General features: G+C 40.9%; 2 protein-coding genes and 1 non-coding gene across 5 annotated transcripts; 1 reads left to right on the forward strand and 2 right to left on the reverse strand.

Annotated features, from left to right (window-relative positions):
- Positions 1-3,390: 3,390 nt before the first annotated feature.
- On the reverse strand, positions 3,391-24,416 carry Psma3 (proteasome 20S subunit alpha 3). 3 transcript variants are annotated; one of them, XM_027418205.2, is made up of 11 exons: positions 24,259-24,416; positions 21,192-21,274; positions 15,823-15,946; positions 14,918-15,019; positions 14,735-14,808; positions 12,419-12,491; positions 11,196-11,261; positions 8,743-8,789; positions 4,680-4,747; positions 4,321-4,385; positions 3,391-3,550 (listed from the first exon to the last, which is right to left on the reverse strand). In XM_027418205.2, exons 1-11 carry the CDS (start codon positions 24,277-24,279, stop codon positions 3,506-3,508), a joined length of 768 nt encoding a protein of 255 aa, XP_027274006.1. In that variant the 5' UTR covers positions 24,280-24,416; the 3' UTR covers positions 3,391-3,505. The 3 variants fall into 3 exon arrangements, with proteins under 3 accessions (XP_027274006.1, XP_027274007.1, XP_035300813.1); XM_027418206.2 differs by having other exon boundaries at positions 15,823-15,941; positions 24,259-24,309; XM_035444922.1 differs by lacking the exon at positions 24,259-24,416 and adding an exon at positions 21,483-21,632.
- Positions 24,417-28,622: 4,206 nt separating this feature from the next.
- Trnak-cuu lies at positions 28,623-28,695 on the forward strand. The gene has a single exon. It is a non-coding gene; the product is annotated as a tRNA-Lys (tRNA).
- Positions 28,696-35,002: 6,307 nt separating this feature from the next.
- On the reverse strand, positions 35,003-60,554 carry Actr10 (actin related protein 10). The gene is made up of 13 exons (XM_027418204.1): positions 60,392-60,554; positions 57,897-57,969; positions 56,230-56,312; positions 54,998-55,106; positions 51,568-51,675; positions 49,629-49,696; positions 47,527-47,606; positions 43,479-43,514; positions 40,883-40,962; positions 40,727-40,800; positions 39,527-39,608; positions 37,019-37,220; positions 35,003-35,425 (listed from the first exon to the last, which is right to left on the reverse strand). The coding sequence occupies exons 1-13, from the start codon at positions 60,466-60,468 to the stop codon at positions 35,244-35,246; spliced, it is 1,254 nt and encodes a 417-aa protein (XP_027274005.1). The 5' UTR covers positions 60,469-60,554; the 3' UTR covers positions 35,003-35,243.
- Between the last annotated feature and the right edge of the window lie 11,535 nt (positions 60,555-72,089).

Consider the following 72,089-nt stretch of genomic DNA (forward strand, 5'->3'; position numbering starts at 1 on the left):
ACTTTTTCTGGTATCTTCTGTTGCCCTCTTCTAATGTGATTGATTCTGAGCTCCCTTGTAATACACACTTGTAATCCTACTACTAAAGAGGCTGAAGCAGGAGTACCACCTGGTTACAGACCCTGTTTCAAAATAGCAGTAGCAGCAGCAATAAAAAGGCAAATCAAATATTCTATGATGACTTCAAGAGGACTCCATAGGTCATTCTCTGAGCTCTTCTCTCTCAATCCTAGTACTTATCTTAAGCCTGTACTAAATAATTTCTATTAAACCCAAACTCATCAGAGAGATCAGTGATTCTCAAATATTAGTGTGTTCAAAAGAATTATATCAGATATTTATTCAAAAATAAATTCAGGTCTGTAGAGAATTATCTCTCTGTGTGTGTGTGTGTGTGTGTGTGTGAGAGAGAGAGAGAGAGAGAGAGAGAGAGAGAGAGAGAGAGAGAGAGAGAGAGAGAGAGAGATGTCAGGTCTGTAGAGAATTGTCTCTCTGTGTGTGTGTGTGTGAGAGAGAGAGAGAGAGAGAGAGAGAGAGAGAGAGAGAGAGAGAGAGAGAGAGAGAGAAGAGAAGAGAAGAGAGATACAAGCCAGGCATATACCTAGGTGTGATATTGATATCTAACACCTAGGAGCAGAAGAAGATTGATCTTTATGAGCTTGAGACCATCCTGTCAACACTGCAAGAATGTTCCCTCCCCGCAAAAGATAATTTAGTCTACTTTGTTTCAATATCATTTCAGAAGTTTTTTGCCATTCATTATTGGAGTTCTTTGTGCATATTCTGAATTCACTCATTGACCAGAAAACTCCTAGATTTTTTTCATGTTTGTTAGATAAAATAATACACATCTTTGTGATAGTCCTTGGTAGAGGTTATGTCTACTTTTTGTCAGAGAAAAGATCTTGAAAATTTTAAAATTTACTTGACAGTGGTATACATTGTAGACATCCAGGTATTCTCTTAAAATTTTATTACTGTCTATTGATGGTCAAAAGTGTGCCTATTAAGGATATAACATTACTATCCTAAAAATTTTGTAATTTTTAATTTTTTTTCTATCTGAGGTTTTTTTTTTTCAGCATGTATGTCATTGCATGCCTGGTACCCAAGAAAGTCAGAAGAGGGCATTGGATCCCTTGGAGTTGGATTTACAGGTTGTGAGCCATCTGAAGTGGGTGCTTAGACCTGAACTCTAGTCCTCTGCCAAAGTAGCAAGCACTCTAAACTGCTAAGCCATCTCTAATTCCCAGTTTCTACTCTTTAAGAAAGGTAAACTTAGTAATTTACCCTTGATGGGGTGAGATGATCAACAAAACACATTACTTTTGGAAGCTTTCAATGTTTAAATATATGACGTTTAGTAAATATACAGTCACTTATTGTATAGCACATAGTTCAAGTTTAGTGAACAGTAGATACAAACAAAATCAAAAATGGTAAAACATCTTGGGTTATGAGAATGGCTTTTATTTTCCCTGTAACTTTTAAAAAATAGCCTAATTGCCAGGTGGTGGTGGTCCACGTCTTTACTCCCAACACTCGGGAGGCAGAGACAGGTGGGATCTCTGTGAGTTCAAGGCCAGCCTGGTCTATAGCACCAGTTCTAGGATAGGCTCCAAAGCTACAGAGAAACCTGGTCTCCAGGGAGAAAAAAACAAAACAAAACAAACCACCCCCCCCATAGCCTAATTATAGGGATCAAGATAACAGCTAGTGACTTAATCAGTATAAGCATTCTTAGAATATTTTATATTATAAAGGGTAAAAATTGTTTTCTTTCAAGCTTTTACAGTTCTTAGTGAAGTTGAATTAGAGGCAGATTTTAAAAAATAATCTAGCCATGTGTGGTTGGGTTTTTTGGGTTTTTTGATTTTTTTTTTATTTGGTTTTTTGTTTGATTGTTTTGTAGTTTTTTGGATTTTTGAAACAGGGTTTCTCTGTGGCTTTGGAGGCTGTCCTGGAACTCCACTCTATAAACTAGGCTGGTCTTGAACTCACAGAGATCCACCTGCCTCTGCCTCCTGAGCGCTGGCACTAAAGTCATGATCTATTGATCTGTTATGGTATTTATAGTAGCTTATAATTAGCTGCTAATTGGAGGGGGCTGGACGGTGGTGGCACACACCTTTATTCCCAGCACTCGGGCGGCAGAGGCAAGCCTGGTCTACAAAGTGAGTTCCAGAACAGCCTCCAAAGCCAGACAAATCCTGTCTCAGAACCTGCCCACCCCCAGCCAAAAAAAAGTATGGAGGGATTGGGTTGTGTTAAGCAGTTATGGAGATGATTTTGAATAGAAATTGTTAATCCATAAGGTCCACTCTAACTGTAAACGTAGCTTTCATCTACTAAACTGGATTTTTTTTTTTTTTTAATAAAAAGGCACAGTAGACTATGATCTTTCTAGTTAAAGAAGCCCAGAGAGAGCCAGGCATTAGTGGCGCACACCTTTAATCCCAGCACTCAGGACACAGAGGCAGGCGGATCTCTGTGAGTTCGAGGCAAGCCTGGTCTCCAGAGCGAGTGCCAGGATAGGCTCCAAAGCTACTCAGAGAAACCCTGTCTCAAAAAAGCCCAGAGAGATGGCTCAGTGGTTAAAAGGACTTGTTGCTTTTACAGATTAGGTACAGTTTCCAGTACCCGTAGTCTTTCATAGCCATCTACTACTCTAGTTCCAGATCTAAAACCCTCTTCTGGTCTCCATGGGCACCCTGTACAGGCATGGTACATATACATATGCAAAAAACAGAACACAAGATGAATCTAAACTTTTTTTTAAATTATAGGTAAGACAGAATCTATTTTTTGATTATTTTGAGACAAGGTTTCTCAGTGTAGCCCTGGCTGTTTAGTAACAACTTGCTTTGTGGGACCAATCTGCTTCTGCCTCTCCAATACTGGGATTAAACGCAGGCACCATGCCCAGATAGCACTAAGAACACACACACACACATTTTTATTTATCTATTGTTTTGGCTGCATGTATGTCTGAGGGTGTTGAGTGATCGATCTGCAGTCAGCAAGGCCAAGGTTTTCTTTATTCACATATACCAGCCAAGTGCAAGCCAAAGGCAGCCAGGCCAGAGAGAAGAGAAGGGAGCAGGGAGAAGAGGGTCTCCACGTGTGCAGTCCCTTTAAGAAGCGCGAACCTTAGACTTCCGCATGACCTTAGACTTTCTGGGCACACCTGTCCAGGCTACTAGGAGGCGGGGCTACAGTGTCTCCCTACATGAGGGTGTTAGAAGACCTAGAGTTACAGACACATGTGAGATGCCATGTGGTTGTTGGGAATTGAACCTGGGCCCTCTGAAGGAACAGCCAGTCAGTGCTTTAATCTCTGAGCCATCTCCAACCCCACCACTAAGAATTTTTAATCAAACATGAATGCAATGAATGTTTATAAGACAAAAATTTAATGAAAATTGGTAAATGGGTATTTATGATCCATGGTACTAGTAATATCAAACTGTCACAGAAATGTAAAACAGAAGAGATGATGAAAATGTTACATATTATCATCATCTGATTCATCTTCTTCCTTCAAAGATTCCTGTTGAATGAAAAAAAGTATTTTAAGTTTTTCATCTTATTACATCCTATGGAACCTGCATTTCAAACTTCTGTAACTACAAGCTGTTATTTATACCTTAAAAATACTACCATGGCTAAGCAGTGGTGTCGAGTGCCTTTACCCCAGTACTCAGGAAGCAGAGATCTCTGAGTTCGAGGCCAGCCTGGTTTAAAAGAGACAGTTCCAGGACAGCCAAGGCTACACAGAGAAATCCTGTGTTAAAAAAACAAAGGACAAGTGGGGCAGTGGTGGTGCATGCCTTTAGACCCAGCACTCGGGAGGCAGAGGCAGGTGGATCTCTGTGAGTTCGAGACCAGTCTGGTCTACAAGAGCTAGGTTCAGGATAGCCTGGGGGAAGGGGGGGGGGAGATAACCCAGCGATAAGTCTATTATCCTTGTGATGACTGAATATAAAAGCATCAAATGTGTGTGTTTGGGGGGGGGATCTTGGGATTTTCTTTCTTTTCTCTTTGTTTTTAGAGACAGGGTTTCTCTGTGTATATAGCTCTGGCTGGCTTGGAACTCAGAGATTACCTGCTTTTGCCTCTTTAGTGCCGGGAATACCACCACACCTGGCAAAGTTGGAATTTTCAAGTAGAACTTTTTTTTTTTTAATAAAAAAACTAGGACAACTCTATCCCCTCTAGAGGTAACCTAAAAAACTGTTATCCTTGGTTCATGCATTAACCAAGTTACCTTATGACTCAGTCCATGGGAGTGTTTACAACAGTGCTTATACTGTTGCTTACCTTGGCATATTTCTCTGCTTCCTCCCTTATGTCTTTTGGAACAATTTCATGTCGTCCTTTAGTTACTGTAAAGTCAAACAATATATTAACAATGAGTGAGGATTGTGATTTGTAATAACATTCACTCTCCCACAAGTAGGTAGGGTTCATTTTTTGTTGTTTCCTCCCCCAATACTCAAGTCTTCCAAGTTGGGCTTACTTGACAATAACATTAAGTATGACGAGGAAATAAAACATCATGTAGATGTTTCAATGAGAAGTATTCACAACATGGGTCAGTTACTGCATAGAACGGTTACATTAACTCATCCCAACATGCAAATGAATTCTAGAACAAATAAAAGTCAAGTGTAACTTACGTTCACCAACCCAGCTGAGCTCTAGTTCAAAAGCTTTATCCTTAACTTCATCATGTACTATATAAATTCTAAAAGAGAAAAGAAAACATTAACACTGAAACAAGTCTATGAACACTGAGTACACCAGTCTAGTTCTAGCATTATAAAAGACAAAACTAGGGGCTTTTGAGAAAGCTCAGTGGTAAGATCACTTGGTTCATAGCATCCACAGGATGTTGAAAAATCATCTAGAACTCTCTTTCCAGGGTATCCAACACCTTCCCTGGCCTCCTTAGGCACCACATACACACATGGCACATGCAGCAAGTAAAATACTTAACACACAGAAAATAAAAAAAAAATCTTAAAATGGCAAATCCCTACAAATGCTGACATACCTCTCTCTATTAGTCAAGTTCAGTTTATTCTGATAGTGTTTTAAAGCTTCAAACAAAAAAGCCATCTCAGAAAGAGAACAGGCTCAAGTTGGAAAGGCCATCATGAACTGTGTGCTTTTTCAAGATATTAAACAAATACTTCAAAAACTAACCAATAATTTAAGCCCCTGTCCAAATTACTTAAATGCCACTATAACTAGTTATGATGTAAACACATTACAAACAATAAAGTAAACAAACTTACAAACATAACCAGTTATAGTAACAGTATAAACAGTTGAGTATCAGCTGACAGCAATGTCCCAGGAGGCAAAGGCAGGAAGATTCTCAATGAGGCTGGCTACAAATTAACACCTCCTCCCAAACAAACACAAAAGAAAAAAATATCCAAACAAAGCTTTCCTTCTTCTTTTGGAGGCTCTGTGAAAACCTTGTTATGTACAACTGCAAGAGAGTACCTTAGTTACATGATGAAAGGATGGCTTCCTGAGAGGGAACAACAGCCACCTACCACTTACACAAAAGTATGAAAGGTGCCAAAGGGCTGACTTCCATTAGGAACTACAAAGACTGCTTAAGTAAAAGAAACTGGATTGTATGATATTCACACTATTTTAAGGAAATTACTTTCACTTTCCAATGTAATATACTTTTTTTTTTTGGTTTTTCGAGACAGGGTTTCTCTGTGGCTTTGGAGGCTGTCCTGGAACTAGCTCTTATAGACCAGGCTGGTCTCAAACTCAGTTTTATTAGTTAAGAAGCATATTACAGCCGGGCGTTGGAGCACGCCTTTAATCCCAGCACTCGGGAGGCAGAGGCAGGTGGATCTCTGTGAGTTCGAGGCCAGCCTGGTCTACATAGCAGGTTCCAAGATAGGCTCTAAAATAATATAGAGAAACCCTGCCTCACAAATAAATAAATAAATAAATAAGCAAGCAAGCAAGCAAATAATTTAAAAAAAGAGTGAACAGGCTGGAGAGATGGCTCAGAGGTTGAGAGCACTGACTGCTCTTCCAGAGGTCCTGAGTTCAATTCCCAGCATCCACATGGTGGCTCACAACCATCCGTTATGAGATCTGGTGCCCTCTTCTGGTGTGCAGATATCCATGGAAGCAGAATGTTGTATACATAATAAAATCTTAAAAAAAAAAAAAAGAGTGACTGCTTGCTTCATAATAGAAGTTGAATTTCTACTGGTTTATATTATAGAATACTACACCTGAAAAATACTATTGCACGAAGAACCAACTCAGTAAACTTGTTCATGTAGTTTACCTGAGAAGGTATCTACAAGCTATTTTAATAGAAGTGCCAGCACTTTGATCTATAATTTACTGAGGGGGGGGGTGCATTTTGAGACAGAGATTCTCTATGTAGTCTCTTGTCCTGGAACTCACTCTATAGACCAGGCTGGCCTCAAATTCAGAGATCAATTTGCCTCTGCTTCCTGAGTGAATAGGCATGCACCACTGTACCCTGCAAATTAATTCATCTTTTTAAATTACCATCCACCTGCCTGACTTTCATTGCTTAGTATTTCAAAACTTGTTATCTGGATTCTCTCTATACCTGTATATGATAAATATAATAAACCTGAAAAGATTCAAACAGCAGCTGATATTCCCAAGCCAGCCTCTTAAATCCCATGCAGAGACAACTATAAACCTACAAAAGAAAGTTAGTGAGGCTAAGTGTGTGGCTCGCTGTAAGAAAAGGGTGAGTGAGGCCCGTGTTCTATTCTAGCAACACCTAGTGTTTACTGTTTTATAAAAAACATACTGTAGATTTATTTACTCTGTGTGTATGAATGTGTTGCCTATATGTGTGTGTGCTTTGTTAGCCATGGAGGGCCAATCTGAGACCCTCTTTTAACTGGAGTTACATATGCTCACCATGTGGATGGTGGGAATCGAACCAAGGTCCCCTGCAAGAGCAACAAGTACTGTTAACCGCTGAGCCAATTCTCCAGCCCTTGTAAGCATTCAAAAGTAGAATTGATAAATGTCTACTATGTCCTCTTCCTGTCTTTGAATGCTATACTACATATACACAAGTTTACTTTGTCCAAGCTTTATTTCTCCATCCCATTTATAAATTTTTAAAAATATACCAAAACATTTCATTAATATATCTTTATTAAGAATATGCGTTGGTGGCCTTTAATCCCAGCACTCGGGAGGCAGAGGCAGGTGGATCTCTGAGTTCCAGACCAGCCTGGTCTACAAGTGCTTCTCTCCAATAATACATTTTACTTCCTCTTCCTTAGGAGATTTTCTCCTCCTCCCTGGTCTCTTACTAGGTACCTAATCTTATGATCATTTAGATTGTGGCACACATCAAAAGCTTAAAAGATAGTCGGACGTTGGTGGCGCACACCTTTAATCCCAGTACTTGGGAGGCAGAGGCAGGCGGATCTCTGAGTTCCAGACCAGCCTGGTCTACAAGTGCTAGTTCCAGGACAGCCTCCAAAGCCACAGAGAAACCCTGTCTCGAACCCCACCACCACCACCAAAAAAAAGAGTATGATCTCCAGGGGCTGGCGAGAGAACTCAGCAGTTAAGAACACTGGCTGCTCTTCCAGAGGACTGTCTCATACTCTTAAACTTTGAGCTGAAACAAGCCTCCACCTGATGCCTATCACACCATGGTCCCAGAAACACAGGCCTTGAGACTCTGTCCTTCCCTCAGCTCTCAGAGCCAGCAAGCCCACAGTACAAGGCCAACAACTATACTCCCTTCCCCAGTGAAGAGCGCTCAGGGTCGCATGGTCTCCCCTTAAATTAGCCACTGTACAAGTTCTCCTTCCCAGAGATGCATTGGCTAGGGACCTACTAAAGGTGCAGTAATTAGAATAGGGTTTATGGACTACACAGCCACCTTCAACACTCCTGTATACCCTCCACGAGCCTGGAGAAGGTAGCTGGTTGGAAGAAGTAAGCTCAACAAAAAAAATTATACCGGGCACTCAGGAGGCAGAGGTAGGAGGATCTCTCGAGGCCAGCCTGGTCTACAAACCTACACAGGGAAACACTGTTTTGAAAAACCAGAAATAAATAAATAATAAATAATGGCTCTGCTAGGGCAGGGAGGCCCTCCAGGGTAAGTTACACCATAGAGACCCTGACACACCTAAGTTGCATGTGTAGAATGCCAGATGGGAGCAGTGGCCCAGCTGTTGCATTGCTTGTGCACAGTTATGCTGAGACACACACCATGAGACTGGAGGGTTGCAGGTGGGCATAACAAGGGTGCTCCACATCAGACACATCTGGTCAGGAGGGCTGCCTCCAAGATTAAACAGCAGGGGTCTCCGGTTTCTACCAAGCTTTATATCTCTACCCCATTCACTACTTGAAGATGTAACTTTCCAGGCCCAAACCTTTAATCCCAGACATAGAAGCAGGTGGATTCTCTTTTGATTTCTAGGGCACCCAGGGATATGTTGTGAAACTTTTGTTTTTAAGTAAAAATAAAAATGTAACATGAATATATTAAGGCTAAGGATTTATCTCAGTGGTATAGCACATGCTTAGCACATATAAAGCCCTGAGTTCAATTCCCAGTACACACACCATATACAATAACATTTTCAAACATAATAGCTTCTTAAGAATTAATGTATACAGAGATTAGGTCAAGTAAGATTTTTTTTTCTGGATAGCAGATAAAAGTTTCAAACAACTTACATTTTTGCAACTTCTTTAACTACATCACAGCAAGTCATTTCTTTCATCTACAAGAAAAGCATACTAATTAATTTTGTGTAATGTATAAGACCAGGAATAGTGATGCACACCTTTAATTGATGATGCAACTCTTGGGAGGCAGAGACATCTCTGAGAATTCAAGGCCAACCTGGTCAACATAGCAAGCTCCAGGACTACCCAGGCTATATATAGACCCTGTCTTTAGAGAGAGAGAGAGAGAGAGAGAGAGAGAGAGAGAGAGAGAGAGAGAGAGAGAGAGAGAAAGAGAGGAGAGAGAGAGAGAAATGTGTAAGCTAATTACCAGTGCTTTTTACTTAGGATTGGACAATAGCCTAATCCAATTAATTAATTATATAGGAGGTCATGAACTGACAGGTGGGTGTTGAAAACTGATCCTCTGGAAGAGCAGTAAATGCCCTTGACCACTGAGCTGTCTCTACATCTCTTGGGACAACTTTTTTTTTTTTTTTTTTGGTGTGTGTGTTGGGGTGGGGGCATTGAGGGCTTGGTTTCTCTGTATAGGCTTGGCTGTCCTGGAACACTCTGTAAACCAGGCTGACCTCCTGAACTCACAGAGACCCATCTGCCTCTGCCTCCTGAGTGCTTGGATTAAAGATGTATGCCACTTCCAACCTGGCTTGACAACTTTTAAGATAATCAAGAATTAACCAGGTGGTGGCTCACACCTTTAATTCCAGCACTCAAGAGGCAGAAGCAGGCAGATATCTGTGAGTTCAAGACCAGCTTGGTCTATAAGGTGAGCTCCATGACAGCCAGTGCACTTAGACAAAGAAACCCTGCCCCCCCCAAAAAACAAAAATATTTAATTAAGTTATTAAAGGAATTATGTTTTATATATATTAAAAGGATTTTATTTCCTCTGATTGCATGGAAGATAAAAGCATAGAGCAAAAGTAGGAAGAAGGAAAAAAAGTGAAGTGAGAAGCCAAAGGCAGTTAAGACGGTTCAATGGGTAACGAGTGGCATACACCACCCCCCCAGTACTTCCACAGCACACCACAGCACATGTGCTCAAAGGTCACATACCAACCAGAGCTACACAGTCAGACCTAACTCAGCAATACAAAATGAGAAACATTGTCTACATGAGAAACCAATAAAGAACTGGAAATCAGGAGAAACATCTAGTTGGGTGTCCAGCTGAGGAGTCTGAATACTGTAGGCATCAGAAAATCTGGCTACTGTGATGGCATACACCTGTGATCGAGGTACAGAGCTGGAACTACAATGACAGGTTTAAAAAGGTGTTTGAGCAAACCAGTTTTCATTTTTCAGATACTAAGGTGATGAAAGATTATAATACTCATAGTGGTTCAAGTTATGATACAAGATTTAACTGTTATCTTTCAAAGACATTCATTAATATTTTGTTTTCTGTTTAGGACCAACACCCATGTAAGGCAACTAACCATCACGGCCTGCAATTCTAGCTCCAGGGGAGGTGATAATTTCTTCTGGCCTCTGTAGGCAACTGTATTCACAAGTGTGCATTCCTATGCATATAATTAACAAGTAAAAATTTTTAAACTTCACATAACAAAAGAAGACAACAGCTACAATATTTGGCAAAAATCAAGCTTTAAGGAAAATACTCTTAATAGATGAACATCTAGTTCATGGCAAAAAGTGGGTGGTTTTAATCTGAGACAAGATCTCAATGTATGGCCCAGGCTGGCCTCTAAATCTGCAATAAATCCTTCTGAATTACAGGGGTGCACCACTAAACCACATTCAAAGCAGAAGTTTTAAACTTCATGCTTTCTTTAGGTACAAAGTCTGGAAAGGCACTTGAGCAGACACTAAGATTTTTAAGATAAAAGCTGTGTCCAACGACAAGATGTAGAAGAAAACTAAAAAAAAAAAAATTCTTTTTTTTTACTTCAGTTGACCTAAGAATGGACTTTTGTAGATTGATTGATTGATTGTGTCTGTGTGTGTGTGTCTTATATACACATACATACACACACATAAAAGTTGTTTGGGGGCTGGAAAGATAGTTCGCGGTTAAGAGCACCTGACGCTCTTGCAGAGGGACCCAGGTTCAGTTCCACAACACCTACACGGTGGCTCACAAGCATCATTACTCTAGTTCCAGGGAACCTGACGCCATCTTCAGGCCTCCTTAGGTACTAGACACACAATGAAATACACAGACATTTACTCAGGCAAACCCTCATACACAAGTAAATCTTTAAAAAGTTGTTTTGTAATTTTTTTCCTCCTTGAATTTTTACAGAAGCAATCAAAATCATGGAGGGATACAGGGTACAAAAGTCACAGATAATGTGTTACGAGGTTTCCTATTTAACCAGTCAACTTGACAAAGTTTCTAAACATTAGGCCACATATTATTGGACTAAGAGGCTTATAAATCCCACGTCTATGAAAACCCAGAATTCGATATACTTTACCTGAAGCTTTTCTATTTCTGTCTTTGCAGCTTGCCTGGCTTTGCCAATGGCACAGCCCCAATAACCCTATGTAAAATGAGAGAAAAGTCGATTAGTATATGTTACTTACTATTTAGTCTTTTATTTGCTGGTTGTGGTGGTACACACCTCTAATTCCAGCACTTGGGTCACAGAGGCAGGTAGATCTCTGTGATTAAAGACACGGTGAGACCCTTGTCTCAAAAAAAAAAAAAAAAAAAGTAACAAAGAAATAGCCAAATACATTCACATGAATGTCAGGAACCATGAAATAGCAAGCCTAATTCTAGAAGAATCTAAGTTGGGGCTGGGTAGGTGGCCCAGTGTTTTAGAGTACTTGCTGCTCTTGCAGATGTTATGTTTAATTCCTAGTACCCACACGACTATTTACAAACATCATTAACTCCAGCTCCAAAGGGATTCAATGCCTTCTACTGGCCTTTGCAGGTTCCAAGCACACACAAGATACACATACATACAGACAAAACACACATGAAAATTAAATAAGTAAATTAAATTTTAAATTGGTCCCCACCCCTGTGCTAGATTTCCAACCCAAAGCCTTGAAAACGTCAGTTTATATTCAGTTTTAAGACTTAATACAATGATGAGACAATCACATACTCAAAAAAAATGTTTACTAGGTAGTTCCTGTAAAGAGCATCCTGAAAGCCAGTACTAAATGTTCTCCACTTCATAACAATATGTTCATTAATTTAAAAAACTACTTTCCTCAAATGAGTTTTGAATATTTATTCCCCTGTCCCCCAAGACAAAGTCTCTACGTGCAAGTGCACTGGCTGTCCTGGAACTCACAGAGATCCACCTGCCTCTGCCTCCTGAGTACTGGGATTAAAAGCATGCACCACCTTGACCTGGCTTTATTCTTTAAATGCTATGGACTGAAGACAAGGCCTCACTCATGGTAGGCAAGCATTAACTATTATGCTATACCCAGGTGTTTCTTTTATTCTGAGTCTTTTAATCTTTAGTAAGCTGTCAAGATCTTTTTGTGATGGCCCAGGCTAGCCTTGAATTTGTAATTCTCCTGCCTCTCCTCCCCAAGTAGCTGGGACTACTGGCCTCCATCACTATGCCCAGTTTTAACTGAGTTAAACAAAAATTGAAACAATGCAAATGATATAAATGATAAGGAAATGCCATTTAACTACAATTGAATTTTAAATAATGTAAAATTTACTCACATATGAAACACCCGACGGATCAATCATATAAAGCTGTGGACCATCATTCGTACTGTAAGACCCTAACATGAAACTGCATAAAAACAAACAGTTTACAACATGGTTCTCAATACCATTATATATAAGACCACTGTGATGAAACTGTGATTAGATTTTTCTCTGATAAATTAGTAAGAAACATAACTTATAGTTTAGTTCTTTGATAAGACAGCTTCAATAAAAACTAGTATTAAGCTACAGTATTGAAATTCCATGTGACTTATCAATGTTTTAAAGGTGTGCACCACCATGGCCTGGCAGAAATGTAACAAAAGGAGTAAGGACCGGCATGTAGTGAGAAAACCACAGCAAATGAGTGCACATGAAAAGGCGAAAGGAACAAACTGTGGTGAAATGTACCTTTCATTTCATTTCCCAGTATTCCTCTAGTCTGCAATGGTCAGAAATGGCTCAATTATTTTATATGCTCAACAAATTAAAATTAGGTTTGGTAAATGATCGTGAATTACCAATTTTCTGAAACTATTTCTTTTAGAGAATCAGCCTTATGTTAGCCTATCACATCATGTAAGAGCCAACCATCCAACCTATGCCCACTTTTCCCTATTCAAACTGATGCAATTCTTCTTTCAGAATATAAATCTGGTTATCATTTAAAAACCCTTCACTTCGGAGCTGTTACACACTGGTCTCTTTGCACATCTGTAGTATCACTTCTACATAACTTTGTATTACCTGTGCACTCCGGGAAATACCCACATTCCACACCATTACAAGATAGTCTTTACCCATCCCCCCAGTATTTCATGCACGTTTCCTTGTCACCTCTCTGAAAACAGACCACTCCTTAACTGCTGCTCCACTGTGCTCAGGACCAATGTCTAGACCCTATCATTTCATCTCTAATGGCTGTTTCATCATTGTGACATCTGTGTGCCCACATTAATGACTGATTCATGGCACATGCCCAAGAAACCACTACTCATAGAAAGGAGCTGATGAACATGGAACTCAATTACGATGAAAGGCATTCTCTAGTCAAAGAGAGGTTTCAGGAGTAATCTGAATGAAACCTTTAACAATGCTCTATTGGGGTCTAACACTGGTAATTAATAAGATTCAGGTTTTCAATAAATCTGTCATTTCATTTCTCTATTGAAATATGTCTGATAAGCAACTTAAAGGCTGGATTACAGCTACATAGTAAGATACTTGATTGTGATTAAGCATAGCCAAGTAGGTTTTGTTTTCTTTACTTAGAGACTGTCTTTTTTTTTTTTAACAAGACGCCATCCAAGAGAACTTTTTTTTTTTCCCAAGAATTTATTTATTATGTATGCAGTCTTCAGAGGGCACCAGCTCTCATTCAAGGTGGTTGTGAGCCACCATGTGGTTGCCGGGAATTGAACTCAGGACCTCTGGAAGACTGAGCCATCTCTCCAGCCCAAGACAGTCTTTTGTATCCCAGGTTGGTCTTAACTATGTAGCTAACAATAACTTCTGACCTCACCCACTTACCCCCCCCCAAGTATGGAGATTACAGACTACACTAGCTTATGAGTTGTTGGAAAACAGACATAGGAGCATTATTTAAGTGTTTAAATAGCTGTACCTCATGTCAAGATAGAAAGTATTTGAATATCAGGGACATAACTGCAGAGAATTTATTATGATTAGATTAAAATTATAATTATAATCATTCCAGGACTATGATTCCTGTCATTATACAGTTTTTAGAATATTTTTGGAGAAAGACTCCCTAAATATCCCAGCTTGGAACTCACTATGTAGCCTAAACTGACCCTGAACTCAGGGCAATCGTCTTGCCTCAGCCTCCTGAGAACTGGAATCACAGACATGTACCATCACATACAGCTTAAAAGTATACTTTTAATGGTTGCCTACTACTACTTGGTAAGAATTTATATTTCAGGTGTCTCAGGGGCTAATCTGGGGCATAGGGGAGGTGTCTCTGTGAGCAGAGTGCTTGCTGTACAAGCATAAGAACCTGAGTTTGGACCCCCAGAATCCACAGAAGAGAGTGTGGTTCATGTCTGTAACCCTGGTACACAGGTGGAACAGATATTAAGAAAAGGCTAGCTGAGCCATGGCAACCCAAGCCTTTACTTCCAGCAGAGGCAGGTGGATCTCTGTTAAGTTCAAGGCTGGTCTACAAAGCAAGTTCCAGGACTGGTTCCATACTGCTGAGAAACTCTGTCTTGGGGAACAACAAAAAAAAAAAGGCGGGGGGACTAATTTGTGGAGAAAAGTAACTACTGTATGAATAAGACTTAAAGGTCTCACAAAATTTCATACCTGCAACCAAAAGGTCTAACAGCACTGTAGAGTGTATAAGCGTGTACATACATGGCCACTCTGTCTGCAAGATGCTGTAATTATGAGGGGAAAAGACCTTATTAATACATTTCCATCACTGTTCAAAAGTTAATTAATTACTTAATTAATACATTTCCATCACTCAACATATTATCAACTTACTTTTAGAGGAATGTTATAGCCAAAGTTAGATCTAAAGTTGGATGCTTCTTCTCTTGCTATGTCTGCTAAGGAACGAGCGTCTGCCAGCAGACCTGCGACTGCCTGGAGAAAAAGAACCAATTTAATAGACAGTATTATATCAAACCAAAATCATTTACTCTAAGTATCATTTAAAGACCATCTCTGCTTAAAAGGTCTTTAAAAGGCATTTTGATGTTTTAATGTAAGATCATGGCTAATTTACAACTCAACTGCTCAAATGTTGAGAAGGAGCATTCATATCAGAGTTCACGTTCCCAAATTACCACCTCACTGTAAAGAATAAAACAAAACACTCGTCAGTTTTCTGGTGGTGGAACACATCTTTAATCCAGCAGCACTTAGGAGGCAGAGGCAGGCGGATGGATCTATGTGAGTTCCAGGCTTGGCTTACACTCAGATGGTTTAGCTATCAAGCTACATGAACTAAGAAAGAAGCCCAAGGAGCTATGAGTTTCTCCTTTCACTTTACATCATTTCCTTGTCTTATACCTTACTATAATGTGTTCTGATAACATTTAGTGATAATTCCCATGTTGGGTACAAAAAACTTAATATTCTTTGCCTGTCAAATATTTATCCCCCTGGTGATCTATGCTGTCAAGATCTCATTTCTACATCCTCCGAATCACTCTCTCTCTCATCCTTAAAGCAGTTTGAGTTTCCTTGTCACCATTAAGGTTATGAAATTGTTTCCTTTGTTTTAGACACTGAATGATCAAAATCCAATAATAAATTTTATTATTGTGGCTGCTCAAACATTACTACCTTAGTATTAAAGAAATGAATAAATTCTTAAAAACAGATTGTAATGTATCGAAAATAATCAGAAAAAACAAGGTGAACATTTTAAGGTGTGATCTTACCATTCCAACATGTCGATCAACATTAAAAAGTCGTTTGTTGGAGCCTTCTTCGTAAAGTTTAGAAAGGACTAATTTTTCTACCCCAAACACAACACCATCTTTACATCTGATCCCAATAGCTGTACTGAAACAAGAAAAAATTTTTCTTAGCTGAAATAGAAGAAACTTAACTTATATATAAAAAGTAAATAAAGTCAAAGGGATGGATACAATTCAGATGATAGATCAATGGCCTAGCCTGTGAAAGCCCTGGGTTTAATCGCCAGCATATTTTAAACAAACAAAAAAGGTTGTGTGTATACTTGTAATCCAGTACTTAGGAGCTGGAGGTAAGTGTTCAAGGTTACTATTTGGTTTTATTTTGCTTTGGTTTTTCGACATAGGGTTTCTCTGTGGCTTTGGAGGCTGTCCTGGAACTAGCTCTTGTAGACCAGGCACTAGACAAAAGGGTCAGAAGTTCAAGGTCATTCTGTGCTACATAGTGAGTTGAAGAACAGCCTAAGAGACAAGGGACCCATCTTAACAATACACAAAAATTAATATCTAAAACAGAGACTTTAAACGTATTTTTTTGTTAAACTTGGCAGCACTTTATTGAATTTATTATTTTCTGTGTGTGTGTGTACATGTGTATACTCATATTCATATGCACAGAGGTCAGAGAACAACCAAGGAAATACTTCTCTCCTGGCACGATATAGATCTCAGGGACCAAATTCAGGGCTGGTGACATGGAGTCATCGCATTGGCCCACTTCAAAATATTTTAACTAAGGGGGGTGGGGTGGTGGTGGCGCACGTCTTTAATCCCAGCACTCGGGAGGCAGAGGCAGGCAGATCTCTGTGAGTTTGAGACCAGCCTGGTCTACAAGAGCTAGTTCCAGGACAGCCTCCAAAGCCACAGAGAAACCTTGTCTCGAAAAACCAAAAAAAAAAAAAAAAAAATTTTAACTAGTTGCAGGCGGTAGTGACACACACCTTTAATCCTAATACCTAAGAGGCAGAGGCAGATGGGTCTCTACACATTCCAGGGCAGGCAAATCTACAGAGCAAGTTCCAGGATAACCTGGACTGTTATACAAAGAAACCTGACTCAAAAAAGAAAAGGAAATAACAAAATAAAATAAAACAAAAAAGCCCCAGAGGCCAGGCATGGTGGCACCCTGTCTCAAACAATAACAAAAAGACAGTCCTACTATATAGCCCTTGGCTGGCCTGGAACTCACAATAACCTGTCTCTCAAGTGCTGGGATTAAACGTACGTGCCATGCTACACCAGGCCCAGTGAGATCTGTCTTTTAAAAAAAAAAAAAGGTGCATAGCATACACAAAAAATGCACTAAACACAAACTAAAAAGAATGACTAATGTATTTTTCTTTTCATCTATTTTTATCAAGTTTTCTGCAATAAGTATGTACTGTTTCTAGTAAATACATAAACCAATAAAATATATGTCCTATTTCAACTGAGATCTTTTAGTTTTTTTGAGACAGGGATCCTTTGTGTAGCCCTGGCTGTCCTGGAACTCAAAAATCCATGTGTCTCTGCCTCCCAAGCACTATGATCAGAGGCGTGCACCACCACCATCAGACACAGATCAGATCTTGATCTCAAGTAAAATACACATAAATTGCATGATGTTATGTCAAGATTAAAATCTTAATGTACCTCTCTCCTGCTGGTGGGGAAGGGTACAAGAAATCCAACCAGGCTTTGCATATCCTAGGCAGATGCTCTACCACCCCACTTCATCCCTGGTCCTTTTTCTTTTTTATTTCATTAACATTGTTATTAATGCTATTAAGTAACTGTATTATTAATTTTACAAAACTTAGTTTTTTCTTTGAGTCTTAGGAACTACACTCTGCCTGACACATACTAAGCATGCACCTGCAAATCTGCAACCCTGTAGGTTCTGTCCAGCTTGTCTGTTTTGTGTGTGTGGTGCTAGGGATCAAACCCAGGGTTTTGTGCATGCTAGGCAAGCACGTTACCAGTAAACTACATTCTGGGCCCTTTCTAAGTTTTGGGTTTTTTTGTTTTGTTTTGTTACTCAACACGTTTTCTCTGTGTAACAACCTTGGCTGTTCTAGAACTCCCTGTAGACCAGGCTGGCCTTGAACTCAAGAGACCCACCTGCCTCTGCTTCCTGAGTGCTGGGATTAAAGGTGTGCAACCACCACCCAGCTCTCCTGAGGATTTTTTTTTTGTTTTTTGTTTTTGTTTTTTTAACTTCAGCTGGTTGAACCTGTAGAGCTCATGTGTAAAGTTAGCTAACTATATTTACAATTACAACCAATTTTAATAAATATTAAATATTAGTAGTATTAGTAATATTAAGTAGCAAACAGGTCAGCAATATATCATTAGGTATTTGTTTTAACAACCAATAAATTCTCCTGTCAATCTGTGATTTTTCTCTTTGTGTGGTGCTGAGGATGGGGCCTAAGAAGCTTACATGCTAGGCAGTACTCTACCACTGAACTATATTACCAACCTGCAGGCCCCATATACTGGCTATTTTATTCAAGAGCTTTGAAAAACAGTACTATTATCTCTATTTTACAAATGAAGAAGCTGAAGCAAAAACATTGTATGCCCAAGGCTGGAGAGATGGCTGGGGTTAAGAGCACCAACTGCTCTTCCAGAGGTCCTGAGTTCAATTCCCAGCACCCACATGGTGGCTCACAACCATCCGTTATGAGATCTGGTGCCCTCTTCTGGTGTGCAGATATACATGGAAGCAGAATGTTGTATACATAATAAATAAAATCTAAAAGAAATTCCCTTCCTTTAAAAAAAAAAAAAAAAAAAGACTATGCCCATCATTAAGTAATGACTGCATCAACAGTCGAACTCAGGTGTTAAGACCTCTCTTCTGTGGGTCACTGCCCTTGGGCTTCTGCCAGCTCCCATCTGACAGGGATGGGAGTGTCTGGTTAGGAATACTCCCTCAAAGACATTCAGGGATCCAGGAGAGAGGCAAAGAACTATTACTTTTAACAGATACATGTAAACATTTCTATTATTTAAGTAAACTAATATTTAAATATTGAGTTTTTACTTCTATTAAGTACTAATATAACCTATGGACTGCAGAAATAAAAGCTTTTTGAGATTCCCCAAGAGCTTTTTAAAATATAAAATATACAAAAACCTGTGCATAGTGACACATGTCTGTAATCCCAGCATTTAGAAGGCTGAAACCACAAGTTTTAAGGTCTAGGCAACATAGCAAGTCCTATGTCAGTTTTGGCTATATACTAAATATGTAAAACAAAATAAAGATATAAAAATTTGTGGGGCTGTTAAGATGGCTGATAATGGTAATGGATAAGCATTATGACCCAAGTTTAGTCCAAGCTCGACTGTCCACAACAATCCCACAAATTGTCCCCTGCTCTCTATGCTTGTGCGCGTACACTAGAACACCAACACACACACACACACACAAAACAAAAACTCATCTCGAAAAAACAAAACTTTTCCAGTTGGGTGTAGAGATGCACTCCTTTAAAAGAACTCGGGAGTAGAGGCAGGTGAGACTTTTTGAGTCTGAGGCCTAACAATCTAGTCCTTATAAGAATTTTCATGGCTAGGTTCTTCGATGAGACTAAAGAGACCAAAATATCATCTTTGCCTTTTCATATAGCCACCCAGAGCATACTATCTCTTTATTTCTTAGAGAGAGAGAGAGAATGCAGAAACCTATGGAGATCAGAGGTGCAAGATCCCCCTGAGTTTTAGGTGGTTATGAGCTGCCATGTAGGTGCTGGGAACCAAACTCAGGTCCTCTGCAAAAAACAGTACACAGTCTTAACTGCTAAGCCATCTCTCCAGTTCCCTAAGAACACTTTCACAAAACAGCATATGTAATTCTAATATAGTCATTTTTAGGCACCTACTTGTATGCCCCTAATTATTTTGGTGTTTCTTAAACTTAACAAGTATTGGTAATGGCAAAGCACTTTCCTATTATACACCCAACACAAGAAAAAAATTAATTATCCTTTGATACAGAACACAATCTTAAAATTATTAGCTTAAATGTTTTCTACCTGTTTAAACATGATACCCACTTTATGGGTGCTGAAGGTCAAATATGGGACTTAATGCATACTACACAAGCAGCAAGCACTCTACCAACTTAACTACATTCCCAACAGTTTTTCCCTTTGTTTTTTTTTTTTGTTTTGGTTTTTCAAGACAGGGTTTCTATGTGTAACACCCTAGCTGTCCTGGAACTTGCTATGTAGACCAGATTCAAGAGATCTGCCTGTCTCTGCCTCCCGAGTACTGCTGAGACTAAAGGCGTGCGCCGCCGCCACCACCACCTGGCCTGAACAGTTTTCTTAAAATATGTGTGTGTGTGCACATCAGTTATTGTCTGTGTGAGTAAATGTACAGAGGGCAGAAGAGGGCAGCAGTGGAAGCCTCAGATCTGAGTTACAGGCAGCCACTGGAAGCTAAGCTAGTTGGTGGCACTGGGATCTGCACCACCACCCTCATGATTGTGCAGCACATACTCTTAGCCACTGAGTTATCTCTGAGGTCCCAGTTATTACTTTATATAGAAAAAAAATCTTGCCAGGCATGATGGTATATACCTTTAAAGCCAGCAGCTGGAAGGCAGAGACAGACAAATCTCCTTAGGTCACCCTGACCTACATATAGAGTTCCAGACCAGCCAAGGCTACACAGTACGACTTTTTTAAAAAAAATAAAGGGGAGGCTGAAGAGATGGCTCAGCTGTTAAAAGCACTGGCTGCTCTTCCAGAGGACCCAGGTTCAATTCCCAGCACCCATATCACAGCTCACAACTGTCTGTAATTCCAAGATCTGACACCCTCACACAGACATACATTCAGATAAAATACCAATGCAAATAAAATAAAAAATTGCTTAAAAAAATAAAGGACCAAGGTTCACTTCCCAACGCCCACATGACAACTCACAACTGCCTCTAACTCCAGTTCCAGGGGACCTAACACCCGAAATACAGACATACATATGCAGGTAAAACACCAATGCATATGGAATAAAAATAAAGTAAAAGAAAAATATTCAAAAAGTTGCATTAAAAGCCAGGTGTTGGTGGTGCACGCCTTTAATCCCAGCACTCGGAAGGCAGAGGCAGGCGGATCTCTGTGAGTTTGAGACCAGCCTGGTCTACAAGAGCTAGTTCCAGGATAACCTCCAAAGCCACAGAGAAACCCTGTCTCGAAAAACCAAAAAAAAAAGTTGAAATTACTTCAGGGTATGGTATTTGTGTAAGCTAAAGCAATATACAAAATCTGACTGCCAAAACATACAAGATAAAAGATAATTCCTGTTTAAAACATTCACTCAAGTAAAACAATGTTTCTTACCTACTGTTTTCCACAGCCTTCATAGCATACTCAACTTGAAAGACTCTTCCATCAGGAGAGAACGTAGAGGCTGACAGGTCATACTGACAACAAAGAGAGCAACAGAGTTTATAGGACATGTCTTCGCCAACAACAGTCATATAATTTTTTCCAAACAGCTCAAACACCAGGAATGTTATATCCTAGTGGAAAATGCTTTGTTGCTCAGAGATAACTACACACCTTAGATGTCTCCTACTGAAAAGTAATGGGTCTAAATAACAAGAGATATGGCTCAGCTGTTAAGAGTACCTGTTTCTGTTGCAGAGGATATGGGTTGGGTTCCCAGAACTCACATGATGGTTTAGAACCATCTGTAATTCCAGTTCCAGGGGATCCAAAGCCCTCTCCTGGCCTCCATTTGGCATGTAGAGGATCCACATACATACACGTAACATAAAATATCTAAAAAGGAAGTTTAAATAATGGATACAAATCTAATTTGAGCTAATAAAAAAATTACAAAAATGAATACAAACCTTAAGGTCAGAACTTTTTTTATTTTTAAGATTTTATTATATATACAACATTCTGCTTCCATGTACATCTGCACACCAGAAGAGGGCACCAGATCTCATAACGGATGGTTGTGAGCCACCATGTGGATGCTAGGAATTGAACTCAGGACCTCTGGAAGAGCAGTTGGTGCTCTTAACCTCTGAGCCATCTCTCCAGCCCCAAGGTCAGAACTTTTTTACACAACTTTTTTTTTTTTTTTTTAAAGTATTGCTGCTGGATATGGTGGCACAGGCCTTTAATTCCAGCACTCACTCAGGAGGCAGAAGCAGCCAGATGTCTGAGTTGGAAGCCAGCCTGGTATACAAAGTGAATTCCAGCCTGAGTTCAGGGCTGTTATCGAGAAACCCTGTCTCAAAAAAAGGAGTATTGTATAAATATTAAAGTCAGATCATTTACATTTGTATCTAAGCCAGGAACCAAGGAAAGACCCTGGTTAAATAAATCATTTAGTATTCATCAACATTTAATGAGCACATACTGTGCTCATACTGTGGAAGGAATAAGCATAGCCCAAGCCAAGGAACTGGTGTCTTTTAAGTGGAGGAGGAACAAGCAAGAGTGAGTAAATCTAAAACATGCTAGAGAGCCAAACTAGGTTGGGGAAGGTAGTTTACATTTTATTCTTGATGTGAATGAGGAGGTGGTGTGATCTACTTCACATTGTTTACATTTACCTATAGTGCATGTGCCCTGGTGTACATCGAGAGGTCAGGGGACAACTTTCCAGAGTCAGCTCTCTTCCTACCATGTGGGACCTGGGAACTGAACTCAGCATTTCAGGGATTGAACTCAGCTGTTCCAAGTCTTGGTAGCAAGCACCTTTAACCTTTACCAAGTGAGCCATTTCACAGGCCCAAATTCAAGCATTTAAAAAAAAAAAAAAAAAAAAAAAAAAAAAAAAAACAACCCGGGTGTTGGTGGCGCATGCCTTTAATCCAGCTTTCGGGAGACAGAGGCAAGCGGATCTCTGTGAGTTCCAGACCAGCCTGGTCTACAAGAGCTAGTTCCAGGATAGGCTCCAAAGCCACAGAGAAACCCTGTTTCAAAAAAAAAAAAAAAAATCTGACTTGGGCTGAAACAAAAAAAATCACTCTGACTTGGGCTGAAACAAATTTAGAGGCAACAAGTGTGAGCTCACAATAGTGGCTTTGACTATACAATAAAGAAGGAACTAACCTTTGGGGACACAATTAAACATAAAAACAAAAATAAAAAAGCACTTGTAGAGCTAGGAATGGAACTCACCTAGATTTGGAACTCAGTGACTTGCCCTGGGTTGGCCTTTCCTTCTGCCCAGCAGTAGAGGTTAGAGGGGGGAAAAAAAAACCCAAATGGACAGAAATTTACAACTCTTGAGGGACACAACTCTTGAGGGACCTGAAGCCAGGAAAGAGGCCTTCAACAGTGAAACTTCCTAAGGCTTGGTTATTACTTTCATACTAAATATTCCACATGGAATATCAGATGACCATCGATGTTTGGACGGCAACCCTGACACAACTGCAAAGCAAATTTACTGTGAGGTGCATTACTAAGCACTAATCCCAACAAACGTTATCACATGACATTACTACTTCAGTACCTCGTAACCAATTAAATCATTCCAAACACCAGTAAGTAGATTTAATTCTGAGCATAGAAAAAAAGTTTTTTAAAGACGAGGTCTCTTTATGTTGTCCTGGAACCCACTGTGTAGACCAGGTTGGCCTGGAAATCAGAGATCCTCCTGCCTCTATCTCCCAAGTGCTGTGATTAAGGGTGTGCGCCACCACATCAGGCGAACATCAAAATCATGGAAATAAGGATAACCAAGAAAACCTATTACTCATTACCTCTACTGCAGATAATCAACAGATATCCGTTAAGTAGTTAACATATGGAGACAAAGGAAAGGTGGAGGAAATCACTGCACACGGGATGTGTTTAGCAAATTAAAAAGCCCAACTTGCAAATCTTCAAAACTCTTCACAAAAATCTGAGGCACTGCGGTCCCTAGATAACCCTTGCCAAAAATAATTCGTTCGGGAAAAGCAAACGAAGGAAAAGGCAAAGAACTCATGCGATCGAGCCTTTGAGGTCCTGTCACGATAGGTGTCCGGGGACTGCCTGGTGACGTGAGGCCCCAAGAGGCCCGTGAGTCAGCGGCACCGCAGCACCCGCACGGGCGGGCCACACGACGGGCTCCAGAGCCACCCAGACGCAGCAAGCAGCAGGGGCTCGCCTGGGGTGGGGGGGCGCGAATGCTCGCACTAGGGCAGGCCGCACCAGTTTTCACTTTCGGTTTCTTCAAGCAGCGGAAGAAAGTGACTCAGCAACCCTGGTTTTGGCTGCACTGGGGCGGCCACAACGGGCCCGAAACGCCGCCGAAGCCGGGGTCACCGAGATGAGGGCCTGGGACGCGGCGGAGGCCACGGGTCCCCAGGACTCAGGCAGCGCCCGGGCTCCAGCGGCCGGTCCCCCCCGCACTCCGTTCAACGCCGGCCGGAGAAGGCGGCGCGGAGAGACTCACCCCGGTCCCAATGGAGCTCATGGTGCCAACTCCGGAGGCCGCGCAGAGCTTCCAGGCCCGAAGTGCCGCTCCTACGCCGCTCACTGCGTAGCCTAGTAACAGGCTCGCCCATTGGCTGCGCTGTCCACCAATAGCCTTTGCTTTTGCGGCTCTTTCCGCGGGCTACGCAGAGGATTGTAGGAAAAGGAGAGGGCGAGCTGGAGACGCGCATGCGCAGAAGCCAGAGAGGCGGATCCTTGGAGAGGCTGGTGAAACTGTAACTGTCACTGTTTACTAGGAGATCTAAGGTCATTGCCTGCTCCCTGATAGTCCTAACGAGCTAACTAGGCTTGGGCACCTGTCCTCAGTAAACCCGTTACAGACAAGAGTACTTAAAAGCCGGAAGGAGATTTATTTATTCAAGTGTGCCCATTTAAGAAAGAGGAACAAAAAGGCCCAGTGACCCCCCGTTGCCCTTCAAGTTCATCTTCAGAGTCCTGATGTGGCATTTGGGTTTAAATAGAAGCAAGTGGTATGTATGCATAGCTAAGCAATCCTGGCCAAGATGAGTTACCTTTCCATCTCGGTTTCAACCTGAAAGGTGATCTGCCAAGATGTATGAACTGTGAAATCTGTTTGTGAGAGAAAAGGTGTCCCTCTGACTGGACCCATGCGTCGGTCTTTTCTTCACCCAGAATGAAATTACTGGAGAAGTTCCTGTTTCGTGGAGTCTTAGTAAAGAGAAGAGCACGGGTGTTATCTTCATTCCTGCCAGGAAGATTACAAAACTATATTAGAAAAGGCCAGGTGGCGGTGGTGGCGCACGCCCTTAATCCCAGCATTTGGGAGGCAGAGACAGATGGATAAGTTGGAGGTCAGCCTGGTCTCCAGAGCGAGTGCCAGGACAGTCAGGGCTACACAGACTTTGTCTCGAAAAAGAAAACAAGAAAAGGCTAAAGAGCCTAGGGAACTCCAAGTGCCAGGCTCATTCCAGTAACTATCAGGTCAATATGGCTTATCTTAAGAATTAAGGGATAGACGGGCAGAGAGAGAAAGAGGGAGAGAGAGAGAGAGAGAGAGAGAGAGAGAGAGAGATTAAGGTGTGGAGGGCAACAGATAATTCAGAGACGTGGGACCTGACCTTGTAGTCTGTAAATAAAACGGCAGAAGCATGTTTTAAAATCCTGAAGACTTTTATTTTATATAGCCAGAGAACATTTTCCAGCATGGTGATGAAGATCTATAATCTCCATACTCAGAAGGCTGTGACAAGGCTTGGAATACAAGAACCACCGTGTCTGGGCATTGGTGGCTCACACCTTTAATTCCAGCACTCGGGAGGCAGGGGCAGGCAGATCTCTGTGAATTCGAGGCCAGCCTGGCCCACAAAGCGAGTTCCGGGACAGCCTCCAAAGCCCCAGAGAAACCCTGTCTCGAAAAACAAAACACAAACAAAAAAACAAGAGCCACTGTCTAAAAACAAACAACAACAAAACACATTTTCAAAATGCACTATCAGTCAGCTTTATTTTGGTGTGCTGTTTTGTTGAAGCAGAGCCTCAAGTAGCTGAGGCTGGCCAAAGATGACCTTGAACGCCTGAGGCTTTTTGCTGCCATCTGCCAAAAACTGGAATCACAGCCCTAATCGTCAAGTTAAGCCTCAGTAATGTCTTTCATAAGAAAAGACAATCCAACAGTACACTTTGCTTTCGGTTGTGTTTGTCTCCTTAAGTGTGGAAAAAGTTGTTTGGCATTTTGTTTTTTGAGACAAGGTTTCTCTGTGTAGCCTCGGCGGTCCTGGAACTTGCTTTGTTTATCAGGCTGGCCTCAAACTCACAGAGATCTGCTTGCCTCTACCTTACAAGTGCTTGGGATTAAAGGCATTTGCCACCACTGCCTGGCTTTTTTATTTGTTTTTTATTTTTTGTTGTTGTTGGGGTGGTGGTGGGTTTGGGTTTTTTGTTTTGCATTAGTATCTTTTCTTTTTAAAAAGTGTTTTATTATATATATATATATATATATATATGGGGTGGGGGCGGGGTATGTGCACAGGAGTGCAGGTGACTGCAGAGACCAGAATAAGGCGATACAAGTAGTTGTGAGCCACTCAACTTGGGTCCTGGGAACAAAACTCAGTTTCTTTGGTTTAATGTTTAAATTAGCTCTTTTCTGTATGGTAGATAAATTGAAGGATAAAAGCAAGCAAAATTGGAAAGGTAGTATAGCTTTGTGGACAATTAGTGATGAAAAATTATTTGAAATAGAGAAATGTGTGAAAAGGATTTCAGATGTGTAGGGTTTGTTAGATAACTAGATGCAGAAAGTAAGGGCAGAGAGGAAATTCAATTGTTCTTGCTAGTTTTGTGATTAATGGTTAGACTTCATTCTTTAACAAATGGTTAAGTAAAATATTTGAATTCATTTGGAGACAGCCACTTTCCTAATTCTGATTAAAGCATTCTAATTGCAGTTTAGAGTGGGGGCATGGGCCTGTAATCTCAGAATTTGGGAGGGTGAGGAAGGAGGGTCTCTTGAGTTTCAGGCCAGCCTAGACTGTATAACAAGATTTTGTCCAAAAAAACAATGATGAAAATCAGCAATGATTAAAAAAAAAGAGGCATTCTAGTTGCAATTCTTTCATGAAGGGTCTTAATTTAGGACACAATAGACCAATAAAGTGTTTTAAGAAAAGCTAAAAGGTCAACCTGGTCTGCTGCGTAGCCAGAACACTGCTTAATGAGATCCTACAAACTCAAACAACAACAACAAATAAAATAGAATAAAAAGGGGAAGTCGTAGTACATACCTTTAATCCCAGCCCACAGGAGGCAAAGGCAGGCTGCAGATCTCTGTGAGTTTGAGACTAGCTCAGTCTACAAAGCAAGTTCCAGGACAGCCAGGCTGTTAAACAGAGAAACCAGTCTGGAGAAACAGAGAAACACCACCACCAACAAAAAATGAAACAAAAAGCTCAAGCTATATTCACGGGAGGAGTCACCTTGAAGATAAACTTCAAGTAAGTAGTACCAGTTTCAAGTATCCGGTTAAACTTTCGCATCAATTACTACTTGTGTGCAATGCATGGTATGGAGTGCCCAGTGCATTGGATGCGTCAGTAACTGAGAACCTGTGGCCTCATCCTGCTGACTAGCCTGCTTGGAAGCCTGACTGATGGCTCACCTGAAGGCAATGAACTGAGATCTTAGGTCCTTGAGTGCTTGCCTGATTCCTTACCAGACTTTAATGGGTTTGTTTTTACAAGTTATTTCAGATTATTTCTAGAAATAGTACATATGGAATTGGTAAGCATTTATACTTTTTTGTTACAAGGTGATGAACTTTCGAGGCTGAGTACGTAACAGTGCTTTGCAAATAGTAGATGCTTAATATGATTTTAACAAATCACAATAATGATGGTTTTTATAATAATGAATAACTAAACTTTATCAAAATAGTTAATGTTATATTACATACAAATATAATTATAATTAAAATAATTTTTCTTTTGAGATAGTTCTGACTGGCCTGAAATTTACTATGTAGACCAGGCTGCTTTTAACTTTCAGTAACTGAAGATTCATGCATTCTGGTGCCCTCTCCTGGTGGTCAGATGTAAATGCAGACAAAATACCTGTATTCATAAAATATATCTTTTGGAAGATTCTAAACCTTTTAAGGTACATCTTATTTTTTTAATTAACTCAGGAAACTTGACCTATAAGTTGTTTGTGTTTTGTGGATAGAGTAACAGGGATTCTTTAATTCCAGGTTTCTGATATCTTTTTTCTTTTTTTAAATCTTTTTACTTTTGTTTTCCTTTTTTGTTTTTGTTTTTAAATTTTTATTGGTTTATGATATCTTAAAAAACAAAACAAAATAAAGATATTTAGTAGTCCTTAATTTAAGTTTACCCGCCTGTTTTTGTTTTGTTTTTCAATCAGGCTTTAACTTGCAATTCGGAGCAACAGGATTAGCCGCCACTCCCACACGCGACACTCTTGTCACGTAAATGTGCAAAATTCCTTAGAAAACTTAGAAAAATTCGCCAGTAACTCAGAATATGTATGCGTCCATAGGCGACTATTCCATGGTCTTGGCTTGTCATATGAGCTGAGGAACGTCTTCTCATTTATTCTTAGAGTTTTTAACAACTTCCCTTTTCTGTTCCTTTGTTTTGTTTGTCAGGTTTTTTTTTTTTAATCATTTCTTTTCTCTGAGAATTTGCGCTCTTACCTTTAAGTTGAGAAAATAGAATCCTTTCCTTTTGGTTTATTACAATTTATTGGTTGTATTTTCTTTTAAGCAACAGAAAATAATGAAATATAATAAAGCAAAAGCAGCCGAATACTTCTCAAAAGGCCAAAAAAGATGGCCAGTTCTCATCTGCCCGGCTAGCTCAGTCGGTAGAGCATGGGACTCTTAATCCCAGGGTCGTGGGTTCGAGCCCCACGTTGGGCGGTATGTCGTTTTTGTCTGATTAAGCGACTCAAATTTATTCTCAAATGCTTGAGGGTCGTTAGAGAAGATTATTAACTAGGGTGGGTTCCTAAGCTGCGATAATTAAAATGTTTTCAATATTAATCATCTTCGGCAACACCGTTCTCAAACTGCGCTTGCGCACTCCAAAACCCAGGTCCACGCCCATGGCTGGGGTTTAAACCGGGAACAGAAACTGAAGATATTTTTAAGACTGCTTTTCTGTGCCAGCTTTCATAGCTGCTGGTAGCGGGCAATTTCTTTTTTCCTGATAAAACTGTGAGCCCTGGTTTTGTCAGTTTTCAAAACACAAGAGATCTGGTGTCCAAACCCACGTAGGTGCGCACGGCAGGCGCGGGAAGAAGTAACTTCCTCCTGTCGGTGCAGGCCTCTTCCCGGGTGCGGGTGCGGGTGCGGGTGCGGGTGCGGTGCGGGTGCGGGTGCGGGTGCGGGTGCGGGTGGGACTCCCTCCCGAGCGCCGCCCTCCCCCGCGGTGCGGTCCGATGTGCACCGCAGCGGCCTCGCTTCTGAAGACGCGTGGAGCCTTGAGCGCTGCCCTCTGGGTCTCCCCGGGGAACTGATGCGAGCGTGGCAGCGCGATGTGTGAGAGAAGCAGAAGCGGCTTCTTCCCTGCACGCGCGCCGCAGCGTGGGCTCCCGCGGAAGGGGCCGACGCTGAAGATGCCCCGGGCGGGGCCGCCAGTTCCCCGGGCCCGCTGCTCACTCCCCGAACCACCCATCTCTTCACCGGCCCTCCTTCCCTCCAGCGCGCGAAGATTCTGTTCTCTTAAAACAAAGCGAAATCAACTCTTCCCCGCCACCGTCCCCTCTGAGACAGGGTCTGTCTCTGTGTCACTCGAGGTAGGCCAGGCCGGCCTCGCGCTCACGGAGATCCCTGAGTCTGTCTCCCGAGTGCTTACGCGTCACCACGCCCAGCTCTGCGCTCTCTTCTAAGCAGTCCACCTCGGCGCCGGCTGTCCTAGCGCAAGAGAGGCAGGCGAGGCAAAAGGATCGCGGATCGCTGGCTGCAAGTTGGAAGCCGGCCTGGGCTTAGACTCAAAAGAATAAAATAGTAATAATAATAATATAATAATAATAATAATAATAATAATAGAGAAGAAGAAGAAGGAAGAAGAAGAAGAAGAAGAAGAAGAAGAAGAAGAAGAAGAAGAAGAAGAAGAAGAAGAAGAAGAAGAAGAAGAAGAAGAAGAAGAAGAAGAAGAAGAAGAAGAAGAAGAAGAAGAAGAAGAAGAAGAAGAAGAAGAAGAAGAAGAAGAAGAAGAAGAAGAAGAAGAAGAAGAAGAAGCTGCCGGGTGTTGGTGGCACACACCTTTAATCCCAGCACTCGGGAGGCAGAGGCAGGCGGATCTCTGTGATAATCCTTTCGTGGGCTCAAGCTTACAGCTTTTTGCTTAGCATTTCTCACTTTATAGTGATAGTTCAGTTCTCTCTCTTAAATATGAGGGAAAGAAACCGAGACAGGGTCTCATTGTGTCACGCAGGCTGGCCTGGAATTCAATATGTAGAACTCACAGAGATCCTCCTATCTCCACCTCCTGAGCTGCAGGGATGAAAGGCATGCCTGACATTGAAATTACATTTTGAGTTAATGGTTTCTTTGTATACCTCAGGGTTGACTTGTGGCAATCCTCATGCCTGAGGATCCCAACTGCCTGAATTACAACTCCAGATAATCAAACTTGAATAATCAATCGGACATCTAGTTAGCCTTCCATTCACTATGTAACCCAGGCTGGCCTCAAACTCATGGTCCTCCTGCCTCAGCTTCCCTATTGCTGAAATTATACATGTACTACTATGCCCAGCTGAAACTTAAACTTGTGATGTCTAAAAACTTGTTTCTCTGGCAGTTTACCTGTTCTTTGTGGTAGTACTATTTTTCTAGTTATGTGGACCCACAACCTTGGCACCATCATTGATAATTCTTTCTACACTACCTCCCCACAACCCTATCACTGATTTAGGCCATGGCCATGTGTAATGGGAGACCCCACCGAACATTGCAGCTGGCTTGGTTCTGAGCATTAACACCTGGGCCTTTGATACTCCTTTGTGAAGTGTAAACCTTTTGTGCCTCTACCTTCTGTTTGAAGCTTGTCAATCTTATCTGAGTGCTTCCTAAAAGCTTCAAAGCTGTGAATTGCCTCTTTGGGGAGCTTCAGATAAGAGGTTTTGGTATGTGGAAATTGACTTACTAAGGTGTAAATTGTATAACAATAAAAAGCCTTTGCAAAGTTACAGTCAGTCAGTTTACTAGAAGCTGACTCCCCTGCAGTGGGCCTCTCAAAGGCTAAAAATCATCCTAGAGTGGCCCTGTCTCTTCCACCGACCTGTGTGAAACCAAGCACCCAACACTACAGTCATCTGACTAATCTTGGCTAATAAGGCATTGGAAAGCATGATACAATGTCATCACTGAGTACTTACATAATGGAGCCTGGGAGGACACCAAGTAAGTAGTGAGTAGCCTGGGTTCCCTGAGACTACCATGCACTCCCTGGGGAAGTTATGTGAGCCAGACCATGTCGGAGAGAAAGAGATCATGAAGGTCACTGAGCCTCAACACTTAAAAGCAGCCCAATAGCTTCCACTTGAGAACATCAATTAATCACGGAATGACTATTCTCAGCTGGATACAGGAAAATAGAACTAAGTTTGTCTAAATTTCTAACACAGAACCACAAGCAAATAAAATTCTCACATTGAACTGAAAGACCCGCTCGAAATGCCCCTGAGCCCCCTGCCCCGAAGCTGCCGGAGCCTCCCAAGCCTTCACCCCGGCAGGGCTCGCGCCCCCGGCCCGCCCCGCCTGGCACCGCGCCTCGGGGCTGGGGCCGAGCAACGAGCACCAGGTGGGCAGGCCCGAGAATGAGCACCGGGTGGGCCGGCACGAGGGCGAGCACCAGGTGGGCCGGCACGAGAACGAACACCAAGTGAGCCGGCCTGAAGCCCTGCCCCTGAGCCCCCGCCCGAAGAGAAACACTCCGTCCCAAGGTCTCCGCCCCCAAGGTCAGCCATCAGGAAGGGGGGGGAATTGAGTCTGCTGTACCAGACACCAGACCTTGAGAATATGCTGATCTGGAATGGCTCTGTGTCTCATTTGAACCATCCAATGGAAATGATTCTGTATTTCGCCTCATTTGAAAGACTCTGTGTTTCACCTCATTTGAATAACTCTGTACTTTGCCTCATTTGAATAACCCTGTATAGCGCCTCATATACATTGACCAATGGGAATAGCTCTGTATAATGCCTCATTAGAATTATCCAATCGAATCCCTGCTCCTAGCTTGCGCCTTTTTCCCTATATAAGGACCCCTTTCCCTTGGCTCGGGGCGCTTAGCCACACAAAGGCTAAGTCGCCCCGGGTACCCGCGTCTCCAATAAAGCCTCTTGTTTTTTGCATCCAGTTCGTGGCCTCGCTGATTCCTGGGTGTGTGGGTCTCCCTCTACGAAAGTGCCTCTTCGGGGGGTCTTACAGAACCATGAGGGTTGGGCCAGGAGGTGGTGGAGTACACCTTTAATCCCAGCACTTGGTAGGTACTAAATGTTAGGACTTCAACTTGTCCTTTTGGAGGACACAATTCAGCCTAAGAGCAGTCAATCCTTAACCTGTCACTTGGAATTTGTTACTTTATAGTAGTTATATAAAGCTCTAGAGCAATCAGATTTTGTTTTATATATTAAATGATGAAAATTTTGTTTTAAAAAATTAATCCAACTTCAACAAGACAAAGTCAGTATGAAAGCAGAGTGAAAGGCCTTTGTTTTGTTTTTTGTACAGGGCAGTATCAGAGTCTCACTTTCCAATTGGTCTTGAACTCCTGGGCTCAGGCCATCCTACCTCTGGAGGATCAGGTGTGTGCCACATGTACAACTGAGAATATATATTTCTCCTGCAAAAAGAGATGGTAGTGAAATAGTGAATCCATGTAATTGAGTATTAATAGTACACCCACTTCTGACAATGCTTAGAATGCTTGGAGTTAAAGACATGGGGGCCCTGTCCTTATGGCACTTATACTCCAGAGGATGATAAGGTCACAGTGCCTGTTATAGATAATGTGTGTGTGTACGAGTGCGTGCATGCTGTAGTGGACAGACAGACATACATCCTTTTTAGGACAAAGCAGGTTAGGAAAACTGTGTGGTCAAGCTGAGGCTCCAGTTTCATTACTAGTTCAACATGAGATTCAGACTTTTTTTTTTAAGATTTTATTATGTATACAACATTCTGCTTCCGTGTATATCTGCACACCAGAAGAGGGCACCAGATCTTATAATGGATGGTTGTGAGCCACCATGTGGTTGCTGGTTATTGACTCAGGACCTCTGGAAGAGCAGTCGGCGCTCTTAACCTCTGAGCCATCTCTCCAGCCCCCAGACTTTTTTTTAAAGTTCTAATGTCAGCCTTGGCTTCAGCATCTCAGCTCATTTGCCTTTCGTGTTTAGTATAGAATTCAGCTCACATGACCTGCTGTAGGTTATAGCTAATCAAGTCCTACCTGTTCTTTAGGAAGCAGGTCAAAGTCCTCCTACATGGTTTTCTTCTAGGGGCAAAAATACTATCAGTAGCAACAAGCAAGTGATAGCTTCTGTGTGACCATTTGTGTGCAAATCTGTGTCTATCATTTGACCCTTAAAGGCAAAGGTCCACATCTTTTTTTTGTTTTGGTTTTTCGAGACAGGGTTTCTCTGTGTAGCTTTGGAGCCTATCCTGGCACTCGCTCTGGAAACCAGGCTGGCCTCGGACTCACAGAGATTCGCCTGCCTCTGCCTCCCGAGTACTGGATTAAAGGCGTGCGCCACCAATGCACAGCCTTCTTTTCCTAATCTTACTGCCAGGAAACTATCTCCTTCAACTGTATCTTTTTTGTTTGTTTTTTGAGACAGGATTTCTCTGTGTAGCTTTGGAGGCTATCCTGGCACTTGCTTTGTAGACCAGGCTGGCCTCGAACTCAGAGATCCACCTGCCTCTGCCTGGCAAGTGCTAGTATCTTTATGTATAAATATATGGCAGGACTTGGAAAGACTCAGGAAAGCAAAAGGAAAATGATTGAGTGACGTTAAAATATACATACCAGAGCTTGTGTTAGTTCTTACTGTCTTTAAGTACACACACACACACACACACACACACACACACACACACACACACACAGTGTCTTCAACAGGAAGTTCATTAAAACAAATGAAAATAATTTAAAAAGTTAAACAATGAAAAAAAGATTCGAAAAAGCCAGGCAGTGGTGGTGTAAGCCTCTAATCCCAGCACTCGGGAGGTATAGGCAGGTGACTCTTGAGTTTGATGCCAGCCTGGTCTACAGAGTGAGTTCCAGGAGAGCCAAGACTACACAGAGAAACCCTTTCTCGAACCCCCACCCCTCCCAAAAAAGTTAAACAACTTATTATGAGTCTGTTAAAACACACACACACATACACACACACAAAACCTTGTGCTAAAATATAAACCATAAAAGCAAAGATTAGTGTCGTTATGGATATGTGAAGCATTTACCTGTATTGCTCTATTAGGAAAACCTGATAAACTGAAAGACTGGTGAAGGAATGATCAGCTGACCCTAACTCTCCCCATAGCTTAGCCCCTCCTCATTTCTTCCTGTGGCCCCCTATCTGGACCCTCTAAAATCTCTATGGTGAATTCTGCTCAGCCAATCACTTATTCTGCCCCGATTCAAGATAAACTTTATTAGCAGTATCGAGTGTCAGTGTGAATAATTACCCCGAAACAAATACATTTATTAAAAAATTGTGAGGAAGTAAAAACTATAATTCTTAGAAATGCAGAGACTACATGTTCTCCAACATGAAGCTCCTAAGTGCACATTTCCACACCTTGCTTAATGACTTCCTGGCCCTGCTCTCAGTTGAAAGATCAGATGGGCCTGGAAAAGCAGCCCTACTTCTCAGGGGCATAGAGTGAAACAAAGGATTTGAAAGAACAGACCATGCTATTATCTGAAACAATGGCTGGAGAGATGGCTTGGTAGCTGGCTCTTCCAGAGGACTTGAGTTTGGTTCCCAGCACTTGTATCAGGTGACTGACTCACAGTGTGACCACAGCTCCAGGGGACCCGATGCCCCTGGCCTCCACAGGAACTTGCATTCACATGCACACACATACCTACACATAATTAATGCATTGATTTAGTAACTACTAAAAGTGGTAGAATGAAAGGAATTTCTAATGCTCAAGACAGATTAGGTGAGCTGTGGAGGAAACTCCGCTACATAATAAACTTCTGAAATCGAACAGCTTAACTATATTTTATTGATACAAATACAACGTATCTCACAGGCATCCACTATTTTACCATACCACACAAGAGACAAAGTGAAATCAATTAAATATTAATGCAAAGAGAAAATACAGAAATGCTTTGTTACATAAAAGTCACCTATATATATTTTAAAGCATCCTACATACTTTGTACAGTTTATTTCTAATTAAGTATTTGAAATAAAGCACAGCTGAATCTACTCAAACTTTTATTTCTCGGTGGAAAATGCTCTTTTCATAAGCGGTGGCTGCGTTTTCCCAACGTCAAACATCATTTCCAAAGGTGGGTTGTTGAGAGAACACCAGTCAGGTATACGGCCTGTCTGATTATAATATTCCTTTGAAACGGAGCGGCTCCCAAGTATATCTTGCAAAGCTCCAAAAACAGCACCTGTGTAGTGAGATACATTACAGCTAAGATGATATCGGAGAACTGTAAGCCATGTACATCCATTCTATAAAAAGAGGGACTGGTAAATCCAGCAGTACAGATCATATTCTCAAATACTTCAATGGGATTTTGAAGAACAGGATCAACCATAACTCCTATCTTGAAAGCAACTTAAATGACCCTTTGCAGTTTATAGTGAATATGGTATTACAAAATCTAAAAGAAAATTAAACAGAATGAGGTGAAAGGATTTTCAACTTTAGGGAAAGACTCTATCTTTGTCATAACTCTGTTACGTCATTAAATAAAACTGCAAAGCCCAAAAAGGCATCATTTAAAAGTATTAAGATTTTTTTCATACTTTTTGAAATTTACTTTATATAATTTATTTAACTTTTTGCTTTATGTGCATTAGTATGAAGATGTTAGATCCACTGGAACTGGAGTTACAGATGGTATTTTTAAATGAATGCAATACTCTTTGTTATATGGTAAGATCTGGTTAATCTTGTCCGGCGTTGGTGGCGCACGCCTTTAATCCCAGCACTTGGGAGGCAGAGGCAGGTGGATCTCTGTGAGTTCAAGGCCAGCCTGGTCTCCAGAGCGAGTGCCAGGATAGGCTCCCAAGCTACACAGAAAAACCCTGTCTCGAAAAACAAAAAAAAAAAAAAAAAAAAATTTGGTTAATCTTGAATTTTCATCTGGGATTAGGTTTTAGGTTTCTTTGTTTTTTTTTTTTTTTCCTGGTTTTTCAAGACAGGGTTTCTCTGTGTAACAGTCCTGGCTGTCCTGGTTGTTTTTCCTCTCTAAATGTATGATCCTGACACTGGCTGTATCATAAAATGCACAATGTGTGATGTACACAACTGTGATTGCTGTTCTCTAGGTAGCTACTTATTAGACTACATGCTTATCCAGTGGTAATACCACCCTTAGAGCACTCAATGGGCTCCATCACAAAGCAATGATAAAGCAAAGAACCAATTTCCACCATTGAAACAAATGTCAGTAGCAACAAGTACCACTCTAGAGTAAACCTTCACTATTCTAAAGGATGACTTCAAATGGATGAAGTCTACTTATTATTTGAGACAGGGTTTTACTATGTAGCCTTGGCTGGCCTGGAGCCACTATATGGACTACTTTGTCCTCTGCCTCCAGAATGACGGGATTAAAAGCATGTGCCATCACATCCATCCCTAAGGATAAAGTGTACTTAAAAAAAAAAATCACAGTGCAGGCCAGCAGAAACAGGCATATAATTCTATAAATTCATATAACTTTTGAAAAGTATCTGTTCAATTGAAGCAGGTCTCACTTTGTAGCTTAGTCTGGCTTGGAATTCATTATGTAGCCCAGGCTTGCCTCAAACTCTTGATCCTCCTGTCTCAGTCTCCTAAGTAACTGGATTGCCAGCTTATTTCTCAGTGGAAATAAATTTTCATTCTCATCTCTGGCTAAGCTTTCCCGAGGACAAACATCACTTCCAAAGGTGGATTGTGAGAGGACACTAGTCTGCTCTGGGATCCAGCTACAGTGAATCACTTATTTTGATGCACTCATTAGTAATAACACTCACGACTAAGATCTTACCTCCCAGCCAGGCCACACAATTAGCCTTTGCAGGTGGAGTATGAATTCGGAAGGTCTTGGTGCCAAGTGTCTTTTTGTATTTTGGTTTCTCTACCAAATACCGTATCTCTGCAAGCAATCTGTGAAGAAATCCTGGCAACATAGATGTGCCACCTATGACTACCAAATTCTCTGCCAGTTGCTTCCTGGTGTCTATTGGGCACTGTTATGAAGAAGAGAAGCATTATTTTTAATTAGATAAATACAGTTTAGCTGGACTTACTACACAGAAATGGACACTGTATACAGCAGCAGCAGGTGTATTGTAAGAGACTGTACTGTTTCTTTATTCAAGTGCTGGGAATAAAGGTATGCCCTACCACACTCAGCCTCTGTATTACCCTCTATGACAATCTCTAAATGTATGTGTGTGTGCACACGCATGCACACTGGCATATAGGTGCCAGTGCTTGTGCAGAGATCAGAGGACAATTTGCAGGAGTGGGCTCTGTCCTAGGGATTGAATTCATGTTACCATGCTTGGTGGCAAGTGCCTTTACTCACTAAGCCATCTAGCTGGCCCATAGTTTCAGACTTTAAAATAGTATATAGTAAATTCGAAGTAGCATAGGCCATTTGTGTGAGTGTACTCATTTTCAAGTCAGAATAACTATGCTGGGCAGAGTATGAAAGCAACAACTACCTTTTTTATGTAAGAAAGCATGTAACATTCAACCACGACCCTACCTGTTAACTTTTGTTTTGTTTGTTTTTGGAGACAGCAAAATATAACCAGGAACTCACCACATAGCTCATGTTAGCCTCCAACATGCAGTCCTCCTTTCTCTGCCTTTAGAGTGCTAGGATAATAGGTGTGTAACACTGTACCTGGCTTAAAACTTAACTCTTCAAGGTATTATTATGTTTATACTACCACACCAAAGGCCAGTTGCTTGGTGGGAAGACAATACTCTCAGAGCTTGTTTGGAGGTTCTTGAAGGACAGCACATATTCAGGTACCCTTGACTGGAGGACAGTCTGCTCTACTGAAAAGGTCATACTCTTAGCACAGCTTCTAGACACCGTGCTTCAAAAGGAGAAAAGAAGTGACCTCTGCCTAGACACTCAGATCAGCCTGGCAACCCAGGGGGTGCCAGATGTCACAGCCAGATTATTCTCACACAGACCCTCTCAGAACTGCACTTCCTCATCTGTTCTAAGACTTAGGAGTGATCTAGTTCTGCAAGGAATGGTGTCTTAGAGGCAGACAGTACCTTCCACAGTGATGGTATTTCAGATGGAGCTCTATCATAACATAGTCACTAAACAAAGATCTATACGCCTCAAGCACTTGAAAATACAATACCAGAGAACTGAATTTGCAGAAGTAAAAGCTACCTGAGGTCCAAAAGAAGTCTGCTATTTCTGCTCTGAAAAAAATTGCTTTGTTCAAACTTAATACCTGATTTGAGATACCATATCTCACTCAAGGCCAAAGTCAAACTCATTAATAGAAATGTGTGTCTTTCACATGATTTTTACACTCATGTATTTTATATATGTCTATGTGTATTGGTGTGGACATGCCACAGCGCACATGTGAAAGTCAGAGGACAACCTGCAGGAGTGGGTTTTAACATACGTGTCCTGGGGTTGAACTTAAGCCATCAGATTTGGTGGCAGATGTCCTTACCTGCTGAGCCATCTTGCTGGCCCTATGAATATTTTTAAAATACTAAGAAAAAAGCTTTTTTGAGACTTCATGATCCATGCTAGCATGAATTCTCAATATAAACCAGGCTGGCCAGGAAATCCCCCCCCCCCCCCCCCCCCCCCGCCTTGGCCACTCAATTACCACTATTCTTAGCAGCATTAACAATAAAATTCCACAGAAAAGTTAAAGTAAGAAAATGTAAGCCAGGTGTGGTGGTGCATGCCTGTAATCCAAGCACTCAAGAGAAAGAGGCAGAGAATTTGAAGAATTGCCACAAGTTCAAGGATAGTCTGGTCTATATATTGAGTGATAGGCCAAAACCAAAATAAACAAAAAAAACACAAAGTATTTTTTTAAAGGTAAGAGTATTCTATAAAAATTACAATAAAAAAGAGACTAGAAAATTATTTTATTTTTGGCTTTTTGAAACAGGGTTCCTCTGTGTAACAGCCCTGGCTGGCCTTGAACTCACAGAGATCCACCTGCCTCTGTCTCTAGAGTGCTAGGATTAAAGGCATGTGCCATTCCCACCCAGCTAGAAAAATCATTTATTTATTTATTTATTTATTTATTTATTTATTTATTTATTTATTTATTTGGTTTTTCAAGACAGGGTTTCTTTGTGTAGCTTTGGAGCCTATCCTGTCCCTCGCTCTGGAGACCAGCCTGGCCTCAAACTCACAGAGATCGGGTGTGAGTGCTAGAATTACAGGTGTGTGCCACCAATGCCCGGCTACTATTTTATTCTTATAAATAATATAGGATAAGGAAAAATACAGAAGAAAACACAACAAAGGGAAAGTTCATAAAAATACCTGCATAAGGGAATCCAATATTAAAGTGGCAACTGATTTCTCTTCATTATCTTGTTCAAAAAGAATTTCCACAACTGAGTCTCTAATGAGATTACAAAGAAAAGAGAGCACTTCATTGGCATCATATGACATGGAATAAACCATTAGTTATACCAACGTAATGTTTTTAAGTGGCAGAGCCACCTTCATGAATTATGTAATGAAATACAAAGCTTTTCTCTTTGTAAATGGGGAAAATAGTGTCTACCGACGGGGTTGAGAGGAGGATGCAATATGCTTGTAAAACAAGGTTTGGCATATAGGAAGAATCCATTCCTCAAGTGTTAGATACTGGGGAAGGAAGATTTGTATGTTTTGTATTTCATTACCCCCACCCCAAATATAACAACAGAAAAGAAGTTTTACTCTGTAAAAGTTAATGAAACCCTTTGCCTTTTTAAGCTGTTCTGAAGCAAGGCTCCATGTAGCTGAAGCTGACTTCAAATTCCTTACCCTTTTGTCTCTACCTCCCACATGCTGGAATTGAAGTGTGAGGCACTATACCAGGCATCCCACATTTGTGTGTGTGTGTGTATGTGTGTGTGTGTGTGTGTGTGTGTGTGTGTGTTTGAGACAGGGTTTCTCTGTGGCTTTGGAGGCTGTCCTGGAACTAGCTCTTGTAGACCAGGCTGGTCTCGAACTCACAGAGATCTGCCTGCCTCTGCCTCCCTAGTGCTGGGATTAAAGGTGTGCATCACCACCGCCTGGCCCTCCATATAATCTTTTCATCTATTCAACTCTACAGGTTGAGTACAAAACTGACCTTGTAATATGCCTATGTTCCAAAAAACCTTCATGTGTAAAGTGGCCTGGTCTACAAGAGCTAATTCCAGGACAGCCTCCAAAGCCACAGAGAAACCCTGTCTCGAACCCCCCTGCCCAAAACAAAACAAAAAAAGACTATATGGATATCAAAGTCTAAAACAGTTACTACCTTGTTCTTAAAACATATTTTATTTTAAAACATATTCTGAATTATTCTGATGACCAGGAAAGGGATTTTTAAAACTTTAAAAAGCTGAATAAAATTATAAAAAAAAATGAAACATCATGAGAAACATTTTATTGTTAACCTGGAAACACTCACCTGAAGGCTTATATAAATATTTTTCAGAGCCAAAATTCAACACGTTATTTTGCTCATAATAATCACTGTCTAACCTGATTGATCCAAGCACATGTAAAATCTTCTCTCCATCCAGTGGGTAGTCAACATTTGGGGGTGGAGAGCGGCGCTGAAATGTTAGAGAAACAAAAAAGAGTATAATCATAAGCAAGCATGGAAATTACTTTCAAAAAAGATATTTCTAAGCTTACCTCACTATTCCCATCGATATTAAACTTTGCCGCCTGGATTTGTAGTCCGCGCTTCAGATCACTTACAAAGCAAGTTCGCACTTGAGGAGGAGGAAATGGAGCCTTTGTTATCGACTGTTAAAGGAGTGGGGCGCTTACACCAGAACAATTCTATTCACATGCACATACAATTTACACATCCCTCTTCTGTAAAATCATGTATTATTTCAATGCTTTCTTATCAAGCATGGTTGAAGGTTATTTTGTTCTTTTTTTTTAGATTTTATTTATTTATTACGCATACAATTATCTGCATGCATGCTTGCACACCAGAAGAGGGCACCAGATCTCATTATAGATGGTTGTGAGCCACCATGTGGGTGCTGGGAATTGAACTCAGGATCTCTGGAAGAGCAGCCAGTGCTCTTAACCTCTGAGCCATCTCTTCAGCCCTTGCCCCCATGCTTTTTTTTTTTTTTTTTTTGAGACAGGGTTTCTCTGTGTAGCTTTGGAGCCTATCCTGGCACTCGATCTGGAGATCACAGAGATCCTCCTGCCTCTGCCTCCCAAGTGTTGGGATTAAAGGCCTGCGCCACCAATGCCCGGCACCCTCCCTTTAAGATTTACTTATTTATGTATTTTATGTATATGAATGCTCTGTCTGTCTGTATGTCTCCATGTCAGAAGAGGGCACTGAATCCTATTGTAGATGGTTGTGATCCACCACATGGTTTCTGGGAATTGAACTCAGGATCTCTGGAAGAGCAGCCAGTGCTCTTAGCCACAGCTGAAGTTTTATTGGAGATTTTTTAAAAATGTTCTTTATTTTACTTTTTTTTTGGGGGGGAGCTCGGTTTCAAAGCAGGGTTTCTCCGTGGCTTTGGAGGTTGTCCTGGAACTTGCTCTGTAGACCAGGCTGGTCTCAAACTCACAGAGATCCGCCTGCCTCTGCCTGAGTGCTGGGACTAAAGGCATGGGCCACCCAGCTTAGAGATCTTTTGCTACAGGTTTAAGCATGAAGCTTAAGAGAAACACAAGAGGGGCCAGGGAGATAAAGAGAGAGGAAGGTAGAGGCATAGAGATTAGAGAGGAGCCCAGGAAGACAGACAAACATTCTCAAGAGCAGGGTACAGGGTCCTTTCTCTTGGGGAGTGTTGCCTACAAAACCACAGATTAAAAATACCTTCGAAGAAACTATTCTGTCATTTGATAGCCTTTGTAGAAGTGTCACAATATAAGTAAACTACAACACCATAAAAGAAAGACAGCTCTTCCCATTAAACAGCATGTATTTTTAGGTTTTCTATTTTTTTCTCTTTTGTTCCTTTAAAAAAATCCTGGAAGACACAAACTCTACCTGGTTCTTAGCTTGAGTCTCTGTAGGAAGTACTTCCTGCATGGGACACGGGACATTCAGAAATACCATCTGCCCACTACTCTATCCTTCTAATCCTTGCATTTTGAACACTTAAGACTTTTGTTTTTTTTTTGAAAATACTGTTAATAAGACCTTTAGACACAGGAGTCAGTAAAAATTTAAAATCTGAAGGAAAGTGGTACTAAATGCAAGAAATCTAATGACACTAGCTGAATTATTTGTAAAACATTACATACACAGTTATGGTAACGTGTTTACTTACTACTCATTTGAAGATAAATTCTGTTGGGGGCTGGAGAGGTGACTCAACAGTTAACAACACATGCTCTTCCAGAGGACCAAGGTCTGTTCTCAGCACTTACAGGGTGGTTCACAACTAACTAACCAACCTAACTCCACTTCCAAGGTATCTGATGCTTTCTGACACCCACAGGCACCAAGCACTCATGTGGTACACATACATACATGCAGGTAAAATCCTCATACAAATAAATTATTTTTTTAAAAAAATTATTTATTATATATACAACATTCTGCTTCCATGTATATCTGCACACTAGAAGAGGGCACTAGATCTCATAATGGATGGTTGTAAGCCACCATGTGGTTGCTGGGAATTGAACTCAGGACCTCTGGAAGAGCAGTCAGTGCTCTTAACCTCTGAGCCATCTCTCCAGCCCCCAAATAAATCTTTTTAAAAACAGAAAATTAGGCCGGGCATTGATGGTGCACGCCTTTAATCCCAGCACCCAGGAGGCTGAAGCAGATAGATCTCTGTGAGTTTGAGGTCAGCCTGTCTACAGAGCAAGTGCCAGGATAGGCACCAAAGCTACACAGAGAAACCCTGTCTGGAAAAACAAAAAACAACAACAACAAAAAGAAAATTACTCAGCAACATGGCTTTATTTGTTTGTTGTTTGTATTGGATAGCCTTACCTGGCCTGGAACTTACTATGTATGTATGTATGTATGTATGTATGTATGTATGTATGTATGTATGTATGTATGTATATGCCCCAAGTGCTGAGATTTATAGGCACATGGTTCTACTCTGAATATATTTTTATCTGTATTTTTAGAAAGACATGCCCTTAAACTAACACTAAAGAATGAAAAAGGCAAAAGCGAGAACTTCAGAGACAGAGAGATGGATGGCTCAGGTTAGGGCACTTGCTGTCAAGCCTGACACCTGAGCTCATCCCAAGGATCCACATGTTGATAGAAAAAAACTCTGCTTACCTTTAATATCCTCTAAGATACCTTCTGGAACTGAACCTGAAAGAGAATTTTATTAAGAATTAAAGAACTTTCATAATAATTTTTAAAAATCCTATTGAATTCTATCCTTTCCCCATTTTTCATTTAAGTAAGATTAAAAAATATTTAAGTACTACAATCATTTTAAAGGCCTAATAGCAAAAGCAACTTTGCTTTTAGGGAGAAAGTTTCATCATTCCACCTGAAGAGACAGCAGACAGACTGACCCCAGGAGTGCAACAATGCTATGAGAGCTATAGAGCCAATGAGCTTGTACACCTTACAACATGGCCACCGTGGGGCTCAGTAGCACAGTGCACACACAGGATACATAAGGCTGTGGGGGCAACACCCAACACTACAAAAGATAACAGATTTAATTATCACTTAAAATATAGTAGAAAAGACTATGGAAATCTTTTGCATCATAAGGAGGTTTGCTGGCTATTTTCCAACAAGACTCCCAGAAAAATACAGGGCTTACAGACGAATCACTATTATTTTACAAAAAAAAGTTAAGTTCTGTGTTTGCATCTTTCATATGACAATAGCTGCCAGTAATATCACAAACCACACATATGTGGGAGGAGACAGGCACGTGCATGGCACACATGTGGCACTTAGAGGACAACTTGTAGGAGTCATATGTTTTTTTTTTTCCTTTTACCATGTGTGTTCCCAAAAGTAAATTCAGGTCAGCAAGTGCTTTATCCCAAGCCATCTTGCTGTTAACCAACACCCAGCACACAATTTTAAAAAGAAGTACTTTTACTTCAAAGTAAAGGGTACAAATGATTATTTTTTTTCTTAGCATACATTAGCTGTACAAAACAATGGGATTCATAATGAACTCCATCTCCACACATGAATATAACAGTTTAATCACATTGCTCCCCTAGCACCCTCTGCTGTTTCTCAATCCTTTCTAAAGATGACATTTTAAAAAAAGAGTAAAAGGCTAGGCAAGGTGGCTTGGGAAACTGAGGCAGGAGAACTGCTTCAAGTTCAAGGCCATCCTGGGCTACATACTAAGACTATATAACAAGACCTAGTCTCTAAAACAAGCAAGTCAATACACTCAAACAAAGAGTAAAAATATAAACTTTTGGCTATACTACTGATTATTTGTCAGCACGCTGGATTTCTGAGGCAGAAACACAATTTTGTAACCAAAACTTAAAGTCTTCAAAACCAGCCATGTGCGGTGTTTCACACCTTTAATCAATCCTAGCATTTAAGAAACGTAGGCAATGGGATCAATTATAAGTGGGAAGGCAGCCTGGTCTACATATTCCGTTCCAGGTTAGTCAAGGCTACATAGTAAGTAAGACCCTCAGCCATGTTGTAAGTTTAGAACTGGACTACGTGAGGCCTCACCTCAAGAAAAGGACAAACCAAAAAAACTGTTAAAATTTACTTCTCAAGATGGTAAAGAGATTCTGCAAGATTTAATCCTGGCTTCAAACAAATGAGAAAGATGGAACTGTATTGTAAGAATAAACAATCTGGGAATAAGTACTAAAGTCACTGTACAATACAGCTGCTGTCCTCTTTCAAATAACTTCCAAGAAACGCCTGATAAGAAGCAGTTTTCTGTTGGTTAAAGTGAAGGATTGAAAATTAATGGTTTATTTTAGTCAGATTTAGATGCTACTTTTTAAAAAAGGATACAATCTTGGCAAATAACTACAACTGTTTAAATTTTCCAAGTAAAGAATGTAAATAATAGCCATTTAGTGGCTCTGTAAAATTCAATTTAGTTTCAGTCTTTTTTTTTTTGGTTTGGTTTTTTGAGATAGGATTTTTCTGTGTAGCTTTGGAGCCTCTCCTGGAACTCACTCTGTAGATGCACCTGCCTCTGCCTCCGAAGTGCTGAATTTCAGTCATTTCAGTAGAACAAAAAGCATCGTGTTTGGTATATAATTTATATTATACACTTTCCAAATCAGGGTACTTAGATTCTTATTTCTGGACATAGGGTCTTGCTATGTGACCCATGCTAGCCCTGAACTCACAATCTACCTAGGTTTCCAGGTACTGACATTATTCACTCTTTTTAAAAAATAGGTTCTAAATACTAAGTAAAAGAGGCTAATTCAAAATTCATTTGAGGCTCTCCAGCACACCAGAGATTTTCATCTAAAACTTGCTAAGGACTCCAGGGAAAATACTTTAAATTTGTTCACATCTCTGGTTGTCCTCTGAGTGATTCAGGAAAAAATGGTAGTTCTGACTTCTCAATGTCAGAAATGTAATGATAGGATTCTGAGGGGTATGGTCAGAAAAGATCAGAATAAGTCAAAGAAGGTTTACTATGGAGAGTAATCCCAAGAATGTAGAGTTTCTAACATTATACTAGACACCCCTTTTCCCACCCCAGTCAGGACCTCCACGTTGCCTGTGCAAATTCAAATGCAATGCCTTGGCCTCAGTCACAAGGGGATTGCTACTGAGCACAGCTCATGGCCAGTCTAAAGTATTATCTTTAAAAAACATTCCAGAATGTTATAACTTACTATCTTTGGAGATATTTTGTAATTTAACTGTCATCAATGACATATTAAGATAGTAAAAATTTATTTGTTATAGAAAAACCAATTAGATTTCTACAATCGAACGAAAATTGCTATTAATCTTAACTATCAAGAAAGAATCATAAGAAAACATGAAAAGACAACTACCCCTAAAACTGCATTCTTTTTTCTTTCCAACATACTTTCCAATGTACTTTTGGCACTAGATGCCATCAATCTAAAAAGTAAGACAGGGACTCTCGAAGTCTATTTTGGAGACAGTTAAGCTGATGGGAAGGTGTCGTATGAGGATTTACGAAAGAAAGCCCTCTCTGCTTAGGGAAGACAAGAAAATCCATACAAGGGTCGACATTCCAGCTGGGCCATGTAAAAGGAATACAATCCTAGGCAGTGTGTGTGGGGTGGGAGGCAGTTCTTAGGTAAGATACTAAGATAAAGACAGAGGGCTGTGCAAATAAGTTCTCTTGCTGATGGGGAGACAACAGTTTTAGCTGAAATGAGGAGTACGAGGTAGAGTTCAGGTTAAGAGGGAGAACAGAATGAGATTATGGAAAAGTGTGTAGCAGATATGAAATGTGGGTTAATTTATAGGGGCCAAAACACTTCTTACCAATGTAGGGAAAACAGTATGAAATAAGCCAAGTCTGCAAGGCGCAGGCTCACAAGGAACAAGCATGAGATAATGAAGGCTAAGTTACAGTGACTCTGCTCCACAACAGCAGAGGTATGAAGAGGAAAACAACAGATGAAATTAGACTTTTCTGAGGAAGAATTCAGAAGACTTGCTAACTCCTTGTTTTCTAGAAGGAGAAAGAGATGATGTTATTACTTTTGTTGTTTGTGTTTTTGGAGTCAGGGGTTTCTCTGTGTACCCTTCGCTGTCCTGGAAGACGTTACTATATTTTTTTAAAAAAATTAAAATATAATGTCATCATTTCCCCTCTTCCCTAAGATGTTACTACCTTTATCTAGTAATAACTAATTGAACAATTTCAAGAGAAGAGAAGCTGTGTTCACTTCTGGGAATACGGTTTTGAGGCTTTAAGACATGCAGGGTTTGTATCTAACATCCTTTGGAAGCATGAGTGTCAAGTTCAGAAAAACCAGACCCAGGCTCTGAGGACCAACAGCATGCAGAGGTGACTTTAGTCAGAGAAGAGAGGACAGCTACTTACAAGTCAGTAGAACACAAAACACACACATACACACCAAGTCCCCCACGGAACCACAAGTAGAGAAAGTAAGAGCAGAAGAAACCAAGAAAGGATACTCAGAAATAAAAGGAGAGTTCTGGAGGAAAAGGTGACTAAAAATTCCAAGAGTTCTAGAAAAGATGAGTGTTAACACACAACTGGATTTACTATGAGCAACAATGACTTACAGTTGGAGCAAGGTCAAGAGTGGCTTGGGGAAATGAGGCTAACTAGCAATGGGCAGAGATTAAAATACAAGCTAAAAGCATGATGAATACAGTCCACTCTTAAACATCACATTACCCATTACTGAGGGAAGGCTCTGTCCTTTAGCAGCACCAGTGTCAACAGTACATTGTTCCAACAGTTGAGTTTCCAACTCCCTGAAATTTGAAAAAGTTATTGAAATTAAAATACCGAAAGTGACAATCTTTTTCTTATCTAATAACTTCACCTAATAGGCATTTGAATGACGCATTCAAATAATGGGCCTGGGACCTGAACAGAGAGTTCTCAAAAGAAGGGAAATGATGACTGAGAAATATCTCAAAAAATGTTCATCATCCCTAGCAATCAGGAAACGCAAAGCAACTCTGAGATTTTTGTCTTATTCCCTTCACAATGGTAAAGATCAACAAAAGAACTGACATAAAATGTGGGAGGGGATGCAGAGAAAAGGGAACCCTCTTTCACTGTTGCTAGGATTGCAAAGTGGTGCAGTCACTCGAGAAATCAGTGTGGAGAATTCTCAAAAAGCTAAAAATAAATCCACCATATGACCCAGCTAGACCACTTCTTGGCATATGCCAAAGGACTCAACATCGCACTCCACAGATATTTGCTCAGCTATGTTCACTGCCACTCTATTCACAACAGCCAGGAAATGGAAATAAACCAGGAATGGTGAGACAATCCCAGCACTCAGGAAGCAGAGGCAGGTGGATCTCTGTGAGTTCAAGGCCAGCCTGGTCTACAAAGCAAGTTCCAGGACAGCCAGGGCTGTTACACAGAGAAACTCTGTCTTGGGGGAGGTGGTGGATGAAAACAACTGAATTGTACTTTAACCAACAAATGAATAATGAAAACGTGGTACATATACACTATGTATATGTGTGAAGAAAATACACTGAATCCTATTCAGCTGTAAAGAAAAGTGAATCATGAATGTTGCAGGTAAATGGATGGAACTAGAAAAGATGTTATTGAGTGAGAAAACTCAAAATGGGAAGAACAATGTAAATGTTCTCTCTCATAGGAGGCTCCTGACTCCAAATCTTCAGATACAGTTGTAGTCCTCACCCCTCATCAAGGAAACTTCCCTTTGCAAGAGAGGGAGAGCACTACAGAAAACTACAACCAATCAAAATTGGAGTTGTAGAGTCCAGTCCCAACAGATACAACTACAAACACTCCTGCACCTAAGACTTAGGGAACACGCAGAAGTGAGGTAGAAAGATTGTAAAGATAAAGAGGATCAGGGAGTTTGCTAGATTTTGTCTCTTAGTAATATAAGAACTACACCCACAGTCTGACCAAAATGACTGTCCAAATGTGAGCTGAATAAAGATACTACCACCTGACATGCCACAGTGGACAAAGAAAAGCCCTTAAGGTCACAACCCTACTCAAAGAACTATAAGCCACTGAGGAAAGCTGGGAGCAGGAGAGGAGGTCTTCCCTAGGGAAGAGTACACCAATTGGTTGACTAATGCCAAATGGTCAGTCCTAAAAACATACATGCCCATAACATTATATGGACTCAACAGACTATATTTAAGAACATATATGTATACATGCATGTGTGCACGTGCATACACACACACACACACACCCCCCAATTTGTGAAAAAAGAGGCCATAAATTTTAAGGGGAAAGTAGACGGCAGGGCTTGGAGGGAGGAAAGGGAAGGAAGGATGAAATGTTGTAATTATATTAAAAAATCTCAACAAAAATTTGATGCCAGAGGGCTGGAGAGATGGCTCAGTGGTTAGGCGCACTGGCTGGTAGTCTTCCAAGAGGTCCTGAGTTCAGTTCCCAGCAACCACATGGTGGCTCACAGCCATCTGTAACACACATGCAGGCAAAACCCTGTATACTTAATAAGTAAATAAATAAAAATTTAAAAAAGAAAAAAAAAAAAAAACAAATTGATGCCAGGTGGTGGTGGTGCACACCTTTAATCCCAGCACTCAGGAGGTAGAGGCAGGTGGATCTCTGTGAGTTTGTGACTAGCTTGGTCTAGAGAGTGAGTTCCAGAGCAGCCAGGACTGTTTCACAGAGAAACCCTGTCTGAAACAAAACAAAAAAATTGATGAATGCATTCACATCTAAAAAGAATAAATTAAAAATCAGATTCCAAGCACTGGCCCTTGCGGCATTGGTGAGAAAACATCCAAGAAACTTACTTGTGAAGAGCTTTTCCTCCTAAGGGGAGTGCTCCCCAGCAGTTCAGTACTGGGATGCCTTCATATATCTAGAGAGTAGTCAAGGCCATAACCGTCTTAGGAGATAAACTGCTTCCGTGATATTTATAGCACCCTCTACCATACTGCTCTAATCAAGCTTGGTGGTAAATTCTTACTGCTTGTTTTAGAAGTTACAGAAAAGTTAGGGACAAGTCTTTTACAAAGTGTTCACTAAAGAAAACAGACTTAAGCCAGGCAGTGGTAGTGCATGCCTTTAGTCCCAGCACTCGGGAGGCAGAGGCAGGTGGATCTCTGTGAGTTCGAGACCAGCCTGGTCTACAAGAGCTAATTCGAGGACAACCTCCAAAGCCACAGAGAAAAGCTGTCTCAAAAAAACCAAAAACCAAACCAACCAAACAAACAAACAAAAAACCCAAAAAACAAAACAGACTTAAAATTCAGCTGTTCAGAACTTTGATATCTTTTTTTTGTTTTGGTTTTCAGAGACAGGGTTTCTCTGTGTAGTTTTGGAGCCTATTCTGACACTCGCTCTGGAGACCAGGCTGGCCTCGAACTGACAGAGATCCGCCCGCCTCTGCCTCCCGAGTGCTGGGATTAAAGGCGTGTAACACCAACGCCCGGCAGAACTTTGATATCTTTACGAGGCAAATTTATAGAAGTTTAAAAAAGGAAAAAAAAAAAACACTTGGATTATCCCATAATTTTTATATTGATTACACAGAGAAATAATATTTTCAATATACTGGGCTAAATAAGTACTATTTTTACTGCTTTAATTTATATGAATTTCTTGGATTTTTAAATCCATATATAGCCCACCCTGTCTTCCTACTGGCTGAGCTGAAAGGACTGTGCACAAGACCATACTATGCAGCTATGACCTTACTTCATATACTGTTCTAGATAACATTCCGTAAGTACAATCCTTACAAAAAGGAAGAAGCATAGTGATGAGTGTCAGTTTTGGACACAAACACAGGTTTCTAGCCTAGCCATATGCTTAGATAAACTTATCCTAACTTTCAATTTTATCACTTAATTGAAAATAGTACTTATGGAGCAGGGTTGTTTTGAGAATTGAACACAAAGTACTTCATATCTGAAAAGCTACTGCCTAACTTAAGTTTCCCTCCTGTAAACATTTCTTCTCATATTAAATCTAGATCTCAAAACTGCTAGTCTTATGTTCACGTACTTTAACTATGTTTTCAATGAAGCAACATTCGCTGTGAAAATTCTATAGAGTGCCTACCTATATTTTAAGTGTTTACACTTAAACCAGTGGTAATATTCTGTAACAGCCTGAATTATTAGCAGTCCCTTGTTGGATGATATAAACTACATGTCAGGTCCTATATTAAAAGACTACCCTGCTCAACACACAGAGTTCCCATGAGACGAAATATCATCCCTATTTTATAGAGATGGAAACTGATGCCAAGAGTATAAGTAAGTTGCTTGAGTGAAGAAGTACAGCCTAGATTTGTCCTTACCTGCCCCAGCTCATAACCCAATGGTATACTATTCTGACAGCTATAATGAAGGTCAATTTCTTTCTACCATTTAAAATTCTTTTTTTAGTTTAACTTCCCCATCTTAGTATATCCAATTATTCTTTGTATGATTTCTTTTCTTACAATTTAATTATCTTCATTAGCTGATAATGCACCGTGAAAACTGAACACAATATTGACTAGATCTGCTCCCGGAGCATAAACTATGACTGAATTATAATGGTAATTTCTACAAAAAGTTGAAATCTTACAAGTCTATCAACTCTACCACATGATAACTCATATTGCACACAGTAATCCCAAACACTTCAATAGCAAAAACCATTTTACTTTAGTCAAAATGAGTTAAAAAACAAACCAATAATAAAATGCCCACAACATTGTGCTAATTAATAAAAAGATACAGGCAACACCAGGCTTTCCCTATATCCACAATCCAGGACCATGGCAGAATTAATCCCAAGTGTCAGGAGAGCCATCAGATGACTTGGAGCAAGTAAGACAGATGGAACCTGGAAAACAACAGAGCAGCAGTGAGACTGGGGGTGTTTAAAAAGACATCTGATTTGTTTGCAAATATACTGGAAAAATTCATAGGTACAATGTTGGTGTTAAATGAAGAATTAGCTTTCTGGTTAAGATAATCAAAGTATACTGAAATAAACAGAAGTAATTTAACTAGGTTGTTTCATTCCCAAATGATAATTCTGAAGCATTTTTATCAACACTACCTTTTTTGCAGTAGAATATTGAAAGATATAAAATCCCCAAAAAATGTATGTTCAGAGATAATATTATAAATTAGATGCCTTTGCCATTGAGATAAAATACTGGAAAGAATCCCCTTCCCCTACTTCTCCCTTCCATTTGGGAGCAGGGTGAGACAGACAGGCTGACAGACAGGCTGACAGCCAGTGACCTCCCGCTCATTCTTAAGTCTCAAGGGCTGGAATCACAGGCATGCACTCTTATGTCCAGTTTTAGAAAACAATTCTTTTCACTTATTTACTTAAGAGTCTCATGTAGCCCAGGCTCTGTGTGTGTGTGTCAGTGTATTCGCACATGAGTTCATGCAGCACATGCATGGAAGTCAGAGGATAACTTGAGGGAGTTAGTTCTCTCCCTCTATCATATAGGTCCTGGGGATTGAATAAACTCAGATTGTCAGGCTTAATAGCAAGCAACTTTACCCCTGAAATGCATCAACAGTCCTCCCAGGGTCTTGAACTTGCTATGTAGTTGAGGGTGACCTTAAACCGCTGATCCTCCTGCACCAACCCCCCAAGTGCTGAGATTATAGGACTATTACAGGGTATGTCCTGTCAGGCAAATAATGAGTACCATTATTTGCAAAGTTTGCACTATGAACTATATTTATAAAACACCAGGGGCTGGCAAGATGGCTCAGCAGGTACAATCACTTGGGGCACAAGCCTGGAAACCTGAGTTTGATCCCTGGAACCCATGTAAAAGTAGAACTGACTCCCAAGTTGTCCTCTGAACTACACACTGAAACTGTGGCATGGCTATCCATTATCATACACATACACACAATAATAATAAAACCTTTTTAAAAATTTAAAATTAGCTCAATGGTGGTGGCATATACCTTAAATTCCATCCATCACTTGGGAGGCAGAGGCAGGCAGATCTCTGTAAATACAAAACTCTGTGAGTTCGAGGCCAGCCTGATCTACAGAGCAAGTTCTAGGACAGCCAAGGCCATACAGAGAAACCCTGTCTCGGAACAAAACAAAACAAAAAACCACCACCAAAATAGTAACAATAAAAAACAAATTTTTAAAAGTTTAAAATCCCATCATAACATAGCAGTATAAATTGAAAAGTAAAACTACAACTACAATCTTTTTTTTTCCAGTCAGAATTTGGTGATAACATAGACACAGATCAAAATATGACAGTCTCTTAAAATTGAATGACAGATAAAATAAAAGTTGTATTTTTTGATTCATTTTTAAAAAACAATTTTATGTACATTGTTTTGCCTGCATGTATGTCTGTGTGAGGATGCCAGATCCCTTGGAACTGGGATCCCTTGGAACTGAAGTTACAGACAGTTGTGAGCTGCCATGTGGGTGCTGGTCCTCTGGAAGATCAGTCAGTGCTCTTTACCTCTGAGCCATCTCTCCAGTACCCAGATACTATTTTTAATTTCTTTTCACTTAAATAGAGGGGTATTCTAGTCATATATAAATAAGGATATCAATGTAAACCTAACTGAAATAGAGACTCTTTTTCCCTCAGCTGAGAGCTTATCTGCCTTATTATTCTGTTGTCTTCCCGCAGGTGACCTTTACTTTTCTGTCTCTACCTCCCAAATATTGGGATTTTAGGCAAACATCACTGCCTGGCTCATCTAATTTCTAATATATTGTATTCACTTTAAATAATCTTCCATTCTCTTTTTGAAAATAACTTTAATTTCAAGGTAGAAACTTTTAAAAATTTAAGAAGATTCTGGCTCACTAGGAAATGCAGTAAACTTACAGTATATTATCGTTATAAAATGAAGATTATATATAATGTTACTAAAATTAAGAGGTAACCCTCACTCCTGGGACCTCTCACGTCATGAGATACAATGTGAACTTGGTTTGAACATTTCCCTACAATGTACTATGTAAGATTTACTATCTTTGAACAGTGAATATGGCAGGCAAATGCCCTACCACTGAGCTATCCATTCTTCAGCCTTCTTTCTACTTAAGAACAATTCTTTAATTTCGTTTAAAAATAGGTATCTCAAGGAGTTGGGCAGGTGTGTCCTCAGGAAAGTGCATGATGTGCAAGCATGAGGACTTGATCACAGATCTCCCTGGTAGCCATATAAATAAAGCTGGATGCCATGGCACACTCCTGTAATCCAAGTGCTGAGGAGACAGAGCAGGGACTTCATGGCCAGCCAGGCTAACTGAATCCATGAGATCCTGTTTTGAAAACTAAGGTAGAGAGGCTAGGGAGGTGACCCAGCTGGTAGGAGTACTTACTGAGCATGCAGGAAGCCATGGGTTCAATCTCCAGCACTGCACAAAAACAGATGTGAGGTCCAAGTGTAATCCTAGCACTTGGAGGTAAAGGCATGTGCTGGCTAATCTCATGCCAACTTGACATAAGCTACAGTCATCTGGGAAAAGGGAACCCCAATTGGGAAAATGCCCTTTATAAAATCAGGCTGTAGAGCATAATTAAAATGAATGGTTGATGTAGGGAGGGCATGGATTCAGCCCACTATGGACTGGTGGTCTTGGGTTCTCCAAGAAAGTAGGCTGACCAAGCCATGAGAGCAAGCCAGTAAGCAGCATCCTACCATGGCCTCTGAATCAGCTCCTGCCTCCAGGTTCCTGCTTTTACTTCCCTCAGTGATGAACTGTAACCTATAAGTGTAAGCAAAATAAACCCTTTGCTCCCCAAAGTTCTTTGGTCATAGTGTTTCATCATAGCAACAGAAATCCTAACTAAGACAGAAGTTGGTAGCAGGTCTGTGGGGTATTGCTGTGATGAACTGGAAAGATGTTGGAACTTGGAGCAAAAAAGCCATTGACGGTAGGATCTTAGAAGACTGTTGGAAGCAATGAAGATGATGGAGGCTTGGTGAAGGTAGGAGAATCAGAAGTTCAAGGTCATCCTCAGCTATACAGCAAGTCTGAAGCCAACTTGGGCTTCGTAAGACCTCAAAAATGTCAAAAATGAATGAAAAAAAATGATAAATGATTAAGGAAAACACTGGATCTTTGGCCTCTACAAATACTCACATATACATGTGCACACACACAACATGTACATATACGTAACACTAAAAATAAAAACAGGTACCTCAAAATATTTGAAAAGAACACGAGTAAGTGTCTCTCTGAAGTGGGAAGGACATAATACCGACTCAATAACCACAACCCGGCGATCTCTGGGATTCACCAACAGATGCCTGAAAAAATGATAGTTTTGTTTTTAAAAGGAATAAAGATCTGTACTTTTTTTGGTAAGTAATACAATTTAAGAATAAATTGTACTACTATCTTAAGGTACTTTATGATAAAAAGACATCTTCATTTTATTGCTCCAAGAAGACGATGTTTCTAAGTTCTTAGAGTATGCAAAGCACTTTAGTAGCAACTATAACCATTATCATTACCACCATAAGCCATTAAACAGATATTTTCTCTTATAGATTTGTAAAAGTAGTGTAAGTTTACATAACTCCAGCTGCTATGGACATTAACTGGAAAACCATTAAGAGTCTATTGCCCAGAAAAGTACTAGAAATTATTTGTATTACTTTCTCATTCTTCTGATCCGCAGTCAGACCAGTCAGCCATTGTGCCACTGGCCTGCCATTACTTTCTCATTCTTATGGAGGAGTATGAACATTTAAGCAGAAATACACAATCCCTAGTTGTTCTTTGATGTGTTTTTTTTCACTTTTCAATACATCTTACTTTTCTGAATCACTACATATAGGCACAGAACAACCCCACCCCACTGATGACTAGGACAGAGTGCAGAACTTTGAGCATGCTAATAAGCAAGTGCTCTACCACTGAGCAAGAAGCCTCAGTCCTAATAATGACTGCATAAAGTTTCACCATAAGGATATCTCATCATTTACTTATCAATCCCCTTTATTAAGAGACACTTAACATCAATGTTTTCTTAGGTTTTCAATTTTCTAATCTTTAAGTATGTTTTTCCAAGGTTGAAGAGAGGGATGGCAAGATGGCTCAGAGGGTAAAGGCACCTGCTGACAAGCTTGAGTTTGATCCATGGGAGCCATGTGGAAGGAGAGAACTGACGCCCACATTTGTCCTCTGACCTCCACACACATGCCTTGGCACTCAAGTGCCCAGAGAGAGATACATGCATGCACACACAAAAAATTTTAAAACTAGTTTTAAAAGGTTGAAGATAAACAAATGGTCAATGGAATCCAATTTTCTTCTTTTGCACCAGATGTACCAAACATCCCTTCAGCTGGCATTAGAGGGAAAAAAAAATCTAACTGCTGAAGTTAGGGGAAAAAAAACCAACCCTGAAATAAAGTTTTAACTTACCTGAAATACAGTATGTGGATGAATTCTTTTAAATAGGAATATAATTCTTCTGTATTGATATTATACTGAACAACTTTGATTGGCTGTAAAAAATTAAAATTTCTTTTATTAACAAAATAATATTTTTGTGCTTTTTTTTAACTAATATTTTTCCTCATAATAAATGGATTGATATTAATGATATAAAAATTAAGAACAATTAACCTTGGACTATGGCTGAAGCTCAGTTGGTGGACCTGCACTGCATATACAGAGCCCAAACATTTCATGGTAAATGTATAAAACTCAATGTGGTAGCACATGTCTATAAAACAGCAGGAGAATCTGAATTTAAGGAAGAGTTTAAAGACAACCTGAGACACATAAAACTTATTTCAAAAACAAACAAACAAACAAATATCCCCCACAAAAGTGCTAGGAATTCCAAATAACTGGCAATGGCTAAAAAAGTGGCAATTTGAATTTTAAGACATAGAAACATACATGGACAAGTAAATACACAGAGCTGTGTTTATAAGTGCTTTGTAAAACTCAGCTGACTTATCATTTGGGAATGACTGATGATTAAGACTCAGAACTGCTTAAGAAGCATGAAAGGGCTGAAGAGATGGCTGAGCAGTTAAGAGCACTGGCTGCTCTTACTTAGGATCCAGGTTTGGTTCCTGCTCACAACTGTAATGGCAGTTCCAGGGGATCTGATGCCCTCTTCTGGCCTCTGCAAGTATAAAGTGCATTTGCATACATGCAGGCAAAACACACATACATATAATATAAAAATAAACAAATCTTAAAAACAAAGAAAAAAATCTTTAAACACAAAAGCAGTAATGGCTTCCTCAAATATTCTAGACCTGGTCCATTCTCTGAATTATATTCGCACATCATGACTAAATTCATGCCATATAAAATTAGAAAGACCTCAGTAAGACTGACTTAAAAACAAAACAAAACATTAAAACAGCAGTGGTGGTGCAAGCCTTTAATCCCAGCACTCAGAAGGCAGAGGCAGGTGGATCTCTGTGAGTTTAAGACCAGCCTGGTCTACAGATCGAGTTCTAAGACAGCCAGGGCTACAGAGAAACCCGTCTCAAAAAACCAAAAACCAAAACAAAACCAAAATAAACAAACAAAAAAACCAAATCCAACAAAAAATTCTTTTAAAATTATTTTATTTTACTTTATTTTTCTGACTTGCACATCTTATTAATGTGTGTGCCCCCACGAGCACCCATGTGTGTATGTGTGTGTCAAGCGCTTGAGCACTTGCAAAAGTAGGAGCATGCATGCATGATGTATGAGCGTGAGTGTCACAGAACTTTTGTGGAGATCAGATGACAATTTTGTGGAACTGATTCTCTCTTTCTACCTTTACATGGGTTCTGGGATTTTCCTCAACTGCCAGGCTTACTCTACAAACACCTTTATCCACTGAGCCATCTTGCCAGACCATAGTTTTCTAAAAAAAGAAATACTGATGGGCAGTGGTGGCATACGCCTTTAGTTCCAGCACTCGGGAGGCAGAGGCAGACGGATCTCTGTGAGTTTGAGACCAGCCTGGTCTGCAAGAACTAGTTCCAGGACAGCCTCCAAAGCCACAGAGAAACCCTGTCTCAAAAAACCAAAAAAAGAGAGAGAGAGAGAGAGAGGGGGGGGGGAGAAAGAAATACCTTGGACATGCCAGCTCTTTTTATCACACTAGGAATTATACATCGTGGACCAGTTTCTCCTGCAAATCCACACCTGCAAAGAAATGGAAAATTAAACACTTGACTTATAACATTCTTTCTAAATCTGTGCCACAAAACATCTGGAAATACCTCTGCTGCACTTGAAGGGTCAAAGAAAAAAAACCTAAAAAGATAATAGCATCTACTGATAAACGGAAGAAGCAAAGTACCTCAAATGTGTTATACTGAAATAAGCCAGTGTCTCATTTTATTCTCCCCACTTCTTAATTCTAACTGAATTTTAGACAAGACATTTATTTTTACAATCCTGGATATACATTCTGTGACTTCCTCCAAGTAGTCATGCATCACTTAATGAGAGGATATGAGAAGTGCATTGGTAGGTGATTTAGTTATTTTGTAGCATTGTGAGAGCATACTTACATAAACCTAAAAATACAGTGTACTACACATAAAGCTATGTGTGTGTGACTGTTGTTAGACTACACACTTCTATAACGTTATTATAAACAATGCAGGCAACTATAACTCAATGGTGTTCTAAATATATATATATATTTAGAACTAAATATATAAAAACATAGAAAAGAGTAAGCATTTGTGCATCTAAATGCATCTAAACATGTATTGGCAGGAACTATGATCATTGAGAATAAGGAAACTCTGGTCAATGACAATGCACATGTGTCAATGAAAAACCATGACATCACATATGTGGTCTCTCATCGACTGAAGTCATTCACTTACATAGCACATGCTCATAACCACTGAGTCATCTCTCCAGCCCTGGCCCAGGTATTACTTTTAAAAACTATATATTCCATCCTTTTAAAAATTAGTATTTAAGTCAAGCAGGGTGGGCATATTTGCAATACCAGCACTCAGGAGGGAGGGCAGAGAGAGTAGGATCAGGAGTTTGGTGCCAGCCTGGGCTACATCAGACACCATTTCCACAAAATAGAAACAACAACAAATCAGTAGTCAGTGACTTCTTTCTCCTCCCTTCCTTTCTTTTTCCCCAAGACAGGGTTTCTCTGTGTAACAGCCCTAAGTGTCCTGGAACTAGTTCTGTAGACCAGGCTGGCCTGGAACTCACAGAGATCCCTAAAGGCATGAACCAGCACCACCAGGCTTCTCTTTCCATTCTTATCTCCATGTTACTTACATTTAGTGCTCCTCAAAGTCCTCAAGGCACATGTAATGGGGTAGCTTAAGTTCTCCTTGACATCATTTTTAAATGATGTGTTTTCAATTATATCCCTGTAATTTATTTTTTTCAATGTATGGCCAAAATAATTATTTTCAGGTAGTAATTTCTAATTGTTTATCACATGAATGTTTTTAAAATATAAAATATGAGCCAGGCGGTGGACCAGGTGGTGGCGTACTCCTTTAATCCCAGCACTCTCTGGAGGCAGAGACAGGCAGATCTCTGTGAATTCAAGACCAGCCTGGTCTACAAAGCTACACAGAGAAACCCTGTCTTGAAAAACAAAACAAAAAAAAGAGGGCCTTGCAGAGAATGAAAGAATAACCAAGAATGTTTAATCCAATTCTGTAGCTTCCAAGGACCAACTTTTAAGTATGTTCCCTCGATCACTTAGTTAGTAGTTGCCTGGTGTCTACTGCAGGCGAGATAGTACTTACAGATAGTAAAATAATAATAATAATTCAAACACCTCTATTTCACGTTTGTATATATGATGTAATTCTGCCAGTTTTCTCTTGAGCCTAATATGTATTTCATATATAACATCACCTCATATATACATATATATGATATAATTCTGTGTTTTCTCTTGTGTCCAATACAAGGACTCTTAAACGGATGGTCCAAAGTCTTCAAATTTCCATCAATCCCCCGGGCACTGTTCAAATGTTCTAAGGTTTGTGTCTCTGTCTCTGCCTTTGAAAGAGATCTCTGCATCTTTGAGGACCACTACTCCAGTGTTTACAAGTTGCTTTTCTAAAACTGCAAAATGTGGTCTAAGAGTTCAGGGTAACCAACAGAATTTACAGTCTTCGTGTGCCTGATCCTCCTAGCTGGATTTCCAACACTCTAGGGGAACAATCTACTTGACAACGGGGTTCCATTCCACACAAGCTTTATGATGGAAAGAGTCAACAAGCGTTTTAAGATTCGATCGCCGCTTTCCGACCCGACCCCGCCAGCGGTAGGCAGACTCCCTCCGGGTCACCGCTGTCAAACCCTGCAGTGACAGCCCCGGATCCATCACCTTGGGCGGGGGCGGGGCAGTTGCCGAAGCTTCCTGAGCCTCTCAGGCCGGGGTCCGCCGAGAGTCCTCCCAGACGACACACTCCTCACCGAGGACGAGCTTTGCCTCAAGGCGGTGAGGGCGGACGTCTGAGGGGACGCTGAGGGGAGGTCCCGGCTGCCCAAGGGCCTACCGACAGCTGCGGGGCCGCGACCACCGCCCTTCCCCGGGGCCCGCAGCCACCCCACGGCCACTCACTTGGTGAAGGCTTCTCCCAGGTCGATGACGACCGCCGTCTTCTCGCCGCCGCTCCCGAGGCCCTCGTAGAGCGGCATCGCGGAGACACAGAAGCAGCCGTGAGGCCGTCAGCTGGGCGAGGGTTAGCCTCGGCGCGGGGGCGGGGCGAGCGCGGCGGGGCGGGGTCCTCGCGCGGCCGAGGACCCGAGCAGGTCAAGGAGAAGCCTGACGCCGCCGTGGTCCTCCTCGCAGACGCTCCCGTTTGGAGGTCCGCGGTCAGGCGCGCCGGGCACCTTAGGGGGCGGGGCCTCTCGGGTCCTCCGGCCCAGCGGCCTGGGGCGCCTGCGCGGGCGGCTCCTTCATAGCCTGGGGCTGGAGGTGGGAACTTAAAAACCCTGGTCGGTTCCTCATCTGTGTTATACGTTTATCTTGACATTTAATCCCCGCAATAAGCACGCAAGATAAAGTCTACTCAGGAGAGACTGACTTGTACTGTCCCCCAGCGGTCCTAGACACAGATCCTAAGATCTGAATTCAAAACCTGCCGGCTAGCCTTGGTGCCTGCGGAGCTCCACACTGAGTGACTGACCCTGTCTCAAAAAAGAAGCCGTTGAAAACGACGCCGAGGTCTACCTCTGGCCTCCACACGCACAGACACTCGTGTGCACCCACGCTCAGGCAAAAAACCTAACACAAGTACACATGATGTTTTATTTGGTACTTATTCACCTAAAAATTCTAATTACTGATAAAGCACAGTTAAAGTAGCATTTGAATCTATGGGAGTTCTGTCTGGATTAGTGGAAACTTTTTTTTTTTCCTCCAAATTTTAGCTGTGCAAGCTGAGGAGCAATGTAAAAATCTTTTTGGTAGAGTACAATTGGCACTCTGACAGAGGACTGTTTACATGCTTCATGGCTTACTATGAAAATATTTTCTTTAGAATTATAACTTACCTTGATGTTCTAGTGAAGAGATGTCGGACAGGACAGAGAACAGAAGTTCCGAAGTAGATTTTTAGAGCTGCTGGGCCGGGGTGGAATGGTCAACCTACCAAATTTTTGTCCATCAAGAACCTCAGAATGTGACTTTATTATAATCAGGGTCTTTGCAGATGTATTTAAATTCAAATGAAGTTATGGTTAAAATAAGCCTCGTCTACCAACTACTAACTAATGTTGGCATGCTAGGTTGGGTCGTTATCCCTCTGACTATAGGAAAAGGAATGCCCATCATCAAATCTCTTTCATAACCTATTGTACATGCCCAAGCCTGAGTTGAGTAGGGACAAGGTCTTTTCTATATGTCTGCACAATGCTCAAATGTGAAATTGTACTACTAGTAAACATATTTATCTGAATTTCTGATCAGTGAACCTCCTGAAAGTAAATTTCTGGAAGTAACTGCATGAAATAGGAGTTTGTGATGGGGAAGGGAATTTCAAGATGAGTGGAGAAACTTCATGTAGTGGCAAATGTCTTTAATCCAGCACTTGGGAGGCAGAGGCAGGTGGGTCTCTTGTGAGTTCAAGGCCAGTCTGGTCTACATGGTGAGTTCTAGGACAGCCAGGGATATGTAGAGAGAACCTGTCTCAAAAAAACAAACAACAAAAAGATGAGTGGGAAAGCTCCTTCCTTTCCTTGTAAGTATACTGGTGAGTATTTTTGGTAGTTTGAATGAGAAGGGCCCCCATAGACTCATAGATTTGAATGCTTAGTCACTGAGGAGTGGAACTGTTTTGGAAGGATTTGGAGATTTGGCCTTGTTGGAGGATGTCTGACACTGGGAGTAGGCTTTGAGGTTTAGAAAGCCCACACTAGCCCTCCCCTCTTACTATAGCCTGGGGATCAGGATATAAAGTTCTCAGCTACTGCTCTTGTCCCACAGACAAGATCATGGACCAAAACTGAATGTCAGTCCCAATGAAATGCTTCCTTTTGAAGAGTTGCCATGGTCATTGTGTCTCTCTCTTCCAGCAGAAGAACAGGGACTAAGTGTTCTCACCTTCTACTGGGGGGATTGATTAGGTTTCCAAAAGGAGAGAGGCTAGGTTTCAGGGTGGTGGAGTGCAGAGATGTGAGCAAAGCACACTACATACACAGGGAATTGTGAACAAATAAAATTTTCAGAAGCAAAGTGTTGGGGTATTTCAGTGGAGAGCAAGAGAAAAAGAATTAATGAACATGAGATAAATATATTCTTTAATAACTTCAGAGGGTTGAATGGAATTTCTTGAGGCAGACTAAAAAAAAATGGAAAATTAGGGGGTCATAAAAAAGGAAAGCCCTGAATTATTTCCCTTGCTTGCCCCAAGCAAAGGATGTTGATCCCACTGGACAAACTGTGCCAAGACAGTCTGCAAAAGAGCTGTTTTCTCACAGGCCATTTGACAAAAGTCTCAACACCAGGGATGAAGATCCTGCTTGAGCTGTTGGTCAGGGCTGTCCAAGAGACTCCCCAAATGTAAGCTTTGCTGTCGTCCTTGGTTGCCTCTCAGAGATTAAAATCCCTTTACTGAAGACACCATGTGCTTTGGACAGAGGGCTCAGAGATTCTGACCACAAAACCTCTTCCCTGAGGACCAGCTTTCATGGTACCGGAAGGTTCCATACAAGCTTTCAGGGAAGGGAAGCAACCAGTACTTTTATCCAGCTATGATGCCCATAAACATAAATGTGTGTAATGAGATAAAAGAAATGGAGGCCATGAATTTGACAGAGAGCAAGGGTGTCCCATGAGAAGGGCTGGAGGGAGGAGGGGATAAGGGAGAATAATGTATTTTAATTTTAAAAAAAATTCAAAGAACTGTTTTGAACTGTTTTCTAAGGACCATCTCAAACAAGAGTGTTAAAACATGGGGCTGGAGAGCGATGGCTCAGGTTAATAGCACTCGCTGCTCTTCCAGAGGTCCCGAGTTCAATTCCCAGCAACCACATGGTGGCTCACAACCATCTGTAATGAGATCTGGTGCCCTCTTCTGATCGGCAGGAATATATGCAGGGAAAACACTGTATACTAAATAAATACTTAAAAAAGAGAGAGTGTGTGTTAAAACATTTAGTAAGGGCTGGAGAGATTGCTCAAAGATTAAGAGCCCTGACTGATCTTCCAGAGGACCCAGGTTCAATTCCCAGCAACCACATGACAGCTCCTAACTGTCTGTGACTCCAGTTCCAGGGGACCAGACGCCCATAGCAAAACACCAATGCACATAAAATTAAAAGAAAATACAGCTAGTACAGTATGCATAACCCTGAAATACATGCTTAAACCCTGTGACCTTTGATGTTTAACCTTATCAGCACTCCTTTTTCACTGCAAACCTGTGCAGTGCTCCTCATGAAATCACCTTATTATCTCATTTCAAAGGAAATTCTTCAGAGAAGAGAAATAAACAAGTTCATTTTAAATTAATTTCAAGACCTCCATCTTTAAATTTAGTTATAAATTATATCCTTAAGACAATATAACTTCAAAAGCCACAAAACCATACATTTGTAGCTATTGTTAAGTTACTTAAGCCTGGGTTATTTGTTTTTTGCTTTGCCATTTGTTTTTAGATATATATATATATATCTCCCAGGGCTGATATGGGACTCACTATGTAGCCCAGGCTGGCCTCAAACTTGAGGGTGATCCTTCTGCCTCAGCTCCCTGAGTAATGGGAGTAAAGGCATAAGCCACCATGGTCAGCTCTCACATACAGCCAAAATATAAACACATACACACACACACACACACACACACACACACACACACACACACACACACACCAAAGAGAAAGGGTTTTAGAGAAATCTGCAAACTCTGTCAATGAACACACCAGAAAAGCCTTTTCTGCTATACAAAAACTTCAGAAACAAATAATACCCTCAGTGATAGGTCTATCAGGTTTACCCTACAAGAAGTATAGCAGGTTCACTGAGTGCCCTACTTGGTGCTGTGCCAGGAGTAGTTCTAAGTGTTTGGAATCAGTTACTCACACACACACACACACACACACACACACACACACACACACACACACACACTTTTGCCATTGGAGGTGTCAGCAGGGGAGAGAGGCAACACATAGATCTACTGGTCCATTGTTGGAAGGGACAGAACTTTGCTGTTGTTCAATAAGACAATGGAAAGGAGAACCAATTTAATAAATAAATTGATTTAAAAGATTTATTTTCCTTTTGTTTGAGGCAGTCTCACTATACAAACCCGAACACATACCAAAACCCAGCCCACGCCTCAAGTGCAACCCCAACTTTAACCTGAATGAATCATAACACCAAACCCAACATCAACCCAACCCTGAGATGAACCCCAAACCCAGCCCAGATCCCAAACCTAATTTTATCACCAAACCCAACCCAACCCAAACCACAACTCCTATGTTGACTCCAACACCAACCTTAACTCCACATCTCCAGTCACAACGAAACCACAAGCCCAAATAGAACACCAAACCCAACTTCAACCACAACCCAGAAACCCAGCCCCAGCCCCTGTCAGAACTCAACACCCATGACTCTAATGCCTGTGTCAATCCCACCCTAACCCTGACTCCAAACTCAACACCAAATACACCTCCAACCCTAACCACAACCCAAACACAAAACCAAAGCCAAAACAACCAGAACCCAACAATAACTCCCAATTTCAATCACATCCCCAGCACCAACCCCAAACCAAGCCACAAATTTAACTCTAAGCCCAAACTTATCCCAACAACTCCATCCTTAACCCCAACTGCAACTGTAACTTAAATCCCACCACAAACCCAACTCCGAGCCCAACCCCACATCCAACCTGACTCTGACCCCAACCCCAAATGCCCTTGCAACACAACCACAGCTGTGAACACAGTCCAAACCCCTACCTACAATCCCAATCCTACCTTTCTTCCAAACCAGACTCCAACTACAACCCCAACCCTATCCTCAACCACATCTTCAAACCCAATACCAACTGACACAACCACAACCACAATTCCAAACTAGAACCTAATCTGTAATGATATATTTGTCTGTGAACCTGTAACAGTGGCTACCTCTTTTGGGTGTGGTTACAGGTGTGGACTTGATCTGTTAAAAGGAGAGGATTGGAGATCAGGGTGCCCCTGAGGTCGCAGAGAGCATTGGGGAGGCAGGATCTGCATCCTTGAAGCAGAAACACCGAGACAGTCACTGTTTTCTGTGTAAGTTCTTTCCCTAATAAAACTTATCATATATACTGGGTCTGGTGAATCCATAATTTACACAACATCAATAATTCCAAGTCAACACCAACCACAGCCATAAACCCAGCCCCATGTCCAACCATAAACTGAACTTCAACCAAACCCCAATGCAACCCTGACTCTAAACCGACCCCAATTCTAACCTCTTTGGACTTCCACCAGCAATGGATGATCCTCTTATTCCAAATCCTCCCCAGCATGGGCTGTCAATTGTTATGTTGAGCTTGACCATTCTATAAGATGAAATCTCAGAGCAAAATTATCCCTTGATAATTAAAGATAGTAAATACTTCTTTGGTTCTCAGCCATTAGTGTTTCATCTTTTGAAAACTCTGTTTCATTCTGTACTGCCTGCTCCTGCACTGCATAGTCCTTCTGTACACTGAAAATGTGTTGCTCTCATTGTTAATAAAAAGGTGATTGGCTGATAGCTAGGCAGGATTTTAGGGGCAGAGAGAATGCTGGGAAGAAGAAAGGCAGAGCCTCAGGAGTTTCCAGGAGATGTAGAGGAAGCAGGATATGAACATGCTGTGCTGAGAAAAGGTACTGAGCCAGGCAGTAGAACATAGATTAAATATGGGTTAATTCAGCCGGGCAGCGGTGGCGCACATCTTTAATCCCAGCACTTGGGAGGCAGAGGCAGGCGGATCTCTGTGAGTATGAAGCTAGCCTGGTCTCTGAGTTTGAGGCCAGAGTGAGTTCCAGGACAGCCAAGGCTACGCAGAGAAATCCTGTCTCAAAAAACAATAAAAAATATGAGTTAATTTAAAGTGTAAGAGTTAGCCAGTAACAAGCCCAAGCATTTATAATTAATATTGAGTCTCTGTGTCAGTTATTTGGGAACTGGTGGGTAGGAAAGAAAAGTCTGCCTACAACTGTGTTTTAAAATTGGGCTGCTTTCTTGATGTCTTGTTTTCTTTAGATATTTATATGTTTTAGATTTAACCCTCTATCAGATGTATAATTGGTAAAGATCTTTTCCCCTTCTGTAGCCTGCCACTTAGTCTGAATTGATGGCGTCCTTTGCCATACAAAGCTTTCCAGTTTCATGAAGTCCCATTTACAGTTATTGTTTTCAGTGCCTGTACTATTGGTGTCCTGTTCAGAAAGCCTTTTCCCATGCCAGAGTTTTAGACTATTGCCCCACTTTCTCTTCAGGGTGTCTGTCCTTAAGTTGAGATCCTTGATCTATTTGGGATTGAGTTTTGTGAGGGGTAATAAACATGGATCTGTTGCTGGATTTTCTTTGTCCTGCTAGCCTGGTCCCACAGCCACCTCAACCCCAAAGAAACACATGGATGCTATATATTAGTTATAAACTGTTGGCCAGTAACTAGGACTTCTTATTGGCTAGCTCTGTCTTAATTATTAGCCCATTTCTATAAATCTATGTATTTCCACATGGTCTTATCTTACTGGAGAAGGCTCCAGACCTGCTATTCCTTTGTGGTCTACATGGGTTGTGGTTAGGGTTGGAGGTGTATTTGGTGTTGAGTTTGGAGTCAGGGTTAGGGTGGGATTGACACAGGCATTAGAGTCATGGGTGTTGAGTTCTGACAGGGGCTGGGGCTGGGTTTCTGGGTTGTGGTTGAAGTTGGGTTTGGTGTTCTATTTGGGCTTGTGGTTTCATTGTGACTGGAGATGTGGTTGGAGTTTGGTGTTGGAGTCAACGTAGCAAGAACTATAGTTAACAATATTTAGTCCATTAACATTTGGCAAAATTTAAAGAAAACATTCTATCATTTATCCTATCTTTGTGAGTCTAAAGTTTTACGTGTATCATAACTAAGGAAGACCATAACCATAACTATCTGTCTTCAACTCCATCAAAGACCACAGAAGGATAATATATAAATTCTAGAATTGACAGAGATGTCTTGCTGCCTGGACAGTCACCTGAAATTCTTCTGTAATGTTGGAGCATCTATCTTCAGTCCATAGGCCACAGTGTGTCTAGCAGACTTCTCAGTGAAGCAAGAAGTTTTAAACTGTCTTGCCTGTATTGGCAATTTGTCAGTCATTTTTCTCTGTGTCCTGCAGAATGTCTGGCAGACTCTTCAGTGAAGCAGGAACCCTTCAGGACTTTCCTATCTTGTTTTTTCAAGTTCAGCAGTCACTTTCCTGTGGGTCCTGTGGACAGCATACAGTCAAACAGTCCAGGCAAGAGAAGTTTCTTGCCCAAATGGCTAATCTTGCCATGTTGAAGGCAAACTCCATAACGAGTTTTTTTTGATGCCCATCTTCCTCTCTGCTGTAACTGGTGTTGCCAGGAGCAGTTGTGTCTCACTGTCATGAAAAACCCTAAACCATTTAAATGCCGTGTATTCTGTAGGTCTTTGAAAGGATTGAAGACTATCTATCCATTTGAAATTTATCTTTGAATATCTAGAAAACCTAACTAACATAACTTTAAGTTTTGGCTATTATAGATGACTGCAATCTGTATTTAATTATACATTACATTTTTTAAAGATCTGTATGCTGGGTGGTGCTGGCCTTTAATCATAGCACTTGGGAGGCAGAGGCAGGTGGATCTTTGTGAGTTCGAGACCAGCCTGGTCTACAAGAGCTAGTTCCAGGACAGCCTCCAAAGCCACAGAGAAACCCCCCCCAAAAAAGTCTGTATAAACACAATACCTAAACAAGAAGAGAAATATACATATAACAAATTTGGCCAATAAACCAAAATCCATACCAATACAAAATATTGGATCTGTTTGAATTCTTCTATATGTAGTCATATAATTTAATCAGAACCATTTGTCAAAGATACTGTGTTTTTTTCCCAGTGTGTGTTTTTGGCTTCTTTGTCAAAAAGTGGCTGTTCCTATGCAGGGGTCTCTGCAAACACCATGGCCAGCATGGTAACGATCCACAGGTAGCCAATGTTGGTTCAAACTTAGGAAGTCTGACCCAGAGTAGTTTTTTAAGGCATATTTAAGCACAGTACAATTTGGTAAGAACTTTCCTAGTGAAAATTAACTCAATCCTATGTGTGCAATAAACCACAAAGTAAGATAAATAAACATTGGGTGTAACTACATTGAAACTCTTTGTAAAGTACATATGACACCTTCCATAAAGATGGGTTCTCTAGATTGACTGAGAAAAAAAGGCTCACAAGAAGGGTCTGGGGAAGATCCCGTGTGGTCTTGGTCACACAGGAAGTGCAAAGTTCCCCAGGTTATTGATCATGTCTGCTTCCAGCCTTCTGGGTGGATAACAGGTTATGTATCCCTTTCTTTGAAGAAAGAGCCATGTGTGTTTAATATTCCAGGTTCCCCCAGTACTTATCTGTGAGCACAAAGACCTTCAAGCCTCTTACAGTAAATGTGTGTGGACTTTTGTCTTCACTTCTACTCCACCAATCAACATGTCTGTTTTTATGCCATACCATGCTGTTTTTATTACTATAGCTCTGTAGTACAGCTTGAAATCTGGGATGCTAATATCTCTACCAGTTCTTTTATTATTTGGGATTGTTTTAGATATCCTAATTTTTGTGTTTGTTTAAATATGAAGCTGAATTTTTTCTCTCAATATCTGAGAACTGTATTATGATTTTAATGGAGATTGCATTGAAGCTATAGATTGCTTTTGGTAGGATGGCTATTTTCACTATATTAGTCCTACTGATCCGTGAGCATGAGAGATCTTTCCATCTTCTCATATCTTCTTCAATTTCTTTCTTCAGGGTCTTAAAATTTTTAATATATAAGTCTTTCACTTGCTTGGTTAGTGACATCCCAAGATATGTTTTAAGGCCATTGTAAAAGGCATTGTTTCCCTGGTTTCTTTTTCAGTCTGTTTATCTCATATGTAGAAGGGCTACTGATTTTTGTGTGTTAACTTCATATCCAGCTGTTTTGCTGAAGGTTTTTATCAACTGTAGAGGTTAGTTTCCTGGTGAAGTTTTTTTTTCCATTTTTCCAGACAGGGTTTCTCTGTGCAGCTTTGTAGACCAGGCTGGCCTTGAACTCACAGAGTTCTTCCTGCCTCTGCCTCCCCGAGTGCTGGGACTAAGCTGTGCACAACCAATGCCAGGTGAATGATCTTTTTGATGTGTTCTTGGATCCAGTTTGTAAGAGAAACTGGTTTGTCATTTTCTTTCTTTGTTGGGTCTTGGTGTGGTTTAGTTATCAGGGTAATTGTGGCCTCATAAAAAGAATTAGTCAGTGTTCACTTAGTTTCTACTTTGCAAAATAATTTGAGGAGTATTGATGTCAATATTTTGAAAAGCTGGTAGAGTTCTGTGCTCAATCCATCTGGCCCTGGGATTTACTTGATTGGGAGAAAAAGTACTACTTCTATTTTACTAGGGGCTATGGATCTGTTTAAGTTCCTTATCTGATTTTGATTTAACTTTGGTAAGTAGCATATGTCAAGAAATTTATCCATTTCTTTTAGGTTTTCCAGTTTGGTGGAGTACAGATTTTTTTTTGGCTAGGTAAGTCTCTCTACATAGCCCTTGCTTACCTGGAACTTACCAGGCTGGCCTTAAACCCACAGAGATCTGCTTGCTTCTGCCTCCCAAGTGCTGGGATTAAAGGTGTGCACCACCAGCTCTGGTGGAGTACATATTTCTAAAGCATGTCCTTAAGATTTTCTGGATTTCCTTGGTGTCTATTAAGATGTACCCCTTTTTGTCTGTAATTTTAATGGTTTGGATATCTGTCTTTCAGTAAATTTGGCAAAGGCTTTATCAATCTTTTTTTTTATTAAAGATTTATTTATTTATTTATTTATTTATTTATTATTTATACCGTGTTCAGCCTGCATATATTCTTGGACACCAGAAGAGAGCACCAGATCTCATTATAGATGGTTGTGAGTTGCTGGGAATTGAACTCAGGACCTCTGGAAGAGCAGTCAAGTGCTCTTACCCTCTGAACCATCTCTCCAACCCCCAAAGTTTTTTTTTTTTCTTTTTTCTTAAATGTTATCTATATGTGTTATTTCAGGGCTGACCACTGGCATTACATAACCAACTATGGGGCTCTTATCTGGGGAAGACTATTTCTCCTACTCTCAGTATTGCCTGTTGTTTTTTTGTCTCCCGTTAAGGCTCCATGAGATGCCAATCCCTTCCATGTCAGCATGTCTTTGGTGTCCCTGTTCAGGTCTTCTTTGGGCAGCCATGTTGATGAGATGTCATGGGTGTAGCTTCCCTGACATTTCTAGAAGACACAGCCTCACAGCAAACTTCCTATTACTCTGGCTCTAACAATTTTTCCACCCTCCTCTTCCATTATGATCCCTGAGCCTTACATACAGGAGTTGTGTAGCAGATATCATCAGTTGGGACTGGGCACCCAGTTCTCTGCATTTTGATTAGCTGTAGTTTTCTGTAATGGTCTTCATCTGTAACTCCAAAACTTGGGAGACAGAAATAGAGAATGAGGAAATCAAGGTCATCCTTGGTCATATGTTGAGTTTGAGTCTAGCCTTGACTACATGAGATGGGAGCCTGCAGCCTGACTACTTGAGTTCCATGCCTGGGACCACATGGTGGAAGGGCAAAACTGACTCCCTCATGTTAATCACACCAGGTGAGAATAAGACCACTCCCACAATTTTAAAGCCAAATTTGAAGCAATCTTGTAAATACTGGCCAGGAAGATGGACACTGGCCAGGTCCACACCGAGGATTCCCAGAGAATGGCTTTCTGTGTGTTTGTTTTTTTGAGACAGGTTTTCTCTCTGTAGCACTGGCTGTCCTAGAACTCACTCTGTAGACCAGGCTGGCCTTGAACTCACAGAGATCTGCCTGCCTCTGCCCCCCAGTCCTGGAATTGAAGGCATGTGATACCACTGGACAAGTAGAAGAAGCTCTATTCTTCTGTGTTTAGGTGAAATGTTCTGTAACTGCTGGGTTTATTTGATTTTATTTAACTGCAGCATTTCTCTGTTTAGTTTTTGTCTGGGTAACCTATCTACTAGCAAGAATGGAGTACTAAAGTCACCTCCTATCACTGTGTTTTGTTATGATAAATCTTTACGCCAAAAGCTGCCTGAGCCCCACCGCCATGTGTGCGCTTTACGCCAGCAGCCCAAATGCCCAAATGAATACACAGAAACTTGTATTAGGTTCAAAGCTGCTTGGCCAATGAATAGGACTTCTCATCTGCTAGCTCAGTCTTAGTTATCATAAATCTATATATGTTATAAGACTTATCTTATCGGACACCTTATTGGCGTCACTCCTTGCTGGTGGATCACATTGTGCCGCTGGAGCAGGAGCGAAGGGGAAAAGAGGGACACTTCCTGTTTCTCCTTTAAATATGAGTCTCCTTGCTATGTCACTTCCTGCCTGGATCACCACTTCTCTACTATATTTCCCAGAATCCTCTTTGACTCCTAGTCCTGTCTAACTTGCTGTCTCATTGGCCAAACAGTATTTTATTTAACAATCAATAAGATAAACAGACACAGTACATTCCCCATCAGTGTTTGGCACATAAATGTTTAGAATTGCTATCCTTTTTG

Source organism: Cricetulus griseus, chromosome 5 (assembly GCF_003668045.3).
Source record: "Cricetulus griseus strain 17A/GY chromosome 5, alternate assembly CriGri-PICRH-1.0, whole genome shotgun sequence".
Lineage (NCBI taxonomy): Eukaryota > Metazoa > Chordata > Mammalia > Rodentia > Cricetidae > Cricetulus > Cricetulus griseus.

What these genes read in the sequence shown, in the direction of transcription:
- Psma3 (XM_035444922.1), bottom strand. Translation starts at nt 21,617, where the DNA reads ATGTATGTGGATCCTCTACATGCCAAATGGAGGCCAGGAGAGGGCTTT. An exon ending in AAGGCTGTGGAAAACAGTAG is followed by an intron (nt 15,947 to 21,191) that starts GTAAGAAACATT and finishes TTCTTGTTTCAG; the next exon opens with TACAGCTATTGGGATCAGAT. An exon ending in AAGCAGAGAAATATGCCAAG is followed by an intron (nt 3,551 to 4,320) that starts GTAAGCAACAGT and finishes TTCATTCAACAG; the next exon opens with GAATCTTTGAAGGAAGAAGA.
- Actr10 (XM_027418204.1), bottom strand. Translation starts at nt 60,468, where the DNA reads ATGCCGCTCTACGAGGGCCTCGGGAGCGGCGGCGAGAAGACGGCGGTC. An exon ending in AAAGAGCTGGCATGTCCAAG is followed by an intron (nt 56,313 to 57,896) that starts GTATTTCTTTCT and finishes AATTTTTTACAG; the next exon opens with CCAATCAAAGTTGTTCAGTA. An exon ending in TATTGGATTCCCTTATGCAG is followed by an intron (nt 37,221 to 39,526) that starts GTATTTTTATGA and finishes TCTTCATAACAG; the next exon opens with TGCCCAATAGACACCAGGAA.